This window comes from Magnolia sinica, chromosome 15 (assembly GCF_029962835.1).
Source record: "Magnolia sinica isolate HGM2019 chromosome 15, MsV1, whole genome shotgun sequence".
NCBI classification, from domain to species: Eukaryota; Viridiplantae; Streptophyta; class Magnoliopsida; order Magnoliales; family Magnoliaceae; genus Magnolia; species Magnolia sinica.
In genome coordinates, this window is record NC_080587.1 from 50,934,463 (window position 1) to 51,006,551 (window position 72,089).

At 42.2% G+C, this 72,089-nt stretch overlaps 1 protein-coding gene, 2 long non-coding RNA genes and 1 pseudogene across 3 annotated transcripts; 1 reads left to right on the forward strand and 3 right to left on the reverse strand.

Annotated features, from left to right (window-relative positions):
* Positions 1 to 9,668: 9,668 nt before the first annotated feature.
* LOC131227659 (uncharacterized) lies at positions 9,669 to 12,495 on the forward strand. Its single transcript, XR_009162415.1, has 4 exons — positions 9,669 to 10,084; positions 10,756 to 10,832; positions 11,779 to 11,970; positions 12,394 to 12,495. It is a non-coding gene; the product is annotated as an uncharacterized LOC131227659 (long non-coding RNA).
* Positions 12,496 to 40,365: 27,870 nt separating this feature from the next.
* On the reverse strand, positions 40,366 to 40,933 carry LOC131226930 (small ribosomal subunit protein uS11z-like). Its single transcript, XM_058222631.1, has 2 exons — positions 40,853 to 40,933; positions 40,366 to 40,542 (listed from the first exon to the last, which is right to left on the reverse strand). Exons 1-2 carry the CDS (start codon positions 40,931 to 40,933, stop codon positions 40,366 to 40,368), a joined length of 258 nt encoding a protein of 85 aa, XP_058078614.1.
* A 907-nt stretch (positions 40,934 to 41,840) lies between these two features.
* LOC131227141 (uncharacterized) lies at positions 41,841 to 42,857 on the reverse strand. The gene is made up of 3 exons (XR_009162080.1): positions 42,809 to 42,857; positions 42,628 to 42,706; positions 41,841 to 42,073 (listed from the first exon to the last, which is right to left on the reverse strand). It is a non-coding gene; the product is annotated as an uncharacterized LOC131227141 (long non-coding RNA).
* Positions 42,858 to 43,717: 860 nt separating this feature from the next.
* Positions 43,718 to 47,345, reverse strand: LOC131226931 (uncharacterized; annotated as a pseudogene).
* Between the last annotated feature and the right edge of the window lie 24,744 nt (positions 47,346 to 72,089).

Genomic DNA, 72,089 nt, shown 5'->3' on the forward strand with positions numbered 1-72,089 from the left:
ATTGGGCCTTGACAATCGGAATCGGAATCGGTATCGATAATCGAAATCGGCCTCGACAATCGCAATCAAAATCGGCCTCAACAATCGGCCTCGACAATCGAAATTGGCCTCAATAATCAGCCTTAAGAATAGAAATCGGAATCGGCCTCAACAATTGGCTTCGACAATCGGAATCAGCCTCGACAATCAAAAATGGTATCGACAATCGGAATCAGAATCAACCTCAACAATCGGCCTCGACAATCGGAATCGGCCTCAACAATCGGAATCGGCCTCGACAATGGAAATCGGAATAGGCCTCGATAATTTATAAAGCCCTTATCCTAGCCCGTACCATTCTGTAGGCTTCCGCGGTTCTCCCAGTCGAATTCCGGCGACCCGCGATCTGTTATCGGCATTTGCGCACAACCCAAAGTCATATCCCATAGTCCTAAATCTGCTCGACCCGAGACTTGTATCCTTGCGATCACGCCGTCATCGTGGTTCCGATGCTGTGTCTCCGCATTTAGGCGATACCCGGACCAGGAGATGTGAGCCCGCATTCAGTTCGAGAAAAATACCGTGCATTGCTAAACCCAAGAGAATCCGTCACATCAGTCACCTCACTTGTCAAAAGTACACCCATCACTCAACCCATTACTCTTCCCATTCCCAAGTATAAAAGCAACCTAAAAAAAAAGTCCACTTCCATCACCTCGCCATCCCTCTCTCCCATAACTTCCCTTACATCACTTTCTCTCTCTCACTCTCCAAGCAATCCCAAGAACTCCCAACGTCCATGGCTTCCTAAGGAGAAGAAGAAGCCATGTGTGGCCCACCTTCCTACCACCCAATCTCACCTTCCAAATCCCATCCACATCATTAAATCATGTTCCATTGAGCTCTAGGATGCTTTGGCGGAAGAAGGAAGAAGAGATCTTGAGGTGGGTGCTCTTTAGGTAGATCTTTTCGTTTTCTTACATAGGACGAGTGGGACCCACCAATCAATAGTGAGGATCCCATCTTGGTCCCTAGGAGTGGCCAATGGCCCACCTTGATCACATGTATGTAATGTAATGCGAGAGGGGCCCATAGTGGCGGGGCCCCTCCCACAACTGTCTTCTCTCTCCCTCTCCTCTTTTTCCCTGATGATGTGGCCCACCCTGATGCAAGTGTTTCATCCACACGTCCAGCACTGATGGTGGGACGCTGCATACAATCCAGCAGCTCATTGCTGCCCTCTTTTAAGGGAAACCACAAATACCACCTTGATTTTCTAGTGGGATGACCCATTGACGTGGACCCCACATGTGGTATGTGCAGCATCTATGTCGTCCGTCCAGTGAGACCGGCCCACCTTGTGGCCCATCATCCAGGTCCAGCGGACCCACCAGGATGTACCTGATCCTGACCGTCCAGGTACTGGACGTCCAGCAGCAATTGCTGCTGGACCGTTTGAAGAGAAACCACAAATGTTAGCTTTTTTTAAAAAAGCGTGTGAGTCCCACACGTGTGGACCCGCCTCATGCATATCTGCTATATCCGGGTCATCCATCTAGTGTGGGTCCCACACAGCTCAAGCTGCTGTATTTGACGCTAGGAGCTATGTGGGTCTGATCATATGTGTTATATCCAGCTGTCCATGCATGGGGTGGCACCCACCTTGGTGATGCTTTGCATCCACACGTGTGGAGCCTACCTTGATTTATGGCTTTATCCAGCACCGTTCAGCAGCTGCTGGACGGTGGGACTTCACCCTGATGTATGTATTGTAGATCCACACCATTCAGCGGGTCTGTGGACCCCACCATGATGTATGTGCCTTCAATCCACACCGTCCAGTGTTCTGGACGGTGGGGACTATCGAGATGTATGCGTACTAATCCACACCGAATATCACGGGACGGTGGGACCCGTGAGGTGTGAGTTACCCAGGCCGTCCGTCAACAGACGTCCATGCCTAAATGTTTTAAATAGTAATAATGTTAATATTTTAATAATATATATTTTAAAATAATAATAATGATAATATTTTAATATGTATATATATAAGATATATTATTATATTATATATTATATTATATTAATAAATGATGATGGTGGGCCACTCCCACGTGGGACCCACCTTTAATCATGCAAGCTGCACCGTCCAGATGTATCGGGACGGTGGATCTGGAGAGAGTGTGTGTGTGTCGATATATATATATAATATTATATTAAAGTATATAATATATAATTCACTAATATTATTTAATATATATGATTATGGTGGGCCACTCCTACATGGGACCCACCTCCCTTGATGTACACGGCATACCCCGGCCGTCCATCCATATGGCCAGCTTGTCAGGGCACAAAAATAAATAAATAAATAGAAGAGACGGTGGGCCATGTACGTGGGACCCACCGCTGATGGATGTAGTTCATCCAACCGTCCATCCATTTGGTGAGCCAGTCACATGGCTTGGGAAGAAAAAAAATAAGACAGATCCAGTTATCAGGTGGACCACACTACAGAAAGCGGTGGATTGAACACCCGCCATTGAAACCCCTTTTGGGTTACAAAAGTTTTGAACCAATATGATATTTGTTCTCCCTCACTGTTCAGGTTTTTTTGTGACCTTATGAATAGTCTGGATGGAAATTAAATATTATGGTAGGCCCACTGGAATTCAATAATGGAAATCATTATCACCACTGCCATTTGTGGTATGGTCCAGATGATCCTTGGATATGATTCATTTTGTGATAATGCTCTATAATGATCTCTAGATATGGATGAATGGGTGGTTGGTTTGGGCCCATTTGAATCGGCCCATTGATTCAGCCCATTTGTATCGACCCATTTGATTAGTCTATTCAACTCGGCCCATTTGTATCGACCCATTTGATCGGCCCAAATTGACTTGGCCCATTTGATCGGCCCACTTGAATTAGCCCATTTGACTCAGCCCATTCGATTCGGTCCGTTTGAATCGGCCCATTAACTTGGCCCATTTGTATCGACCCATTTGATCAGCCTAAATTGACTTGGCCCATTTGATTCGGCCCATTTGTATCGGCCCATTTGATCGGCCCAGTGAATTGGCCCATTTGTACCAGCCCATTTGATTTGGTCCATTTGAATCGACCGGTTGATATGGCTCGATGTTATATACATTGGCCTATGAGTGAGGCCCAATGTGATACGTATATGCCCCATAAGCGAGGCCCATGATGATGTATATTAGGCCTTGGTGCGAGGCCGTGGGCCCACTGTATGTTTGACCCTATGTGGGTCATTCCTTGGGAGCAATATTGGTTAATGGCCACATTGATGGGCAATGATGGTTTAATGTCCACATTATGACCTTCCCTTAGGCCTTGTTCGACCGATTATCGAGACCGATTGTTGAGGCCGATTTCGATTATCGAGGCCGATTCTGATTAACGATCGAGGTCGATTATCATGACCGATTTGTCGATTCTGATTATCGAGGCTGATTATCAATCGATTTCGATTGTCGTGGCCGATTGCTGATTAGCGATTGAGGCCAATTATCATGACAGATTGCCGATTCCGATTAGTGTGGTCGATTTGCCGATTCTGATTATTGATCGATTTCGATTATCGTGGCCGCTTGCTGATTAGCGATCGAGGCCGATTTATCGTGACTGATATTGCCGATTCTGATTATCGAGACCGATTATCGATCGATTTTCGATTGTCGTGGCAGCTTGCTGATTAGCGATCTAAGCCGATTATCATGACCGATTGCCGATTCCGATTGACGTGGTCAATTTGCTGATTCTAATTATCGAGGCTGATTATCAATCGATTTCGATTGTCGTGGCCGATTGTTGATTAGCGATCGAGGTCGATTATCATGACCGATTGCTGATTAGTGATTGAGGCCGATTATCATGACCGATTGCCGATTCCAATTGACGTGGCTGATTTGCCGATTCTGATTAACGAGGCCGATTATCGATTGATTTCGATTATCATGGCCGATTGTCGAAGCCCATTGTGATGTATATGCTGCCCATATTTGAGGCCCATTCTAATGAGCATTCGGCCTCGGCTTGATACATTTGAGGCCTATCTAATGTATGTGAGGCCTATGTGATGAGGCTCATTGTGGTGCATTTGAGGGCCAGGCAATAGAGTCCGTTGTGTTGTATATTAGGCCCATGTGAGAGGCCTATCGTGATGTATATTAAACTCTTGAGTGAGGCCCATGGTGTTGTATATTAGGCCCTTGTGTGAGGCCATGGGTCCACTATATGTTAGGTTCTATACCGGCCATTCCTTGGAGGCAATGTTGGTTAAATGTCCACATTGTTGAGGCCGATTGTCGATGCCGGTTATTGATACCAATTATGAGTATGTGATAGTATAACATCCTGATACATGCCCATATGCATCATCTGCATGTTTGTTATGAGATGTGGTTGACAATTGCATATGTCATTGGGCAGGTTGTTATGAGACTCCTTGATAAGCGGAGATTGTCTCACATGAGCGCATGGTATACGCAAGATTAATGCATGACTGAATTGTATGACTCATGCATCTGATATTGTGTGTTATGATTACTGTACGTCTTAACGACATCGGGGCCGTAGCCTCTACAGGCATATCGTGGATGGCTAAATGGGACACCGAAAATATGTTATTAGCATCGGGTTGCCATAGATGGCCTTGGGTGAAAATTTCTAAACCCTCTTGGTACCAAAGGACGCCCCAATGTCGAGACCGAGTGGATATATATGAGCGCATGAGGGCCTTATACTAGTAGGCCGCGTCTCCCACTGTGTCATGGTCGGTTGGAAAAGGGTGCGACCTTACCCGCTTGAATGAGGGAGCAATATCTAGGTTGAGTTTGACTAGCTTGAGGAATGGGTCCACTATCGACGTGCCGGGTAGATATTGACAGACTACTGGCTAGGCGGATAGTGAGGTCTCTTTCACTTTTCCAAATGTGCGCTTGATGGGGCGGCAGGCTGGTGTAGAGTGTACTAGACCCCGGTGATGATCACAGAGATGAATTGTACTGATATATGGACTTATTGAGTAGGAGTTGCATATTCATTCATTTATTCATCACTATTCACTCAGGCTGGTGGTGCGCAACTATCTGTTATGTATACCTTCACAATGGCCAGGATTTCGGTTGGGGCGCGCAACTAACTTAAGATCAGGAGTTGATTATATTGAGTTTAACTATCCAAATTAAGTATGAGACTGGTTTGGATAAAAGTCCCTTGTGATGGACCCCATAGCATACGATACTACGTACTATCATCCCGACTTTACACTCCAGCATGGTCATTCCATTTGCACCGCATATTACATTACACTCGCAATATATGGCATTTTGGGTTACTGTGTTTGTGCATTTATATGGTCTAGATATAGCTGACGGTATTCGTGAACTCATAAGGAATTGTATATAACATTACATCCTTGGCATCTGATATTTGGTTCTATATGATTCCTCATTTGCATAGCTGATCTGTATTGCGTACTCTGATATTGTTTGACTCATGAACTTGTCAGCATTCTCGTTTCCTCTGATATCATATGATTCATGATCTTACCAGTATTTCCAATATTGTATGATTATGGCATTGTATTGAATACTTGACACTTACCTTGTGCACACGCTTTCACCACCCTCTAAGCTTTTTATAAGCTTATGCACTATAGATGTCTGCATGTGGCGTTAGGTTGCAGTAGTGTCGAGAATGGAGCGTGTAGCGGTCTTCTGAAGCTTTGACTTTGATTTATGTATTTCCCTTTTAGCATTGTATTCAAATGTTTATAATAGTGGATATGTGATGATGATGTTGCCTTTGTGATTTAGATATACTTGTGGTTATGCTTATTACGAGTTAAATATATATTATAAAATCTTTCTTATAGGATCCCAGGATCGGAATCTGGCGTATGGACGCTGGGTGCTAAGAATAGGGTATTACGGAAGCTGTCGGCACCGGATTTGGCGATCGGGATTCCTGTGAATCCGATTTCCGAGTTTGGGGCGTGACACAATCGGAATCGGAATCGATAATCGGAATTGGCCTCGACAATCGGCACCAATAATCAACATTGATAATTGACACGATAATCAGCATCGATAATCGGCCTATATACGCGGCGGGATCCATATATGAACGGCCGATTAAACCATAATATCAAGATTGACCCTCAGCCGTGGTTATATCAAATCTAATAGCATGGAGCCATCCGTTTATGGTGAATGGGGCCCACTTTTTGGGTTAACCCACTAATAGAATGATGAGAATGGGCCTAACAAGGCCTAAGGGAAGGTCACAATGTGGACATCCAACCATCATTGCCAATCAATATGGACATCTAACGAACATTGCTCCTAAGGAGTGGCCCACATAGAGCCGAACATATAGTGGGCCCATGGCCTCACACAAGGGTCTCATACATTAAGTGGGCCGCATCACATGGGCCAGAAATACATCTCGATGGGCCTCATCATATGGGCCATAATCACATCACATCAGGCCTTGCCCATGGGCCTCGAATACATCACAATGGGCCACAACCCATGGGCTTCAAATACACAATAGGTGGGCCCTATACGTGGGCCTCATACACATCAAGTGGGCTGTATCAATGGGCCACACTAATGGGCCTCATACACATCAAGTGGGCCGCATCAATGGACGACATAGATATACCATACATGCATCAATGGTAGGCCCTTAGATTACATCTGAAATCATTTCAATAGTGGCAGGTGCAACATGTGTATCACTGTACACTATCATACTATGGGGTACATGGCTCACTAATGATGATCAGCACTGTCCAAACATTATCAATGTAAATCAGCACTATCCAAACATTGTCCGGCACCGTCCAACACAATCTGGACGGTGTGGATGAAATAAATACATCTTGGTGGTCCCATCCGGCAAAAACAGGTGGACGACTAGGGTAAAACACAGATATCAAGGTGGTCCCCACCCCCACACGTGCAGGGTGGTTCCCACGGAACTTGCTGCCGAGATGTAGCAGTTGTGGCTGCTGGCCCACCGTCCATCAGACGGACGGTGCAGATCACCAAAAGATGGACGGTTTGGGTGTAAAAAAAAAGAGGGACAGTTTGGATACAATACATATACGGTGGATGTCATTGTCCCTACTATTTTCAATGGTGGGGTCTGCTGAAACCTCATATCTGACTCATTCTTTTTCTCATGCCATAGAACGATCTTTGAAAATGATTGGACAGCATAGATACAACACATGCATCATGGTGGGGTCCACGCGCGTGGCCCACCAGGGACGAGCTTGCCAAATGTATGGACAGTTTGGATGTTACACATCCATCAGGTGGTGGGTCTCATCGTCCAGCCATTTGGACGGTGTGATGAGGCCCACACATCACGCGTGGCATCACACGACATCGTCCTTGAATGGACGGTGCTGATACAAGCTATACCAACGTGGCCCCACCCCCACACATGCAGCATGTGTGGGGTGGGTCCCACCCTGCTAAAACGGACGGATGGTGTTGGATAAAATCCACACCTCAGATGGGTCCTGGACAGTGGAACATACATACATCGGTGGGGTCCATGTAGATGGACGGTCTAGATCATCAGACCCTAGCCCATCTGATATACTTAAGTGGTCTTAAGTGGGGCCCACATACTATATATATATATATATATATATATATATATATATATATATATATATATATATATATATATATATATATATATATATATATATATTTTAAAGCTGGTGAGTACACCCCATTGTCAGTTTACACTTCACACGTCCAGCATCCCTGGACGCTGGACAGTTTAGATACAACACATATTTAAGGTGGACCTCACCTACGGACGTGCTAACAGGGGGGTTGGCCCTGCCCAGGTGGGCCACCAAATGGCTAAGTGGTGTGGATAAGACATACATCAAGGTGGGGTACATGCATGTGGGCCGCCCCACTTAAGGATCCAGCTGATATTAGTGTTTTCCTTTCAACCAAAACAGCAGTAAGATGGGCTCACTTACTAGATGGCTTGGATAAAATACATACTTCATTGTGGGGTCCATCAGGGTGGGTCACATGGCCACATCATCACAAAAAAAATGAAAGAGAGGGAGAGAGAGAGAGAAAGAAAGAGGCGAGTGATGGAGGGAGAGATGGGTGATGGATGGAGTGATGAATGATGGGTGATGGGTGGTATGGGTTGTGTAAGAGAGTTAACTTGGGGAATGGCTTGTGTACTTGGGGATGGGATGGAGTGATGGGTTGTACGTTGATTAATTGATGAGATTGATTTGACATTTGGTAGAGATTCTCTTACGCGGCGTTTTTCCTTGAACTGAACGCGGGCCCATATCTCCTGGCCGGGGTATCGCCTCAGCGTGCAAGACGCGGCGTTGGAACCACGACGACAGTGCGGTCGCTAGGGTATAAATCTCGGGTCGAGCCAACTTCGGTATGCAGGACTCGGCTTAGGATCGCGCGCAAATGTCGGATACAGGTCGAGGGTCGCCGAAATTCGACCGGGAGGAACGCGGAAGCCTACGGAACGGTATGGTCTAGGATATGGGTCTTATACTAGCTAATCCACTTCCATTTATTTTATATCCACGTTGTTCATTTGTTTTTCTAGCTAATAGTATCACATTATCCCAAAAATGAAGTAATCTAAAGTGCACCATTCCATGCGTAAAACATGGTGATTGAACACTAACCATTAAAAACTTCCTTGGCTCACCATAATATTTTCAAAATTTTAATTTTCCATCCAACCCGTTGATAAGTTCATATAAATTTATAAGAAGGGAAAAAATAATATCACCATGATCCAAAACTTTTATGGCCCAAAAAAAGTTTTCAATGGTCAATCACCACTTTTTCCTATGGTATTGTATACTTGAGATTTGATCTTCTTTAGTTTTGGGCTCACGGCCTAAAATAAGCCGAAAAAAATGGATGGATCGCATGGATGTACAGTACATAGATCAAGGTGGGCCCCACGGTCAGGGTCACACTGAGGCTGGGCTGCACCTAATCCGCTCTCAATGGGAAGCAGAATGCAATACTCTCTTTTCCACTACACCAAAATGAAGATTTTGGAACGGAGAGGGATTTGGTTTAAATGCAGTTTTAAGCCGTTCTTAATTAGACACGATTTTGAACTGTTTCGTAATTTCTAACCCCATACAACATTAACGGCCGACGTCACTGTTCTAATTGTTTTGTTGGTGTGTCCCACTTGAGTTTTAGATCTTTCTGATTTTTAGGATTGTGTTTATTATTGTATTTGAAAAGAGATGGTCGGAGTGGATTTGCTCGGGATCATCTGTGCCACACAACCATAGCGGCAAAGCGGCAAAGAGATGTCTGTCTGCCCGGGGTCACAAACCATTGGCTCCGTTGCGCCCCAAATCCCGCAAAACCCCTCTCTCTCTCTCTCTCTCTCTCCTTCTTGATCTCCCTCTCCCTCTTGATCTCCTCCTCTCTCTTGATCTCCTCCTCTATATATTTCCCTCTCCCTGTCCGACTCTCGATCTGCAATCCTTACACCGTATCCACCAACCGCTGAAACCCTACCGCATCTCCGGTCATCAACAGAAAATAGAATGTTGTTGAGCTCCAACCTGTTGCCAATCTGAAGAGGTGATGTTGCCATTTGATTTTTTCTGTTCATTTTGTTTTAAATCTCTATTTTTGAGAAAATCCGATGTTGTTACTGTAGGATAATGTGAGTAATGGTTTCAAACGTCACATTTTTAGAAGGATTTTTGCCCGTGATATTGCTGATTTGGCTTCGAAAGTTGGTGTTTCTATTCTTTGATTCTGGATTCTGAGGAATAGCTCTTGATTTTCTTCGTTTCGGTTCAAATTTGGCTTTTGATTTTTTTGCATGGTGCGGATATGAACTTATGGGGAGGTAGGTGCTCTTCCACTCATCCCTCCTAATTCAACGCTTGTTTTCGACGTGGAGTTATTGTCTTGGAACACTGTAAGGGATCTGTCCGGGGATGGAGGGATCTTGAAGAATATAATAAAAGAGGGTGAGGATTGGGCCACTCCAAAAGAAGCTGATGAAGTTCTAGGTAATTCTTTATTTGTGGATCGGTTTACTGGTCAGTGGGACAGCGTGAAATTTTAGTTCACAGTCCCTTCCTCTGTATTGATTTTAATCAGAAATTGGAACCATTCATCTGGTCGGACCCACTGTGGGAAGTCCATGGTACAGAGAAGTTGTGCTCTCAGCTGATCAAGCCCATCCCAGTTAATGGTTGTTTTTTTTTCTTTATGTTTTTAGAATGTGAACCATGGGCCTTTTTAAACTTTAACAGTCTTTTTGAGGGCCACGGTGGAGAACCTAAATCATCCAATTAGTGAAATTTTGCACCAGGCTCCATCCTTGATGTGACCCACCTGATGAATGGTTCTAATCTTGAAGGGTTATCCCTGGTTACAGAGAAGGGCCCAAGGAGTAGAGTTTTGGCTGTTTCCATGGAGTTTAAATCTCTCTGAGGATTGTTTAAGACTTGCAATAGTTCATGGGACCACCTGAAACTGTCATCTATGCCCCCTCCACCAAACATGTGGCCCACCCTCCGCCATCGGAACCATTCATTTGGTTGGACCCTCCATTGATGGCCTACTGAGTCATACGCGATGAGGAAATGCTAAATATCACTGTGGATCTTCCTCTAAACTGATTCGGATTGATTTGAATCTTCAAGGATATCAGTGCTAATGTTCTATTACTGGTCAGTTAAATATGAAGGCAGGCTGGATGATGAAACGATTGTTTCAAGTCAGATAAGGGTGTGGAATTTCATATCAGAGATGGTAAGTTAACCTTTCTGAAATCTTCTTTATACCGGTAAATCAGTTCATTTTCTCTCTTTTTCTTTTTCTTTTTCTTTTTCTTTTTTTAGTTGACTGTTATAACTGACTTCTAATATCAGCAATGTTTACTTCATTTACATTATCTTTTGTCATTGTTTACTACCTTTACATGATCTTTTTGTCTTTGAATTCTTTTTAATCGAGCAGGTCTTTTATGTCCTGCCATCAGCAATGTTGTAAAAACAATAAGGGTGAGAAAGCTGAGTTATCAGTGAAATTCTCATCTAAGTTGAGACAATATCTGTTTTACAGAATATAAATAAATAAATATTGATTGTTAAAAATTATACTGTAACTAGTCATCAATCTAGCCAAACCCAAGCAGTTGGGATTAAGCTTAGACGATAGCGATGATGAAATAGTCATCAATCCCTTGTGTTTGTGGTATTAAGACTTTCCTATATATATGCCTGGATCCCTTATGTAACATCCTTCCTATATATACGCCTGGATCCCTTATGTAACATCTATAAGCTGACCTGAAAATCAAGATGATCCACTCATTAGGCACGTTGAATGTAGACCGTTAATTGGTGTGACTTGTTTTTAGCCTTCCATCATTTTTCCCATTTGGACCTCCCGATGAGTTGACTGGACTAAATTTTGGGCCACATTATCTATGCAGTTAGGCCCGACTGTTGCATGAATTGGATAATCTCCATGTGTATTAGTCGATGGGTGTGTATATACCCAGGTGGGATTAGCAAGACCTCCATATCTATACCGACAATCCGTTTATGCCTAGAATCGCTTAACTTTGTTTTTACTGTGGCCTGATTCCTTTCTATTCATTTACTGCCCAATCTACCATTTAAGGAAATTTTCAAATGGTAGATCATTTTTACCAACTTTTCATTCTCAATGTGATATCCTATAAATTGTGCAGATGTTGTAAAAAATGGAAACAAAACCATTAGAAGTGGATTACAGATTCTGCCCAATTTGAATTTAACTGTGGATATCTTGCTAGTTTCATGGAAGAGTGTCATTGATGTTACTGGTGATGATAAAGTAGTTAAAAAGATTATGAGAGAAGGTGAAGGTTATGACCATCCTGGCGAAGGATCCAAGGTGAAGGGTATCACTTCCATCTCTTTCAATTTGTATATTATTAGTGGAATCTTCTCCCCTTAAAATTTGGAATTTCTAGTCTTATGAAGTGGAAAAAAAAACAAATTCTTATATTCTTCCTTAGCATTCATATTGAGGGTCTAGGCTTCAAATTGCAATTACATTGCTTTCAGATTGGCTGCAATTTTTTACTTCCTCATTCTGAATTCTCATAAAAGTCATTACTTCTTTTTTCATTTTCATTTGATTGGTCTGTGCAGTTGCACTTCACTTGCTCATGCATCAAAATGCAGACGATCCGATGGAATTGCATTTGTTTTAATCATCTTCAACAATTCTCCTGAAGTAGCCGAGATTATTATTTTTTATGAATCTTCTCTCGTGATGTTCTTCTAAAAAATGCTCAAGCATTGGACTTTCTTCTTCACAGTGAAATACACTGGCAAACTTGAAGATGGAACAGTTTTTGAGAGGAAAGGAACTGATGAAGAGCTTCTTGAGTTCATGTGTTTTGAAGGTATGAGTGCACCTAGTTCTTGTAGTTTCCGTTCGCATTTTCTACTACCATCATCATAGGAATTCTTGTGGCCATCCCTCTCCCTACCCTTTACTTTTCTTTAGTTTTTGGAGCATATGCAATGTCTTTTTCAATGTTTGGATACCTGATGGAAAAATGGTGAAAAAGTAATCAGGTTTTTTCTTTTTGAAATGATGGGTTTTCATAAATAGGATTTAGCTTAGGTGGCTTGTAACCATAATTGAATTTGGTTGGATGGGATTCAGATGTGGAATAGAGCACGTATTGTGGCTAATTATCATATTACCTTCCTGTAGATATATTGAATTTAATTCCCTTTGGATACAGGTATGACATAATGTGTTCATTTGGTGCATTTTGTTTATTTTAGCTTCGTGTAGAAAGTCATATGGAGAAATAAAATGTTATGTACGATCATTTCCCTTGCTTTTCTCCTCTTTTTGCTAGCATTATTGTTTCCCACGCAACATCATTTGCAACAGCAGCACCATCACTGGCACTACCTGAAGCAGAGGCTCTCCTGAAATGGAAAGCTAGCCTCTCACCAGCACAAGCTCTCCATTCATGGTCGCTTCCTGCTGCTAATGCTACCACCAACATGATCTCTCCATGCAAATGGACTGGAATCTCATGCAACAGCCATGAAAATGTAATAGAGATAAGCCTATTGAGTGCAGGCTTGCAAGGTTAGCTTAATAACTTGAGCTTCCCATCATTTCCAAACCTCGTTCATCTCAATCTCAGTGGTAACACTCTCACTGGAACCATCCCAGCCCATATTGGCACTCTTTACAAACAATTAAATTAGTTACATTTGATATGTATATTATAAAATAAGAAAGCAAAGAGTTGTTCCATAGCTCAATGTGTTTGGTACTCTGCACCTCTAAAAGAGCCAGTTCATGCACGCCCCTTGTTTAAAGGATCAAAGTCCAGCAGTCCGTGGTCAAGCTGGGCATGATTGAAATGTTTGTTTCAAAAGGTACAGAGTACCTTCTCTTTCTCATCTTTTCCTTTGAATAGCTAACAACTCTTTTCATTTGCAATGACTAAATTGGCTGCGTTTAGATGCAACATTGAATTGAATTCTGATATTTAGTGTGACACAATGGAAATAGCAAATTGTAGTACCTACCTAAGTTCAAATTGCAGTTACATTCCTTCTGGGTCCAACCCAATTGCCATTTGGAGTTTAGACCTCCAATGTGAATATTGAGGAAGGTAACTGTAGCTTGGACATTTCCACTTTGTTTTAAAAATATTGCACTTCAATTCAATAGTGCATCCAAACGCAGCCTAAGCAGCTGGCTTGAGAGGACTTGTTGAGAAAAAATGTTGGTTCTGATACTAATATATAGGTTGATTGAATCTGCAATTGGGTTCAGATGATATTAACTCAATAGCAATGATATAATTCAGATCATAAGCATAATTTCACTGATTTAGATGGTCAGGATTGCCGTGGAGAACTCACCGTAGTTACCATCACAACAGTTCCTTTTGGAGTAGCTCACATGAATTTTAGATCAACCAAAATTTTGGATGAAATTAGAAGCTTAGGCTGCCTAAATGATGGACGTATTAGATGTAAATAAAACATCATGGTGGGACCCACAGATTAAAGATTTGCACTGGATCCGGCCAGGTCTCCATGTTGGCGCTCCTGATAGTGATGGTAGACTGGAATGATTTTGGGCCAGGTCGTCTGCACACCTGTGGACGTGAGACAACCTGACACGGTCTAACGTCCCACGTATGTGACCATGGCACGTGCAGTCTTGTGGTGAGGACTAGAGGTGGATGTGTTTGTACATGCGACATTTTCAGCGAATCAAAAGAACAATAGTTATATAATGTGGTAATAACCAAAGGATTTGATTCATCCAAGTGGTGTCTTTTTTTATTTTTATTTTTATTTTTCAACTCTGTATTCTAGATGAAAACTATGATCCTTGGGTCCGAGGATACGTGGTGTCCTTGGGCTGAGAGTAAATCCGAGTGGGACCATGGTTCAATTATCCAGACCATTGATACAAGTTAAAAGAAAACTCTATGCAGCTTGCAACTCATAGCATTTGCCACATACACTATTGTATTTAAAATGGTTATGCGAGTTAAAAGAAAATAAACTATAGGATAAAGTATGTAAGACTTGTATCCTAACCTGTATTGTTCCGTAGGCTTCGGCGGTCCTCCCGGTCGGATTCCAACGACCCATGACGTGTAGATAGCAGTTGTGCGCAATCCTGAGTTGTATCCTGTATTCTAGAGTTAGCTTAACACGAGACTTGTACTAGTGCGACTGCGCCGTCACCACGGTTCCAACGTCACATCTCGCGCGCCAAAGCGATACTCAGGCCAGGAGATGTGGGCCCGCGTGCAATTTGAGAAAAACGTCGTGCTTTGCGAATTCCAATAGAATCTCTACGATATGTCCCATCAATCACATCAATCATAAGTCAAGTAAATTCCATCACAAGTCATCACTCACCCTTACCTCTCCTTACCCAAAGTCAATGCAATCCATGCTTAGCCCATTCTTTTCTTACAAAAGTCAAAAGAATCCATCCATTTCCACTCCATCACCACTCCTCTCTCTCTCTCTCTCTCTCTCTCTCTCTCTCTCTCTCTCATTTCTCACTCTCCCAAGCAACTCCCAAGGAGGGGAAATGTCCAAAATCTCTATGAGAAGAGCCATGTGTGGCCCACTCCCTACCACCCTATCTCCCATCTCCACCCTTGGATCATCATCTCCACCGTTGAAGGAGCACTTTTGGAGCATTGGAAGGCTAAGGAGGAAGAAGAATGAGAGGTGGGTGCTTCTTTCTCTCCCTCTTTTTAATTTTTATGTAATGATGGATCCCACCTTGATGTGTCTTATCTACGCCATCTAACCATTTTGTGGCCTACCTGTAGCACGCCTATAGGTGGGGCAAAATATATGTGTGTGTGTGTGTGTGTGTTACCCAAACTGTCCACGCTGGACGTGGCTGCTTAGTGAAGTGTGAACTGATGGTGTGTATACCGTCCAGCAATGAATACAAAAATATCAGCTTAATTCCATACCTTGGGTGGGCTGTTCATGTAGGCCTCACTTTGATATATGAATCAAATTCATGCCGTCCATTTCATTCCCTAGCTCATTTTACCCAACTTATTTTAAGCGTTGAGCTGAAAAATGAAGTGAATCTGATTTTCTAGTGGGCCATACCATAGAAAACAGTATTTTCTACTGTTGAAATCCATCCTGACGTTCCTATACACCAAAATACCTCAAATATTGGGCTCGTTCGGACTGTCTTAAGTCATGGAATCCAATGGCTGGGCTGGATTTTTCTGAAGCGGGCCCCACATGTGAAAAACCTTAGAAAAACAAAATAATAATAATAATAATAATAATAATGCAAGGCAGCAATGCCTGCTGCTGCCGCTGACGCCAGAGCAACGTCCTAGACGTTGGAGGTTGGGACCGTGGGTCCCATCTGTGGACCCCATCTTGATGTGTTTAGAACATCAATACCGTGCATTTTGATGGAGCACCTTAGGGCAGTGGGCCCTCCAAAAATCAGATGTAGGTGAAGCTCAAGTGGCCCACATGGTAGGAAACAGTGAGGGTTGAGCGTCTGCCATTGGAACCCTTCTGTTGTCACAGAACTTTTGGATTATATGAAATTTGTTTTCTTTTCTTTCATTCAGGTCCTTGTGGACGGTAGATAAATGTTATGGTGGCCCCACGTGGGACCCACCTTGATGTATTTATTTTATTTTGCACGCTGTCCATTTTTTTTTAACACCGCCCATCCAAACATCCAGCGTCTGGACGCTGGACATGCTGGACAGGCCTGGATATATATATATATATATATATATATATATATAATATTATAGTATAATTTATATATTATAAAATATAGTATGGTGGGCCCCAGGTGGGGACCCACCTGTTTTGAGATAAGGTGGGCTGATAAGGTGAGCTGACGTATCAGACGTCAACCCGGTAGGTGGACCACTCGTATAAACCGTCCACCCAAACGGCGTGCATGCATACCGTCCATTTAATTGGTGGGCCACGTGTGTGGATCCTACCGTGATGCATATGTTCGACCCAAACCGTCCAATCCTTTGGCAAGCTTGTCTTACAGGCTAGAGACTAAAAATAAATCAAATCTAAAGTTCAAGTGGACCCCACCATCAATGTGGACAGTGACATCCACCGCTCAGAACTTTTAAGGACCACAGTAGTTTTCATTAAATTGATATTTGTCGTCACTTCATATATCAATATGTTAACTTATGAATGGGTTGGATTTGTGAACTACAGATTGGTGGGCCCAACAAATGATTATGAATGCTTTATGGAGGGTAAACCCCTCAACTGATGTGTGTGGTGTGGCCCTGTAACGCCCTGAAATTCGAGGGGCGAGCATAACTCAGCTCCCGAGTTTCAAAACATCACTTATGCAACATATGTAATGATGAATGTATGTTGTCTGTATTAGTGCATAAAACATAAAGTAGATTAAGCCAAACTGCAAACATAATTCAGGGACAGTTGCATAGCAAACGGTCTCCAAGAAATATATATATATATATATATATATATATATATATATATATATATATATATATATATCTATATATATAAGTCTCTGAGATATGTATGCTCTGCCAGGTCATAATTACAAGTGTTTGTTTTAAAATACAAGTATCAAAATGAAATAAACCACTGCAACAATAACCCTGAATCCCCGTATCTCAGGACACGGCTCACATGAACTCGCCTGAGAACTGCATAAAGGAGAATGCCTCATCGTCATCCTCATACTCCTGCTCTGCCTCGTGGGTCGCATCATCATCTGTATCTAAGATAGAGTCTGGTTCGTGTTTAAACACCGTCCCAGAATGTGGGAGTGAGTGATCAACTCAGTGGAACTATACAGTAAAAGTTAACATGTTATCAAATCAATCAAGCAGTAACGATAAAGCAATACAATCAAACATATCCTTATTACTCTTGTTAATACAAGGATGTATGTAGAAATGATGCATGCCCTCGCCTGCACTCCCTCAGCATCTTCATCTTATGATACTCATGACAACCTCCCGCAGTGCTCTACAACGCCAAGGCACATGCAATACGGTGCATGAACATGATTACCAAGTTATTATTAGTCCTTTTCATATAGCAGGATTGAGAAGCTAAGGTACCTTCCTTATATCAATTCCCAAACGGTGATCCATTCTAGGGTCGTCAGTCATAGACAATCTCATACGTTATTATGGTTCTAAGTCGCAGCAAAGGGCTCGTCACCAATCAATGCATGCCTAATCATACCTTAGTTGCTACAATAAGGCTCGTCGCCTCAATGCAGTATTAAGGTATGCTCGAGGTCACTACAAAGGGCTCGTCACCAATCAATGTAGGCCGACAGCACGAATATAGTGTCCCATACCACTATAATCGGCTCACGAGTCTGGATTGCTCACTGGTCACTACGGGGAGGCTCGTCACCCCAGCGTAGGCCGACAGCTCGACCACGGTGTCCCATACCACCATGCCCGACTCATGAGTCTTAGCGGATCGAGGTACCATGGTTAACGGGATTGCACTGGTAAGTTTGGTACCCTAGATTCAAACAGTAGCTTCCATACATGGTGAACATCCACTGGGACAATCAGGTTACTTGACGAGCTCGACTAGCACGAGCGCACGTTGAGTTGAACGACATGAAGTGCGCAAACACTCCGTGTGGCCAAACCACTGCCGACAACCCTAATACGACTCGGGTTCGTCAAACACGTCCTACGTGACGAAAGCGACCTCAGCCACGAACTCAAAGCTTGTTATCGATTGCTTGGACCTTAATGTGGCCCCATACACATTCAACCATAATAGCAAACATATTATAAAATGCAAGATAACGAGAATCCATTCATAAGTAAGGCGGTAAAATTAACAACTTGCATGAAGGAAATCAAACACATAGTTAACATGGATAGTTAGACTAAGAAATTCATGGAGGAAATAGTACATATAAGGAAGTAGTTGGGATTTTATATCTCAACTCCCTCATAATTCACACCTTACTAAATACAAACTTATTCAGGCATTTACACAAGCACTTAGACTACACTTGGCAACATACATCACATATTTTAGCCATAATACATAGTAGGGCAAATCCTTTTGACAAGGAGTTGTCGAATAAATAACAATCATATTCCTACGACAATTAATCATGGCAATCACAACGCCAAATTCCAAATGCATACAAACATTTCAACAAACACATGAATCACACTACTTACAACATAGATTATCTATATACGTAAAATGAAACAGATATCGCATTTGGCATGTGAAATGGCACCCACGTCAGTAATAAATCATTAACTGACATTGAAAGCTTTGAAAACCATAACCTATACGAATATAGTCCACACCTTAAACCAGAAATTGCGCAACGGATTCGATTTAGACGATAAGTCTTCGTCAACGGTGAATAGGTAACCTAAGGCATGAATTAGATTAGCTACATCAACACTTAAACTATTCTAAGTTCCAAAACAGGTTAGGGTTTAATTGACTTACCCAAAAATGAGATTAGAATCGCCGGAATAACGATTCAGATGCGATGGATTAGGTACGCAGGGTAACTGGAAAGAATTCCAAGATGATTCACCAACTTCTCTCTCACTTTCTCTCTCTTTTCCTCTCTCTCTCTTAGCTAGGGTTTGGAAAATTCGTATGAAATTTGAGAGTGAGGGTTTAAGGTCTTTATATAGGCCTAAAATTGATGGAATTAGCCCAAGGGCCAAGGTATACTTAGGTTATAACCAAATTGGGTCTATTTCGATTCAATGGAGTGTTTCTGGAGGTCCTTTTTCTGAATGCGGTCGGACTTAAGATCACTAATATTGGATCTTAAGAAAGTTAAGTTTTCAGTCCAATCGGGTTTCCAGATCGCTCATGGCGGACCAATTTCAATTCAACGGTCACCGAAACTCGATCAGAGCTATAAACACTTTGACATGGTGGGCCATCTTCCTTGATCCGAGGGTGAATTTGGGTCAGAATCCAACGGTCAGAATACTTATAATCGATGCGCAAGCGACACGACTCAGATTACTTAAATTCATATTTAATTTCTAAATAAATTCACCTTTCTCACACTCTTGACTCCGGACTCATGCAAATCATCTTAGGACATCATCTGGACTTGATTTTCGAGGTGAATGTCAAGCCCAACAAGGTGGTCATAATTGTCTAAGTTTATCGCTATCGGACTTTCGACATGCGGTCCAGGTCCGATACAAAATTTCCAAGTACTCCCAAGGGCAACTGAGTTTAGCGTTGAATCCTAGATTTCAGGGTAACATAGCGCTAACGATTCTACGGGTTTTGGGTCTTACAGATCGTATTTAACGTGGTTGGTACTAATTTTCACAAGTAATCGAGTTTAACGCTAGTTAATTCACGTTTAATTTTTAAAGGATTGAGTCCTAAGAGAATTCTAGTTGAGGTGGTGCTCGGGTCTTTGTACGAAATTTTTCGGGATATTACAATCTACCCCCCTTAAAGAAAAAATTTTATCTTTGAAATTTGTACCTTTTCATACTCCTCGAGGATCTGAGGGTAGTTCTTTCTGACATCGGCTTTAGTCTCCCAAGTAGCCTATTCTTCATTGTGATGCGTCCACGGTACTTTCACAAGTGGGATGACCTTGCTACGCAGTACCTGCTCCTTCCTATCCAAGATACATGCCGGTTGTAGTACATAGGTGCCATCCTAGCTCAACTGCACCTGCTCCCAACTGATAATATGCGAAGGATCAGGAACGTACTTCTTCAACATGGATACATGAAATACGTAATGCACGCCCGCGAGTGGTGTGGGCAAAGCAAGGCGATAGGCTACTGCCCCCACTCGATTCAGTATTTGAAATGGGCCAATAAATCTCGGCATGAGCTTCCCCTTCTTACCAAACCGCAGGACTCCCTTCATGGGAGAAACCTTAAGAAATACATGGTCTCCAACCTTGAACCCAAGCGGTCGCCGTCTCGTATCAGCGTAACTCTTCTGCCTGCTCTGGGCTGTCAGAAGTCGAAGTCTAATAATGTCGATTTTCTCTGAAGTCGCCTGAACCAACTCTGGGCCAATCAAATTATGCTCACCAACCTCTGCCCAGCAATGCGGTGCTCTACACTGGTGACCATACAATGCCTCGTAGGGAGCCATGCCGATACTGGCCCAGAAGCTGTTGTTATATGCGAACTCTGCATAAGGGAGACAGTCATCCCAACTGTCCTTGAAATTCAAAACATAAGCTCGCAACATGTCCTCCAAAATCTGATTCACACGTTCCGTCTGCCCGTCTGTCTGTGGATGAAACGCGGTGCTGAACTTTAATTTTACACCCATCGCTTCCTGGATATGAGTCCAGAAGATAGATGTGAATTGCGTGTCTCTGTCAGACACGATCTCCAAGGGAACTCCGTGCAGACGTACAATCTCCTTAATGTACAACTTAGCCAACTCCTCTGCAGAGTTCGTAACTCTGATCGGTAAGAAATGAGCCGATTTCATCAATCGGTCGACGATCACCCAAATGGAGTCATGTCCCTTCCTCATTTTTGGTAGCCCTGAAATAAAATCCATAGAGATAAAATCCCACTTCCATTCAGCTATGGGCATGGGCTGAAGCAGTCTAGGAGGTCGGCGATGCTCTGCCTTGACCTGCTGACACATGAGACAACAGGATACGAACTCAGCAATGTGAACCTTCATGTTGTCCCACCAGTAGGATCTCCTCATGTCTTGATACATCTTCGTGCTACCTGGATGCATCGCAAGCTTTGAATTATGGGCTGACTCGAGAACCTCCCGTCTCAAGTCAGGAACGTCTGGGACACATAGGCGGCCACGATATCGTAGGCCCCCATCTGAACCAACACTCCACTCGGAGTCCTCATCTGTATGAACCCGCTCTCTCATCTTCGCCAGTAGCTCATCATCTGCCTGAGCTGCAATGATCCTATCATCAATGAGGGGCTGTACTCGAATGTGTGCGATAACCTCATACGGCTTTTCCACCGTGAGTTTCTGCTCAAAGTCTCGCACAAACTCCATCATGTCCCATTCTGCTATCATTAGCGGAGCCGCAAACTCTATAGTCTTCTTGCGACTCAACGCGTCTGCTACAAGGTTTGCCTTGCCCAGATGGTAGGAGACCTCGAACTTAAAGTCCTTCAAGGTTTCGATCCATTGGCGTTGCCTCATATTCAAGTCACGTTGAGTGAATATATACTTAAGGCTCTTGTGGTTGCAAAAGAGCTCGAACTCCTCTCCATAGAGGTAATGTCTCCAGAGCTTTAGTGCGAAAATGACAGCTGCCAACTCTAGGTCGTGTGTAGGGTAATTCTCTTCGTGTTTCCTCAACTGTCTCGAGGCATATGCAATCACCCTGTCCTTCTGCATAAGTACACAACCCAGACCATTGCGAGAGGCGTTAGTATATATCGTATACTTAATCCCTTGCTCTGGCAATACTAGCACAGTGGTGGACGTCAACTTGTCCTTCAGCTCCTAAAAAGCTGTTTCGGCCTTCTCATTCCAGGCAAACTTCAAGTCTTTCCGTGTCAACTGAGACAACGGTCTGGCTATCTTCGAGAAATCTAATATGAAGCGTCGATAATAACCTGCTAGGTCCAGAAAGCTTCTCACCTTAGTAACCGAACCAAGCTGCTTCCAGTCCTGAACTACAACTACCTTAGCGAGGTCGACTGCTATCCCTTCCTTGGACACCACATGTCCTAGGAACTTAACTTTCTCTTTCCAAAAGTCACATTTCTTATACTGCGCAAAAAGCTGATTCTTCCTAAGAGCATCCAAGACCACTCTTAAGTGCTCCTCGTGCTCTCCCCGACTCATAGAGTATATCAAAATGTCATCGATAAAGATAATGACGAATTGGAACAAAAACGGCCGAAACACCCTGTTCATCAGATCCATGATCACGGCCGGTGCGTTCGTAAGACCGAACGACATCACAAGGAACTTGTAATGGTCGAAGCTAGTTCTGAATGCGGTCTTCTACATGTCTTCATCCTTGACGCGTAACTGATGATACCCTAACTGCAAATCTATCTTCGAAAAGTGTCGTGCCCTCTTCAACTGATCAAACAGATCATCGATCTTGGGAAAGGGATACTTGTTCTTCACTGTCACCTGATTCAACCTGTGATAATCTATACATAATCGCAAGGAACCATCCTTCTTCTTGGCAAACAGAACAGGTGCTCCCCAAGGGGACACACTAGGTCGAATAAAGCCCAAATTCAACAAGCCATCAATCTGCTTCCTCAATTCCTCCATTTCACTCGGAGGCATGCGATAGGTGGGCAATGAAATAGGTGTCGCACCAGGCATGAGATCGATGGTAAAATCAATCTCGCGCCGAGGGGGTAATCCAGGAATCGTCTCGAATACATCCTCAAAATTTCGAACCACTGGCGTGTTTTCAAGCGCCGAACCAGCAATACTCTCCAACAGAGAAGTATAACAACCAAATCGGGAAGGGTAACTGACCTGAACAGGGAAAGTAAATGTCTCGCCCTCAGGTCCATGGGCTGTCACCAGTCTAGCCTCACAATCAATCTCTGCTCGCATCTTCGTGAGCCAATCCATGCCCAAAATGACGTCGTAATGATATAGAGGTGCGACAAACAAGTCAACTAGAATCGATCTGCTCCCTAGATCTATCGAACAACCCATACAAACCCTGGTAATATCAGAGGAGGTCCTTGTAATAGTAGTGAGAGTCACTCCCTTCATAGTAACAGTGCCCAAACTCAAGCGCTTAACTGCCGCATACGATATGATAGAGGTAGTGGACCTAGTATCCACCAACAAGAAGATGAGAATACCTTGGATGTGAGCTGAAACCTCAAAAGATCTCGGTGCTAAGTCAGCCCTAGGCACTTCAGCTGTAAGCGTGTGAACTCGAGCCTACTGTGGGCGATCTGGCGGTGGTACTATAGGCCATTGAGGTGACTTGAAGTGAGGTACGGAAGGTCTGAAAGATGGGTGAGCTGGTGCTGAACGAAAGGGTGGAGTTGATATGACCTGAGGCATCGGACGGCTGATCCTCTATGGCGGCGTAAATCCACTGTCTCGCATTCGCGTGAAGCAATTACGATCCAAATGCCCGATTTTCCCATAGTATGTGCAGCACAAATCTGAACCCATCAGCTGAGCCAGCGACGCTGCACGTCTCGGAGGAGAATCTGCCAGTGGCCTCTTGCCGAGAAATGGTCTACTCGGAAAGTCAGGTCGAAGTTTGGGAACCATAGGTGCTCGTATACAGGACAACCTGTCCCCGTCCTGCTCAGCTCGCAAGGACATGCTCACCAACTCAGCATAAGAAGAGATGCTAGCACAACACATCTTCGATCGAATCTCAGGCCTCAGCCCCTCAGAAAAATGCCGCATCTGCATCGGCTGATCACTCAAAAACAAAGGAGCATACCTACCCAGCTTCATAAACTGGTTCTCATACTCTGTCACCGACATCCCTCCCTGACGGAGGTGAAGGAACTCACTCTCCTTCTCGTGTCGGTAAGTGACTGGAAAATACTTCTCGTGGAAGCGAGTCTCAAACGCCTCTCACGTCCACACAAAACCCTCCGTAACTGTGCGGAGAACACTATCCCACCATAAACTGGCCTCCTTCTCAAATATGAAGGAGGCAAGTTCGACCTGCTCTGCCTCAGAATAGTGAAGCGGCCTTAGCATCTTAGAGATGCGGTCAATCCAGTACTCGGCCTCCTCAGGTCTATGAGTATCCGCGAATGTGGGAGGTCGTAAGCGTTGGAATCGCTCAAATGTGCCGCTAGCACTAGCGTTCCCAGATGGGTGCATAGGTGAAGCAGGTGGAGTCGTCCCCATCGACTGAGCAAAGATACCAGCCATGGTAGATAAAAACTGCTACTGCTGCTGCTGCATCAACAACATCATCTGCTCTAGCCTATTAGGAGGTGGAGCGGGCGGAGATGCATAAGGCGTCGACGCAGATGCACGATTCTGCTCAGGAACCGAAGGTGTGACTGGAGGAACCATAGATGGTGTCATGGGAGTCGGCCCAGTAGCGAGGCCAGTAGCTAGCTGAGAGTCTGGCCCAGCACCAAAATGAGACGGGCCTGACTGGGGGTCCGTCTGGCTATTGCCTAGGGGGGAGGCCTCGTTAAGCGACTCTCCCAAAGAGAGACGGGCTGAAGTCCTCGAGCCCTTAGGAGGTATACCTTACATTCAATAGAGGGTGCAACCTGTGAGATTTAACATCCACATAATCTACCCACACAACATTCACATCACAACTTAAGAAAAACAATATGCATTTCATTTAACAAAATTGTCGCAATACAAGAAGTGCAGCATTGCATGGATCGCAACAGAGAAAGCATGCGAGCTAATACAACTTAAGCTTCAAACAACAAAACAACTTCCAAATTACTACGCCTATAACGGCTACACACAATAACAAGCAACAAAACAGGGCAAAGGATGACTACATATGTGACTACTCGTCGAAATCTGGTGATGGAGGAGGGGAACCCTTATCCTGCAGGCAACACAGGATAGATTTTAGATTGCGAGTCACTTTCTTGAACTTATGTTTCATGAGGCCCCGAAGATCCATAATGTCCTATCGTAAGACAGCCTGACCCTCCTCAAGTCGAGCTATACGGGCATCCCTAACGGCCTGATCCGTGCCCTGCTTCGGTGCCGTAGGAGGAAAACTCTCACTCATGTCCTGGGCCTCCACTTCTTCCTCGTCCTGCTCTTCTTCTTCTTCTATTTCAGCTCCACCTTATTCATTACTCTCTTCCTCTTCGCTCTCAGTCTCATCCTCACTTTTTTTAAGTAGAGCTTGTCGTCGTGGTGGTCGAGGCCCGATGTCAATTTGATTAAGAATCGTCTCATTGATGTAACAGACAGGTACCAGCCTTTCCGCCCCAAGTCTGTAGCCAAACTCATGTACAATCTTACATATGAGTCGGCCAAATGGGAGTGATTCAGTCCTTCTATTCGAATGTGCAATAAGGACTATCTGTCGCAAAATGTATGTAGGCACACACATCTTCTCTCCTTGCCCCACCTGATACAAGAAATCCACCATCAGGCACGTGCACTCACTACGGTTGCTCCACCTAGGATAGACGTTGAATGTGCAGATGTGGTGAAGCAAGCGGAAGTCGTCCGTCATGTTGGTTGCTAAAAGGCTTCTGTTAGGCTGCCATTCAACCGGACAACCACAAATGAACCGCGTGCGGCGATCCCTTTCACACACACTACTCAGATTCTTCTCACTTGCATGAACCTCGCCAAGCGGCACATTTAGAAGTTGGGATATCAAAGCAACATTGATTGTGGCCTCCCGATCTCTTCCATAAGGGATCTTCAACTGCAATGGCTCCAGCAAAGGTTCTCGAATGTGGGCATAGAAAGCTCGGACAGTACCCACATTTGCGCGGTATTTGCCCTCAAATAGCAGACCCCACCTGGTCTCTTTCAGGCGCTCAAATAAGAGATATTCTCCAAATAGCCACTCATCTACATGAGCTTCAAAAGGGACCCTACGGCCCTCATAAACTCCATGATATGGCTCCGCCAACAAAGTCCTTCTAACAGGAGCTTGAGGATCGAGTTCCCGCTTTGTCTGAAACTCTCAAGTGGCGGTTGTGCTCTCGGCGGTGCCTCTCGGCCTCCTTGAATGGGTTGGGTGACTAAGCCTAGCTTCATCTACGGGAACTCTCTTCTTCCCCATGAAAAAGAGAATAGTGAAAATGGAAAATATGGCCATCACAAGCTCGAATAGGGCCATGAAAAATGAAAGAAAAGAGGGAAATGGAAGGAATGATGGGGCTTCCACGAATTTGAGACTCAAAGTAGGGATTTGAGTGCTCAAATGAAAAGAAAAGAAAGAGAAATCAGCAATGGAGGTGGGTTTTGAGATAGGTAGAGTGAGGGTGCACGAAAATGGAAGAAGAAAGGGTTTGGAGAGGGATTTTTTTGTGGGGTTGTGAGAGAGATTTCAAGAAAAGGAAATCTTGGAAGGGTGATTTGTGAAGGAAGGAGGGTTTGGGAGAGGTTATAAATGTTCGACCGTGGAGGAGTGGGCCACACTAGGCCTTAGCTGCGTCGGCCCGCGGGGCGGCGAGGGCTTGCCGAACCGGCGAGAGCCCGCCGGTCTCTGGAGTGTTTGGCAAGGGCTAGCCATTTGGGTGAAGTCCTCCTATCCCCAGGGTCAGAACATGATGTGGGTCCCACCCTGAGTCCCCCTGAAAATGCCCCAATTGGGCCCCTAGTCCGTTCAACTCATTTCAGGTCACTTTGAATAGAACCTGATACAGATTCAAGTTTATAAGATTTTTAACAGCTGGGATGGGATGATACACGGTCTAAACCTATCGATGGATGGTCTAGAAGTGATTTGGGGTTATTGTGTGTGATCAAGAGTGTCTACGGACTCGATCTCGGTGATCGTTTTCAGTAAACTTTTGTCGATTAGTGCAACTGGGAATCCTGCATTGTTTCTAGATTTATCTCGCACCCTCCTACGCTAAGGTGGCATCAGCGTGCATTGTGTGACCATAACTTAGGTCCGGTTTAATCCAAATCATGCTCTGATACCAACTTGTAATGCCCTAAAATTCGAGGGTCGAGCATAACTCAGCTCCCAAGTTTCAAAACATCACTTATGCAACATATGTAATGATGAATGTATGTTGTCTGTATTAGTGCATAAAACATAAAGTAGATTAAGCCAAACTGCAAACAGAATCCAAGGACAGGTGAAATATGCAAGCAGAAGACTGAAGACATATATATATATATGTATATGTCCCTGAGATATGTATGCTTAGCCAGGTCATAATTATAAGTATTTATTTCAAAATACAAGTATCAAAATGAAATAAACCACTACAACAATAATCCTGAATCCCCGTAGCTCAGGACACGACTCACATGAACCCGCCTGAGAACTACATAAAGGAGAATGCCTCCTCGTCATCCTCATACTCCTGCTCTGCCTCATGGGTCGCATCATTATCTGTATCTAAGACAGAGTCTGGTTAGTGTTTAAATACCGTCCCAGAATTTGGGAGTGAGTAATCAACTCAGTGGAACTATACAGTAAAAGTTAACATGTTATCAATTCAATCAAGCAGTAATGATAAAGCAATACAATCAAACATATCCTAATTACTCTTGTTAATGCAAGGATGTATATAGAAATGATGCATGCCCTCGCCTGCACTCCCTCGGCGTATTCATCTTACGGTATGCATGACAACCTCCCGCAGTGCTCCACAACGCCAAGGCACATTCAATGCGGTGCATGAACATGATTACCAAGTTATTATTAGTCCTTTTCATACAGTAGGATTGGGAAGCTAAGGTACCTTCCTTATATTAATTCCCAAACGGTGATCCATTCTAGGGTCGTCAGTCTTAGACAATCTCATACGTTATTATGGTTCTAAGTCGTAGCAAAGGGATCGTCACCAATCAATGCATGCCTAATCATACCTTAGTTGCTACAATAAGGCTCGTCGCTTCAATGCAGTATTAAGGTATGCTCGAGGTCACTACAAAGGGCTCGTCACCAATCGATGTAGGCCGACAGCACGAATATAGTGTCCCATACCACTATAATCTGCTCACGAGTCTGGATTGCTCACTGGTCATTACGGGGAGGCTCATCACCCCAGCATAGGGTGACAGCTCGACCACGGTGTCCCATACCACCATGCCCGACTCATGAGTCTTAGCAGATCGAGGTACCATGGTTAACGGGATTACACCGGTAAGTTTGGTACCCTAGATTCAAACAATAGCTTCCATATATGGTAAACATCCACCGGGACAATCAGGTTACTTGACAAGCTCGACTAGCACGAGCGCACGTTGAGTTGAACGACATGAAGTGCGCAAACACTCCGTGTGGCCAAACCACTGCCGACAACCCTAATATGACTCGGGTTCGTCAAACACGTCCTACGTGACGAAAGTGACCTCAGCCACGAACTCAAAGCTTGTTATTGATTACCTGGACCATAACGTGGCCCCATACACATTCAACCATAATAGCAAACATGTTATAAAATGCAAGATAACGAGAATCCATTCATAAGTAAGGCGGTAAAATTAACAACTTGCATGAAGGAAATCAAACACATAGTTAACATGGATAATTAGACTAAGAAATTCATGGAGGAAATAGTACATATAAGGAAGTAGTTGGGATTTTATATCTCAACTCCCTCATAATTCACACCTTACTAAATACGAACTTATTCAGGCATTTTCACAAGCACTTAGACTACACTTAGCAACATACATCACATATGTCAGCCATAATACATTGTAGGGTAAATCCTTTTGACAAGGAGTTGTCGTATAAATAACAATCATATTCCTATGACAATTAATCATGGCAATCACAATGCCAAATTTCAAATGCTTACAAACATTTCAACAAACACATGAATCACACTACTTACAACATAGATTATCTATATATGTTAAACGAAACAGATATCGCATTTGGCATGTGAAATGACACCCACGTCAGTAATAAATCATTAACTGACATTGAAGGCTTTGAAAACCATAACCTATACGAATATAGTCCACACCTTAAACCAGAAATTGCGCAACGGATTCGATTTAGACAGTAAGTCTTCGTCAACGGCGAATAGGTAACCTAAGGCATGAATTAGATTAGCTACATCAACACTTAAACTATTCTAAGTTCCAAAAAAGGTTAGGGTTTAATTGACTTATCCAAAAATGAGATTAGAATCACCGGAATAACGATTCAGATGCGATGGATTAGGTATGCAGGGTAACTGGAAAGAATTCCAAGATGATTTACCAACTTCTCTCTCACTTTCTCTCTCTTTTCCTCTCTCTCTCTCTCTCTTAGCTAGGGTTTGGAAAATTCGAATGAAATTTGAGAGTGAGGGTTTAAGGTCTTTATATAGGCCTAAAATTGATGGAATTAGCCCTAGGGCCAAGGTATACTTAGGTTATAACCAAATCGAGTCTATTTCGATTCAATCGAGCGTTTCTGGAGGTCCTTTTTCTGAATGCTGTTGGACTTAAGCTCACTAATATTGGATCTTAAGCAAATTAAGTTTTCAGTCCGATCGGGTTTCCAGATTGCTCATGGTGGACCAATTTCAATTCAACGGTCACCGAAACTCGATCAGGGCTACAAACACTTTGAGATGTGTGGGCCATCTTTCTTGATCCGTCGGTGAATTTGGGTCAGAATCCACCAGTCAGAATGCTTATAATCGACGTGCAAGCGACACAACTCGGATTACTTAAATTCATATTTAATTTCTAAATAAACTCACCTTTCTCACACTCTTCACTCCAGACTCATGCAAATCGTCTCAGGATATCATCTGGACTTGATTTTCGAGATGATTGTCAAGCCCAACAAGGTGGTCATAATTGTCTAAGTTTATCGCTATTAGACTTTCAACGTGTGGTCTAGGTCCGATACAAAGTTTTCAAGTACTCCCGAGAGCAACTGGGTTTAGCGTTAAATCCTAGATTTCAGGGTAACGTAGCGCTAACGATTCTAAAGGTTTTGGGTCTTATAGATCATATTTAACGTGGTTGGTGCTAATTTTTGCAAGTAATCGAGTTTAGCACTAGTTAATTCATGTTTAATTTCTAAAGGATTGAGTCCTAAGAGAATTCTAGTTGAGGTGGTGATCGGGTCTTTGTACAGAATTTTTCGGGATGTTACAGGCCCACACAAGCCATGGATTGACTAGATTTTTATGTCTCAGTGGCACCACTATGATGTGTGTATATGATCCACTTGTGCGACCCATTGATGCCCATGGTGTAGCCCATTGATGCAGCCCACTTGATGTGTGAGGCCCATTGGTGCGGCCCGTGGATACGGCCCACTTAATGTATATTTGAGGCCCATATATGAGGACCAATGTGATGTATTCATGACCCATGTACCAAGGCCCATTGCGACGTACTGGAGGCCCATTATGATGTATTTTCGGACCATTTGGTAAGGCCCTATCAGATGTATTTTTTGACCCATATGCTGCGGCCATTATGATGAACATGACGCCCATGAGTGAGACCCATAGTGATGTGTATTAGGTCCTTGTTTGAGGCTATGGGCCCACTATATGTTTGACTCTACGTGGCCACTCCTTGGGAGCAATGTCAGTTAAATGGCCACATTGATGGGCAATGATGGTTTAATATCCACATTGTGACCTTCTATTAGGCCTTGTTAGGCCCATTCTTACCGATCCTGATTGTCATGGCCAATTGCCGACTCTGATTGACATGACCGATTTTTACCGATTCTGATTATCGATCGATCCCGATTGTCGTGGCCGATTGCCGATTTCGATTGATGTGACCGATTTTCCGACTCTGATTATCGATCGATCCCGATTGTGGTGGCTGATTGCTAATTCTGAATAACCTGACCGATTTGCCGACTCTGATTATCTATCGATCTCGATTGTCGTGGCTGATTGTCGATTCTGATTGACGTGACCGATTTACCGACTCTGATTATCGATCGATCCCGATTGTCATAGCCAATTGCCAATTTCTAATTGACATGACTGATTTGCCGACTCTGATTATCGATCGATCCTGATTGTCGTGGCTGATTGCTGATTCTGATTGACGTGAGCGATTTGCCGACTCTGATTATCAATCGATCTCGATTATCGTGGCTGATTGTCGATTCTGATTGATGTGACCAATTTGCCGACTCTGATTATCGATCGATCCCGATTGTCGTGGTCGATTGCCGATTCCGATTGACGTGACCGATTTACTGAATCTAATTATTGATCGATCCCGATTGCCGATTCCGATTAATACGACTGATTTACCGACTCTGATTATCAATCGATCCCGATTGTCGTAGCCGATTGTCGATTTCGATTGACGTGAACGATTTGCCGATTTTGATTATCGATCGATCCTGATTGTCGAGACCAAGTATCGAGGCCGACTCCGATTGTTGAGGCCAAGTCCGAGTGTCGATTTTGATTGTCGAGGCTTATCGTCGAGACCTATATGGTGTATATGCAACTCATAGTTGAGGCCCATGGTGTTATATATTTGGCCCTTGTGTGAGGCCATGGGTCCACTATATGTTAGGCTCTATGTGAGCCATTCCTTGGGGGCGATGTTGGTTAAATGTCCACATTGTCGAGGCCGATTGTCGATGTTTCGTTAACCCCGAGTATCCCGATTCATGAGTCATGTGACACAAGATATACACCTTGTACAGCCCGATCGCATCATCCGCATCCGCTTGTTATGCCGATGGGTTGACACGCAAGATAATTGGCGCATGTTAGAAAGGCTGCCTCGATATCGAGGTTATCTCTACAATAGCCCACATATGCTACATTGATGCATGATGCAAGCATCCCATGCAAGCCTCACTCATCCCTTACTCAGGCCAACCTCAAAGTCAAGGCAACCCATGCTTAGCCTTCCCTTTCTTACCAACAAGTCAAAAGAGCCCATGCCTTCCATCCCATATCCCTTACATCTCCTCCCTCTTTCTCATTTTCTCATTTCAAGCAACCATGAGATCCCAACGTCCATGGCTTCCATGGAGGAGCTAGTATGGCCCACCTTCCTACCACCCGATCCCATCATCCTAAGCCCATCTCAACCGTTGAAGTTCGTCCTTTGGAGCTCTAGATCGCGTTGGCAAAAGAAAGAAAAGGAGATCAAGGGTGGGTGTATCTTTTTGAGTTGATTTGTGGAATTTAGGGCCCACATGGTGGGACCCATCTGGATGTATGTATTGTAAAGAAGGGCCTATAGTGGCGGGGCCCCTCCTCCATCTGTCCCTCTCTCTCTTTCTTTCTCTCTCTCTTCCTCACTTTCTCTTTTTTTTTCTTCTTTTGATGGATGGCCTGCATGATATCCACACCATCCATCAAATTGGGCCCACTTTGATGAGTGTCGTGTGTCCACACCGTCCGACAACTTGGACGGTGAGACCCTCCGTGGCACATATGTATCATCCATACCATCCATTCACGGTGGAGGCCACTGTGATGTGGATTTCATCCACGCCGTACGTCTGTTTTGCCGCAGCAGCAGCCGTGAGGGTCTGACCGTGAGGTATGTGTTATAATACAGACCGTCCACTCATGGACTCCACCTTGATGTATGGACTTGAACCACACCATCCATGTGTATGGGATGGCGGGCCACACTGTGATGTATATGTTTACATCCATTCGTCCATTTGTGGCCCCCACTCGTTGCACGTGTGCAACCTCTAGACCATCTGTCATGCGCTTCTGGACACTGGACGATGGCATAATATCCATTATATGTAGATATATACAAATATTATATATATTATTTAATATCATAATATCATGGGGGCCCATGTGGGACCCACCTGGATGCATTTTTCATCCACACTGTTGGGCCCCTTTGACGCACGTATTCTATATTCATGCCATCCGTCCATCTCAGGGCATAGGGCCCACCTTGCATGCGTTATCCAGGCCGTCCGCCATCTGGACAGTCCAAACCGTCCATCCCTCTTGCTGACGGTAGGGCCTACCTCCACACGTGTGGACCCACCTACTCTGACGTATGCATTTCATCCATGCAGTCCACCGTCCACACATGGACGGTGGGACCCATGTGATGTATGCGGTTTATATCCTGGTCGTCCGTCCACTATTGAGACGTGAGGCCACCTTGATACATGTGCTGTGGGTTTCCATGATGCGTGTGTTGCGCCTGAACCGTCCATCTGTTAACGTCAGCTGGTCCATGGGACCCCTGACCATGATGTATGTGTTTCAAATCTACACCGTCGATCAGATTGTGACGGTGGGAACCCACGAGCAGTAGTTATACTGTTGTGTACATCAACAAGCTGGGTGGGTCTGATCTGTGGTGTGCCCGATCTTGTCCATCCATATGTGGCCCCACCAACAGCAGATAGCTGCTAGTCTTAACGTCAGCAATTCTGTGGGCCACCCGTGATGCATGTATTCATCCAGGCCATTCGGCCATGCACCCCACCTGGTGTGTGCTGTTCACACACGTGGATTGCACGTGATGCTTGTAAGATAATCCACACCATCAAATCTCTGGACGCGTGGACAGCACCATGATGTATGTGTTCTCCAAGCCGTCCATTTGTTTTGCCAGCATGGGACCGCGGTGATGTATTTATTTCATCCCCACCGTCCAGATGGTGCTGGACCGTGCTGGATCATGTTTGACAATACAGAATTACATGTCTAATGTTTGGACAATGCTGATCATCAGTAGTGGCCATGCGTCCCATGGATTGATGTGTACAGTGATACTCATGTTGCACTTGCAACTATTGAAATAATTTTGATGTAATCCAAGCTCACATCTGTGAGGCCCATCTTGATGTATTTTTATGACCCATTCATAAGGCCCACTTTGATATACTTGTAGTCCATTAGTGCGGCCCCTTAATACAGCCCATTATGATGTATATACAGCCATGTTTGGGGCCCAATGAGATGCATTCGAGGCCCATATATGAGGCCTAGTGTGATGTATTCATGACCCGTATGATGGGGCCCATCTGCTTGTATTTGAGGCCTATGTGCAGGGCCCACCTATGGCGTATGATGAGGCCCATTGATGCGGCCCACTTGTTGTATTTGAGGCCTATGGGTTATGGCCCGTATGATGTATCTGAGGCTTATGTGTGGGGCCCACCTGTTGTGTATATGTGACCCTTGAGTAAGGCCCATTGTGTTGTATATTAGACCTTTATATGAGGCAGCGGGTCCATTATATGTTTGGTTCTATGTGGGTCACAGCTTGAGAGCGATGTTGGTTAAATGTCCACATTGATGGGCAATGATGGTTGAATGTCTACATTGTCATGACCTTCCATTAGGCCTTGTTAGGCCCATTCTGATTATCGATTGATTCCAATTGTCGTGACCGATTTGCCGACTCTGATTATCGATTGATTCCGATTGTCGTGACCGATTTGCCGATTTGATTATCGATCGATTCGATTGTCGTGACCGATTTGCCGACTCTGATTATCGATCGATTCCGATTGTCATGACCGATATGCCGATTTTGATTATTGATTGATCCGATTGTCGTGACCGATTTGGCGATTCTGATTATCGATTGATTCGATTGTCGTGACTGATTTGCCGATTCTGATTATCGATCGATCCGATTGTCGTGACCGATTTGCCGACTCTGATTATCGATTGATTCTAATTGTCGTGACCGATTTGCCGAGTTGATTATCGATCGATTCGATTGTTGTGACCGATTTGCCGACTCTGATTATCGATCGATTCGATTGTTGTGACCGATTTGCCGACTCTGATTATCGATCGATTCCGATTATTGTGACGATTTGCCGATTTTGATTATCGATCGATCCGATTATCGTGACCGATTTGCCGATTCTGATTATTGATCGATCCGATTGTCGTGACCGATTTGTTGACTCAGATTATCGATCGATTCCGATTGTCGTGATCGATTTGCCGATCTGATTATCGATCTATCCGATTGTCGTGACCGATTTACCGACTCTGATTATCGATCGATTCCGATTGTCGTGACCGATTTGTCGATTTTGATTATTGATCGATCCGATTTGCCGATTTTAATTATTGATCGATTCGATTGTCATGACCGATTTGCTGATTCTGATTATCGATCGATCCCGATTATCGTGACCAATTTTGCCAATTCTGATTATCGATCGATTTCGATTGTCGTGACTAATTGGCGATTGACATGACCGATTTGCTGATTCTGACTATCGTTCGACCTCGATTGTTGTGACCGATTGCCAATTGATGTGACCGATTTGCCGATTTTGATTATTGATCGATTCCGATTTGCCGAGGCCAATTGTATTGGCCGATTCTGATTACCGAGGCCGAGTATCGAGGCCGGTTCCGAGTGTCGAACCTGATTGTCAAGGCCAATTTCGATTGTCAAGGCCTATTGTTGATGCCTACATGATGCATATGCGACCCGTAGTTTAGGCCCATTGTGATGTATTTGAGGCTCATGGGCAAGACCCATTGTAATGTATTCGAGCTCCGTGGGCGTGGCCCATTGTGATACATTCGAGGCCCTTGTATGGAGCTCGATGTGATGTATGTGAGGCCCATGAGCAGGGCTCGCCTGTTGTGTATATGTGTCCCTTGAGTAAGGCCCACTGTGTTGTATATCGGGCCTTTGTGTGAGACCGTGGACCCATTATATGTTTGGCTCTATGTGGGTCATTCCTTGGGGCAATGTTGGTTAAATGTCCACATTGTCGAGGTCGATTGTCGATTGGTATGTGGATACTAGGTTATGAGTATGTGATGACAGATAGCATCATGATACATGCCCATACGCATCATCTCCATGTTTGTTATGAGAGGTGGTTGATCATTGCATATGTCATTGAGCATGTTGTGTTATGAGTCTCCCTGATAGGTGGAGGTTATCTCACATGAGCATGCGGTATGTGCAGGACTGATGCATGACTGGATTGTATGACTCATGCATCTCGCATTATGATTCTGTATGCCCTAACGACATCAGGGCCGTAGCCTCCACAAGCATGTCGTGGATGGCCAAATAGGACACCGAAAATGTTTGATTCTAGCATCCGGGTGCCATAGATGTCCCTGGGTGAAAATTCCTAAACCTGATGGTACCAGAAGATAACTCCAACGTCGAGATCGAGTGTATACATGAGCGCATGAGGGCCGAATACTAGGAGGCTGCGTCTCCCACTGTGTCGTGGTCGGTTAGAAAGGAGTGTGGACTTACCCGCCCGAGGATAGGGGGCATTGATAGGCTGAGTTTGACCAGCTTGTGAATAGGTCTGCTATTGATGTGCCGGATAAGTATTGACAGACTATTGGCCAGGCGGATAGTGAGGTTTCTTACGCTTACTTGGATTGTGTGGCTAGGAGAGCGGCAATGCCATTTGGAGTGTACTAAACCCCGGTGATGATACCAGAGATGAACTGTACTGATATATGGATTTAGTAAGCAGGAGTTGTATACTCATTCATACATTCATTCATTCACTATCCACTCGGGTTGGTGGTGCACAACTATTTGTTACATGTGCCTTCGTAATGGCCAGGATTTCGGTTGGGGCGCGCTATTAACCTGAGATCAGGAATTTACCACATTGAGTCCGACTATCCAAATTTAGGTATGAGACTGGTTTGGATATAAGTCCCTTGTGATGGACCTTATAGCCTGCGATACTACGTACTATCATCCCGACTTCACACTCTAGTATGGTCATTCCATTCATACCGCATATTGCATTACATTTGCGGCATACAGCATTTTGGGTTATTGTGTGTCTGCATTTATATGGTCTACGTACGACTGACGCTATTTGTGTCACTCATCAGGAATGTATATTGTATTGCATCCTCTGCATCTGATATTTGGCTATCTATGATTCCTCATTTGCATAGTTGATTTGTATTGCGTATTCTAAGATTGGATAATTCTTGATCTTGTCAGTATTTCTACTTATTCCGATATTGTATGATTTATGGATTACCAGTATTTCCAGTATTGTATGATTGTGGCATTGTATTGAATACTTGGCACTTACCTTGTGCACATACTTACACCACCCTCTAATCTTTCTATAAGCTTATGCACGATGGATGCGTGCAGGTGATGTTAGGTTACAGCAGTGTTGAGCTTGGAGCGTACAACGGTCTTCTGGCACTTGATTTTTATTTACATTTCCTTCCAGCATTGTACTCAACTGATTATATTAATGGATATGTGATGATGATGTTGCCTTTGTGAATTGGGTAATCTTGTGGTTATGCTTATTGCAAGTTAAATGTACAAAAAAGAAATCCTCCTTATAGGATCCCAGGATCGGAATCTGTCGTATGTACGCTAGGAGCCGAGAATGGGGTACTATGGAGGCTGTCGGCATCGGATTCAGCGATCGGGATTCTTGTGAATCCGATTTTCGGGTTTGGGGCGTGACAAAGTAGGTGTGTGCTGTTCATGAGACCTTTGATTAGTAGGGGCTGTTTGGGGTAGGGATTTGTGATATCTATGTATTTCAAATCTCTCCTATTTGTTTTGTTTTTCAATGAGGATTTGCAATAGGTGAATTTCCCAAGTCCACACCTCCACACAATCCATGGATCTGGGTCAGATCTAAATCCCCTAAACAGATTATCCAATTTGGTTTGGTTGACTAGCATGCATACTTGATTTAAGATGACTTGTGGAGTGAAACTGAAAATGTTAGTTCACTAGATCTCTTTTCAAAGTGATTAATAATATATATATATATATATGGAAAGTTTAGATCTCAAATAAGCATTTCATATTTGCATGTGTGGCTGTGTTTATGTGTACAGCTCTACAGGTGTGTGGAATTGGAAAACCTCTTTTTAAATATAAAATTTCAAAAAATAACCTATTTATCACAATGTTTAAGAGAGAAGCATTCATGCCCATGGGCCTATATGACACTTAAGTGGGATATCATAGTTCTCCATAAGGTGAGACAATATGACCAGATCTTCTCCTTCAAATCAGGTCATTGTGCCCAAAAATGAGCAGGTTATTTTGTTTGGCTAACGCTGCATTGTTGTTGCCTATTTTCAGCTTACTTAGATACTGAGCCAAATCCAGGATTTCCTAGAAGAGGGATTTTCAGGTTTCTGTATAGGAGAGATTTGCTTCTCTTGTGGTTCATCTTGTGGTTCTCTTAGTTCAGGCTTGACTTGTGTTTATGGTGCAAGTTCAAGCATATCAGTCATCAATTATGCATAGTAAGATATTCAGAAGTTGGAAGTATTTCTGATACGAATAGACCCATTTTAATACACTGGAATTTTTAATTGTTTACAATTCCAGATGAATAAATTCAGTCCCATTGTAATTGTTCAAACCAACATAATACACAATTTTAACATCCAGAAAGTTATGGTCTTGTTTTCACTACTTCTATTCTTGTTACCATTCCTGTGGATTGCAGAAAGGAATTGATGAGAACTGGGCTGCAGCACTAGAGTACAATCTTGAAGCTTTTGATGGGTGGTATGAATCATCTCCTACTGATTGTGTGATCTCTAGTTTTTCTATGTCCAGGCTTAATTTTGTGTTTTTACAGGTCATGTTATATGTGGATACGGAAGTAAATGGAGTACCTTTGAAGGTCAAGGCACTATATATTATTTTTCTTTCTTTGGTCTAGGCACAATTGATCTCACAATCTTTCAGTAGGTTTTTATTGACAAAATATCATAGTAAAATACACATTGACACAGTTTTTGTATTTGTTTATGGGTCATTGCAACATGTCGATACTGTGCTATAATCAATGAAACTTGGCTTTGACTTGCTTATTTAATGTTAGTGCCAATCCTGTGATTGCTGAATTGCACTGTTGGAATCTTACAGTCATCTTTTGGTGCCTACACAATTCATTTTGTAGAGATGCACAGGTCATGTGGGATCATAAAACTGGGTGTTCAAGAGGATTTGGCTTTGTTTCTTTCCATAATCATCAGGTATTATTCTCAATCTTACATATCACTGTTTAAAAGCATGTAGTTGACTTCTTCTTCATCTTTTAAAAGCCTGTAGCTGACACATGAATTATACATGAATTTCTAAGGTGGGGCTGGGGCATGTTGAGTATTGATTACGCTAATTGTAATAGAAATGAGCCCTCGATTTATTGAAGAACCGTGATGTTTTACAATAACTAGTGATATTTTATGGTGTTTGAAGTGATGTAGAAAATATGACTTGCACTAAGAGGGCTAGTGTGCTCTTGTTTTGGATAAGAACAGGGTCAGCTATGGTCTGATGGTCTACATGTCGACCTTGAGAACCATGAACACTCAAACATAGCCTAAGGTTAGGAGCCAACGTACAATTAGCATGAGTTAAGTCTAGTCGTATATAGCATCTAACCATTGTTACTATAGTGAGAAGCAAATGTGGGCAAGATGCATATCTCATTTTGCAATATTCAATGTTTCTCATGCTAAGCACCCTCATTACCATAGTACAATGGCATGGGTTTGTGCACTTGATTACACTACAACACTACAGTACAATGGCATGGGTTTGTGCACTTGATTACAATGCACCAAAATCGTCATTTAGAAATGGTTTTAAACCGTTCCTAGAAGAGGCATCGCAAAAAAACTGGAACGGTTCAGAACCGTTTTGGGTACCGTTCCAAATTTTAGAGACGGAATTTTAGGAACGGTTTTAAACCGTTCCGGTTCCAATGATTAGCTTTAAGAAATTGCCAGCAGTCAAATTGTAGAAACGGTATTTTTCCTATAGTCCCCTTTAACCTTGACCCTTTCCAATCTCAAAGCCAAGAAGCAAACAGAACAAAATAATATTTTTTAGAACAAAACCCATTGCTCCAAATAATCCTGTAGTCCCCTTTAACCTTGACCCTTTCTAAAGGGCTCCCCATTTTTCATGAATCCACTGACCTAGTGGTTGTAGATAAGGACATGTGAACCTGGCCATTATCATTGCAATAAACTCCAACCATAGGGTAGCCCCGCTTACCCACACAAGAACCCATAAAGTTCAATTTCCACTAATGTAAGGATGGTGAAAATAATCTGTAGTATTGAATGGAACAATTCATTCATATTTAAGATAAGATGCAATGGTAATGGAATCTAACTAGATCTTGACAATCAGAAAAATATAAATGGACCTTCATAACTGAGGCTGATGAACAAGACGGTCTAAGACAAGTTTGTTAGAGGCTCATAAAAAGGTATAGGAGTGTTACCAATATGGCCAATTTTCATTCCAGACCGAGCAAGGGCCCTGAGAGCAGATTGGGCACCTGGACTGGGCGTCTTCATTTTGTTACCACCAGTTGCGCGCAACTTAATGTGCAGAGCAGTGATTCCAAGCTCCTACAAAAAGCATTAGAAAATGAACATCAACAATGAATGTCACTGCTAAAACACCATCACCGCTATCATCATCACAAACCTAGTATATATGCATGTTCTGATTTGTGATGAAGTTATCGATGTGATTACATGGAAAAACATGTAAGAATCCTAAATAACTATTGAAGAAGATTTCTAGTTCACACAATGGATGCATGTACATGCATACCAATGACCTCAGTCAATTCACAAGAGTGAAAGCAATCTCAACCAATGATTTACCAATTTCACCTAAATACCAACCAGTGAGAGTGGAAATGGAAGTACATACCTTGCAGCGTTGTGCAACACCTTGTGCTGCAAGCATGGCAGCATAGGGAGAGGACTCATCCCTGTCTGCCTTGACTTTCATCCCACCTATATAAAATAATGATGTAACCAATCATTTGAGCTTCATCTATATTAAGCAAGATGAAGTCCTAACACTGGAAATAGAATCGTAAAATGGTAGAAAATTAAATGACCAATAATCAAACTTTAAGTTTTAGGAACAAATAATAACACTGCTTTCAGATTTTTACAGCAATCTTCAAAGAAGTAGCGTCTCTTGGACATGTTTTAAGTTAATGCAGAAGGATGAAGTAATATATGGTTCTCGTTACAATTGAAATTCAAGGGCTTGTTTTGGAAGCTTGGAAAGTGTTTGGGCGGAAAATACTTTCCAAGAAAATGACATTTTCCCCTAATTGGTAATTCACTTTTTGGTGGAAAACATTTTCCAAGAATGTGTTTCCATAGAGATCTTAAAAAATTCCCAACTCTCCACCTAGTGTTTTTATTATTTTTTGTATCTTCTCTCCAAATGCTTTCTTGAAAAAGAAAATGTTACTTCCTCTCATATTATTTTACAAGCTCCCAAACAGTCCCTAAAGATCTACTTTGGCATAGGGCTGGAAACAGTTCAGGCCTGGGGTTGGCTTCGGCATGTATTTTGAACCATTCAGATTGGGCCTGAGGGGTCGGTCCTATTCAAAATTTTGATTTTGCAAGGCCCAAGACCTACCCATTGATAGCCCTACTTTAGAACAGTCAATTTCAAATGCAGTTTGTATGTTTTCTTTTCTTAATAGAAAATTGAATTTTATCCTGCAAGTTAGGAGTAAATTTATATAGCTGTTTTTATATTCTTTATAGCAAAAAAGGATATCTTGTTCACTTAAATTAGCATAGATGTTGCACCAACTCTTCTCCAAAAAGCATCTAACCAAAAAAGTTCAAAACTAAAGGCATCTCATACTGGTAATGCTGACCATGGTTTCTCTCCTAGATAAATCTATCACATGCTGCAATCCAGGGAAAAAAAAAAAGATTGGGGCCTCTGAGAATGTCAAGAGAAGCAAAAAGGAACTGAAAGAAAAGACATGGGACTTCCGATAAAAGTATCATTAAAAGATGCAAAGATGTGGGTGACACCGAAAACATTCTCTCCCTCTCTTACAGTTGGTCCAAGTGTCACATTCTCCTTCTTGGGCTCCCTAGTCTTCCTTTGTGACTGTAAAATGCCTCGCCCAAAAAAAGGCACCCAAATTAAAAATGACATTTTTATAAGATTATGAGAAAAGCAAAGCTGCAAAAGCACCATAGAACGTTTCGCATTTAATTCAAGCTTTGAAAAAAAAAAAAACTTGTCATGTGTTACATAAATGTTGCCAACGGCTAAATTTTAAGATTAGACCTAGATGACATTCAGGGCAATAAATTTGAATCATATTTAAAAAAAGAATGCATTGATTCCTTTGAATATTAGAATCTACAAACTAAAATAATTGTCAGGAATCAATACAAATGATGGGAAGTTCATTGTGTTAAGTACTAATCTATTGAACACCTTATTGGATTCAAAGAGCAACATACATTAAAAAGAAATAAATGCTTGGAACAATATCTGACCTAGAATTGTTATTTGTAATATTTTAGCATTGCCAAATGCTTCAAGAACTGGATTCGACTGCAGTCATATCAATCAATACAATGTCAAATTCTCTAAGAAGAGATGGTTTCAATGTATTTGGCAAAAATATCATGATGACTATTGAGAGAGATTACCCAACAAGCTAATGAAAGATGGATCCATCAAAGCTCCCGCTCACAAAATATTCCTCATGGAACAGGTGCCAAGCCAAGGCTAGTAAAACAATAAGCCACACATGCAACACAGTGAGTATCCAAACTTCATCACAGATGGAAAGCATTAAGATAGATATTGTAACTACAGGAACATTGGGACCTACACTAATGTCAGAAAGTGTTCTACAAAAACAATGAAACATTTTGCAAAGAATCCATACTTCATGATCTCATAAAACTGAACCTGACTTGCCCAACCCGAGTTTGGGTCACAATGGACATTTTCTTTGGAAGATCGCATCAAGTCTCCTAACCAAGAGGCTCATCATAGAAGTATGATTTTAGATTAGTGAAAATTTCCTAGTAATAAGAATCTCAGATGTAGAAATATCCATAAGAATGAAACAATTTGGTAAAATAAAGTACTTAGGTATACATCAAATGAGAACAACTTTATCAAGAGATAAGCACCGATGCAAATACATGTAGCTACACGAATTTCAAGCAAACATATGGTGAAGAACCATTCTTGGTTGGAGTCTCAAAATTGAGGGAATTATTGAATTACTAATTGACGATACCTTACAACTTCCTCTTTGAAAATCTTCATAAGCTGTTTGTCAAGCAAAGCAAATAGCTCCCCACCTGGGCAAAAATCTGTTATCAAACAGACATATGTAGAAGTTTGTGGAGTAAAAGAAAATTGTTAGTATATAGGATAGCATGAAACAATAGACCTTTGCTGGCACGAGCAAAAACCAGGCACCGGCAAAGGGGCCCTATAAAAATAATTAAAAAAAACCTACCCCTTATAGCTATAAAACAATTCTATTTGAGTCAACCATGCTGTGCTAGTAGTTGAATAATTGAGATATTGCTTGCTCTCTGTTTGTGTGGATCCTGCTGGCTAGATGGAGGGTCCCCTCTTAGGCAGTGATAGCATCACGCCCTTCGTAAGGCAATTCCATTCAATTTGAAGCATTTTAGCTTGAAAATCTAGCCACTCAACCAAGAAACCATTTCGTTGTCTTTTTCCAGGTATACATGTGGCCCACTTGATGACTTAACCAGACTGATTTTCAGGCAATGTAAACTACATAGTGGAGTCCACCCGGAACACTGCTCAGATATCCTGACATCTAGCCATTTGTGGAGGTGCGAACAGAGAGGTGGGCACTTGTTTAGAAAAATTTTGTGAGAAGATATTTGGATATAGCCTAAAGCAACTTAGAACAGGTTAATATGCAAACCTCTGGCATGACTGGAAAAATTTTAGAAGCGAATTTTCAAAGAAAAACACTCACATTTTCATCTCTAAACCACCTTCCATGGAAATTGTGCTTCCAACTAGCAGATGTGAACTTCAGTTCTCTCTCTTCTCGTGCTTGCTGCTCCACAAGAATCTCTACATCTGCCCTCTTTTCTCATTTGTTGCTTCTCTCATCAAGATCACAAGGCCCAGGTCCCACACTTGGTGATGGCTCTGTTCCCCTTTCAGAAGGAGAATGGCAATTCAAATCAAAGAAAGAAACATTTCCCCTGAATTTCACATCATGGCAACCATTTGCAGCATTTGGTTATGTAGTGCCTCAAAAGCCACCTTCCGTGTCCGTTCAATCAATGGCTTGCTAGATAACTGGAATTGTTGGCTAGATGGACTTGAACTCGTGGCACTAGCAGAATCACCCGACAAGGCTATTCTCTTCTTTATCTCTTCTTGTTTCCATAATTCCTCTCCTTGAGTCTGGATTCAGTGGCCATGTGACGTGAACCGTTGATATGCATCTATGAAATTATGGTGACACTCAGTCAAGCAAAAGTGAGAGAAAATTCTAGGCATTTTTGGAACCGTCTACAAGACATGGAACAAATAGGACAGCTTGTAAGAATTTTCTACAGGAGCCTTCGCCCCCCCCCCCCAGCTCGTAAGAATTTTCCTTATCAATGATAAGGTGTTAGTCTAGAGGATTGAATAACGCAATAGAGAACATGGGATTTTCATTTGATCTAGAACAAATGCTATTAGTCATGAGAAAATAGGCATTGGTATTCAACTGGTTACATGGTTTTCAATTGCAAATCTTGTTGGAGACTTTCTATCTTCTCATCTGCGTGAAAAGGTTGGATGGTTTTTCGATTCCCATGGCATTGCTACCACCAAATGCAGAGAAACTACCACTCCCTTGCAGGTTGCTAAAGGCCCCAAAGACTGAAATAAAGGAAATAAGTTGCTTTTGGAAGTTGAAAAGCAAAAGAAGTGGCTTACTTTTTCTTAAGAGATACTTATGTAAGTTTAATAACGAAACTAAATAAGAAGTAACTTCTTGACTTACATAAGTTAAAAAAACTAAAAAATCTAGTCAGGCATCTTTTCAAAAACAACTGGGGCATCTAATGGATGATTGTCATTCTCTTCATCATCTTTTTTTTTTTTTTTTTGGTAAATTTGGGCTCATTGCTCTGTTAGGCTCCACTTGGAATGAGTTTAAGTGTTTCATTTGGCATATGGCCCAAGCATTTAGCATTGGCCCCCACTTTATCAATGGATTTCTTCATTACTTCCAATGGAAATAGCAGCAGAGAAGTCACCCTCTCAAGTCTCAATGTCTAGTTAATAGATCTGAAGGCATGCACATCAAAGGTTGAATATCAGTTCAGGAAGCACATGCTTTCTTACATGTCTAATTGAAAATTTCTGCCTCTTTTGCTTTCCACCAATTGCATTTTTGATCAATAGTCTCCTCTTCTGAAGCATCACAAAACAGCAGACCAGAAATCATATATTTAGTTAGATGGACCACAAAAGCAATGTAATAATGATATAAAACCAAAATATGGTCATGTTATCTACTACAACAGTTTGTGAATCAGCTCAAAATCTAGCTATTTAACAAATGGTCCAATCATTTTTTTTTTTATTTTTTTAATACAGAGAACATCCATTAAGCTGAAAAGTATCAAACAGAAGAAGTATCAGAGCCTGGATAAAAGGAAGGTTGATCTCCGGACTATGAAACTTTCACCAATTTACCATTTACAAGCCGATTGCATATTCCTGACAATGAATAGCCAAATGTAACATGGGAATCTGTTGTGCTTGAATGATGAGCATGTGCCTATATATAAATTTCTACAGTTCAATCGAGTTGAAATGTGTAATGTGAATGGGATCATGCACTTTAGGAGATTTTTTTTGTGTCATTCTTTGCATTTGCAAAATAAAGGAATAAATTTGTAGAGAATCAGAATTCTAGAGTGTACAATATGATTAAAGAAAATGCCATTACTTTAAAAAAATAATCAGCAACCCACTGAGACGCATGCCCAAAAGTCTGTTGATTTCATGGGCCCTGCCATGATGTATGTGTTTTATCCACGTCAGCCATCTATTTTTCCAGCTTAGTTTAAGGCATGAGTAAAAAAAAAATGAGGCAGATTCAAAGCTCAATTAGACCACACCACAGGAAACAGTGGGGGTGTAATATCAAAGGAGATGATAAAATTATGATGAAGTATATTACAAAGGAGATTATAAAATTATGATGAAGGATGCAAAGCCCATCACAAAACAATTGACCTGGTAAGCATTGGGTTCTTAGGATTCCATTCAACAAATCAACTGTAACACAGAAACCGACGTCTCATTCAAAACCATGAGGCTGCTTCAAAATGACTGACTCACAAAGCAGCAATTGACTCAAGTCATAGAAACACCACCCTATTTTTCCCCAGTTTTTTCTTTTTCTTCTTCAAATGGTATATCCCATACCTATCTAAATAGCAACTAAAAAATGCAGCATGGTATATCTCAGAATAGCATTTTTTTAGAAGTAATATCTCAAAATACGAGCAGATTTTTCAATCCTTTGAGCTCTTTACAATGAGAGATATTTTAGGAAAGCCCTAATCTGTTTATTTACTGATCTAGATAACAGGGACACTCAAAATTTTGGGGAAAAAAACAATAGATCTTGTTCCAGTACTAAGATCTGAACCTATTTCACCTAAAATCCTTATCCGGCTACAGATTTACAGGAAACAGAACCAAATTCCAGTATTATTTCCTCTGGTAATCTGTGGATTTGCAGATCTAGGGCTTATGAAGACCTAAATATCAGAAAATGAGCTATGATTCAGAGAGCTGAGATTTAATCATGATTAATAAAACGAGATCTGAACCTTCACTAACCTTATTATCGATTTCCACAACCGATTTGAACAGAAATGTTGAAATTTCAACGATTCGCAGATCTAGAAGATAAGAAAACCTATAACTTTTTGATTGGCGATCGAGCTAGAATCCTCGTTTCAAAGAGTAGGTTCAAAGGAGAGAAGTGTGAAGGAAATGGTGAATAACGTAGCTGCGAGATCGGCACGATCCAAGAGCGTGAAAGAAGGGGATATATAGATGAGATGTTAGGGTTTGAAGAGGAGAACGGGAATGGAGTTTTGGTGTTGAAGAGGAAGAATAAGAGCAGGACGAGATTAGAGATTTGAAGAGAGAGAGAGAGAGAGAGAGAGAGAGAGAGAGAGAGAGAGAGAGAGAGAGATGGGGGCGATTGAAGAAAAGGGGAAGCAAAAGAGCCTAGTGTGGAAAGATGGTACTCATGGGTTTTGAAAAATGTGTCTGCACTTAAAAACGGTTTAGAACCGTGTGCACTTAGAAACAGTTTAAAATTGTACCTGAACCAAAGCATCGGCCGTTCCTGATAAACAATTTTGGTGTACCGTTATTTTTCCAAGAGCCATAACTAAGTAACCCTTTTGTACACTTGTCTTAAATTTGCATCATGTATACATGTCGTTTTCAAATTTCAGGTTGGTATACAAGCCCTTGCACATGCTGTGGAGCTAACAAGACAAGGGGCAGTCGACAGGTTGAGATTTGCTAAAGGAGATCTATTTCAGGCATTTCAGGTCTTTTTCATTTTTTATTTAATCACCGGAAACTGTTTGGCTCTGTTTCTTGTTGGTGGCTTTTACACAATTTAATGTGGTAAACAAATTTTATAATTTCTTATTTTCATGAAGAAAAGTTTTGTGCTCGTAAGTCTGAAAGACAAATTCCATTGATCAGACTTGTCACATAAAATATTCTTGTTCTTATAGGTTTAACTGCTTAAGAGTTGAGAATTGCTTGAACATATCACTTTTATATCCTCTTTAGTCTAGATATTCTAAACGTAGAGAAGAATTTCAACTGCAGTCTGGCCTGCTATTCATTGTTAAAGTTCTTGAAATGCATTTTCTATGTAGTGTTATTTTAGAAATGGAACAAGAAGGGTCTTTCCTATCTTACTATTTTTGTCTTCTAATGTTTTGTCTCAGAATGAATTGTGCCGGATAAAACTTGATGTTCCAATGCTTGATGAGCTTGTTCACGAGTACTGTGTTTATAGGGGAATTGTGGATGGTGGCCTTGCACTACCATCAGGTGAACATCATGTTTGAATGATCTCTTTAATCTATAATACAATTTTTTTTAATGCGCGTACTTTTCTCATTATAATTATGTTCTGAATTTCAGCATCAGCCCACTTTCGTATGAGCAGCCAGTTGAGCCATTGAAGAGAGGGAGGAGCCTTTTCTTTGCATGTAGCGGGTTTGCAAAAGAGTAAGGATTGTAGCTATAGTGGGTTTCTAGGACTCAAAGACAGGAATTGTTGGATTATCGAAGCCTGGAAATGAAATGATGTTGGATTGAAATTGGAAATTGAAATTGAAATTGAAATTGAAATGTGTACTAGAATACAACTAATCATATAATACAAGTAATCATTCAAAGGGTTTAAAATTGTTCCTAAAATTCCATCCTATAATCTGACCGTTGGCAACATTAAGAAGGGTTTAAAACCGTTTCTAAAATTTCGTTCCTAAAAGTTGACCATTGGCACTAGAATAGTTTAAAACCGTTCCTAAAATTCTGTCTCTAAAATTTGAAACGGTATTCGAAACGGTTCTGAACCATTTCTGTTTTTTTGCAACGCCTCATTTAGGAATGATTTTAAACTGTTCCTGAAGCATTTAGGAACGGTTTAAAACCGTTCCTAACTGAGGATTTTGGTGCTGTGTTCTTGAGGACGGCTTTTGCAGGAAGCATCTGCGCTGGGACGCTATGTGGGGCCTACCTTGATGTTTCAAAGAAATACACTCCCAGTCGGCTTTGAGAGCTCACTTTAGGATACGTGGCAAAAATGAGGTTATCAAAATCTTAAGTAGGCCTAATCAGAGGGAAAACTCTAGAAAGAAGTGCATACCGGCAAAACCTTCATAGGCTTCACCTTAATTTTTAAATGCCATCCGAACGGTTTATAAGGTCATTCCTACGAGAATGAAGTGAAAACACTCAAATATTATGTTAATACAAAACTTTCGTGGCCATACAATGTTTCAATGGTGGTAATTGAATCCCTACTTTTTCCTCTCCTATGGTTGATCCACCTCACTTTTTTTTTTTTTTACATGTTATAAAATGAGCTTTTGAAATGGAAGGACAGTGAATTTATCACAAACATCATGGTGGGCTCCACCTAGCATCCCACCTGAGGACCTTCACGCCAAAGGCTTTCACAGGGAATCCGGGTCGATTTTTGTGCGGGAGTTATCTTTTGGGAGCCATAATAGACGATTCTTTCCCCTTTCCTTAGTGGAGTTATTTTATGTAATTAGATTCTCCGCCAAGATATGGCGCTTGATACACAAGCACTTTAATATTGCATCACTGTCATATGTTATATAAACCTAAAACCAACTAAAATTGTGGAACTCACTGAAGATTAGTCATTGTCCCCAAATCAGATTGGTTGAGTAATACTAATCTATGATTCATGGAAGGTTGTTAGTCGAAGGAGGGATGGATATTTTACATTTTTAACCCTCCAATAAATTGCCACAAATCCATTAGGCAGATAATGTCTCTGTTCGAGTCCTTGCCTAATCTATGATTCATGGAAGGTTGTTAGTTGGAGTTTCAACACAAGGTCTTGCGTTCGAGACCCATAGGCGGTGAAATCCCACTGAGGCGTGCCTGGGTGTGTGTGTCGGGTGCCCGAGTAAAAAAAAAGAAAAAAAGAAGATAACGTCTGGGTTCATGACACGTCTAAACGGGCTATTCCCTCCGCCACCGGGCTGGTAATTGGTGCTCCGTGGCTCCATCATGATGTATGTGTTTCATCCATTCCATCCATCCATTTTTACAGATCATTTTAGGACTTTATCCCATAAATGAGGGGATATAAATCTCAGATGGACCACACCACAGGAAAACAATAGTGATTGGTTATCCACCATTAAAATCCTCCTAAGGCCTACTGTACTGTTTATTTGACATCCAATATGTTGATTAGGTCATACATACCCAGATGAAATGGAAAAAGCAAATAAGAGCTTGATCCAAAACATTTATGGCCCCAAAAAAATTTTAATGGTTGACATTTATTCAACATTGATTCATGTAATGTGGTCCACTTGAGATTGGGATATACCTAAGTTTTTCCTCTCATGTACAGAGAAAAATAGAGAAAAATAGATGGACGGTATGGATGAAACACATACATCATGGTGGGGCCCACAGAGCACGACCACCAGGGGTAGCCAATCCGTTCCCACCCGGTACGCAATATTTAAGTACCTGAGCATCATCCATCATTTTCTGCTGGAGTATCATGGTTTTTCTGTGCTTTTATGATAGGGCGAAGGTACTCTGCCTTCTTGGCTTGTTTGTTTTTTCAATTCATCGGTGAATACGGTGTAAGCATGTAATGATTATTTTCCCTTTATTTACCTCACCTTTTCCTACGTTTGGCTTGACCACTTCTTATTTTTATGAAAAATTGAAAATGCCACGACATATTTGTGAGTCCTACCGTAACGCAAATTGCTTATCCACACCGTTCATCTGTTATGCTTAATGAATTTGTGGCATGAGGCAAAAAATGAGGCACATCCAAAGCTCAAGTGAACCAGAAAAAGGGAATCAAACACTTGCCATTAAAAACTTTTAGGACCACTGTTTCTTTTGGTGTGAGCCATTTGGTGTTGGATCTACCTCATTTTTCGGCCCATGCCTAAAACTATTGTGGTAAAACATGTGGATGGAATGGACATATCATATACATCACCTTGGAGTCTACAAATATAAACTAAGTTTTTGAACCGATTATCAAGGTAGAAAGTTCAATAGATTATCAAATGGGTGAAATGGTAATAATTATCCATTTCAAGAGTATTTACACGTGCTTTAAAAAATCAAACACGCCTTAAGTGGAAGTAGATTGCGTCCGACCCCTTGGACCTTTATCCCCGCAGTCTATCACCATTCTCAGATCATTATGAGATATGGATATAAAAATGAGGTAGATATAATGCTCCAGTGAACCACAACAAATAGTAAGCGTGGTTGCAATTAATTATAGAGTTGGGTAATATAGACCCGATCCGGTGGATCCAACCCGATCAGAACCGAACCGACGGTTTGGATCGGTGTGGATCGGGTAGCCCCATCAAGATCTGAATTTTTTCCGGGTCGAGTTCGGTTGGCCATGATCCGACCCGACCCGACCCAAAAACCCGATCCGAAGGGATCTGGACCGATCCGATCCTACCCGATCCGAAGTAGTTCTTATCGATATTTCTACTTTTTCCCGTGGTATGGTCCGCTTGAGCTTTGGATATGCATCAATTTTAGGTTCAACCACTAAAATGATCTGTAAAAATGAATGGACGGCGTAGATAAACTACATGCATTCAAGGTGGGCCCTAACAGAGTTTACTGTGTACAAATGGAAGAGGATGGAAGAGGATTTGCTGGTGTTCCGCACACAGCAGCTACGTAGACCGCTAAGTAGTTGGCTATGCGCCTAGCTGTAGGTACGTGTCGTGCCAAGGCGAGTACTAACGCTCCTCGAGCTGTGAGTTGTACGAACGGTTCAAAGGAGATCAAAGTTATATGGCTCCAGCATGATGCTTGTGTTTCATCCATTCCGTTCATCCATTTTACATATCATTTTAGGGCGTTGTACAAAAAATGATAAGGATGTAAGTCTTAGGTGGACCACACCACAGGAAAACAATAATGGTTGGATATCCACCATTATAATCCTCCTAAGGCCCACTGTACTGTTTATTTGACATCCAATTTGTTGATTAGGTCATAAGGATCCAGATGAAAGGAAAAAATAAATATCAGCTTGATAAAAAACTTTTATGGCCTCGAAAATGTTTTTAATGGTTAACATTCATTCAACACTATTTCCTATATAATGTGGTCCACTTGAGATTTGGATATACATCATTTTTTTCTCATAATATAAAATGATATGTAAAAATAGATGGAGGGCATGGATGGAACACATACATCATGATGGAGCCCACAGAGCACTGACCACCAGCCAATGGTTGGTGGCAGGGGGAGTAGCCAATCCGCCTGATGTCTGGCGCACCTCGAGCTCCGAGTTGTACGAACGGTTCAAAGGAGATCAAAGTTATATGGGCCCCACAGTAATGTATTTATTATATCTATACTGTTCATATATTTTTAGAGACCATTATATAGCATTATCCAAAAAATTAATAATATCCAAAGATCATCTGGACCACACCACAAATAACAACAGAGAATAATTTTTACTATTAAACAATTCATGTGGTCCACTTGAGAGTTAGATCTGTCTTATTTTTCATCTTAAGCCTTAAGATGAGCTCGTCAAATGGATGGACGGTTTAGATATAACACATACCCCATATTCAGGCCCACAGAACTCGGTAACATCAATCCAAAAGTCACCATTGCAACAGTGCAAGTTGTGCTTGCGTGAAAAGCAAGTTACTCCACGGTTCAATAAAAAAGTTTATATGGTGGATGGAAAGTTCATCAGAGCTATGTGAGGCCCACCTTGATGTATATATTTTATCTAAGTCGTTCAACCATTTTGACATATCATTTTAGTCATTAAGCACAAAAATAAGGTATATTAAAGGCTGAAGTGGACCACACCATATGAAGGAGTTAGATTAAATTTATGCCATCCGAATCGTACCCAACCCGATCCAACTCAGTTTCACTGACCTAGTGGGATTCGGTTCGGATTAGCCCAACCATACATCGGATCGGTCCGAGTCAGGTGACCCGGACTCGGTCTCGGATCGGATCGAATTCGGATCAAGCCATTGAGATTTCGGTTTAGATCGAGTTGGATCTAATCCGATCCAATCCGGAGCTCTTTTAATTATCAAAGTACTGAATGCAAGAGTAACATGTGATATGGTGTACTATAGCGTTGGATTTGCCTATTTTTTGGCCTATTCCTTAAGCATGATCCGAAAAACAAGGATGGCGGCGTGGATAACCTGATGAATCGCTGTAGGCTCCCTACAAATCTAGTCGGACTTTAATACATCCATCAGGGGTCGGACGCAATCCCTTTCATGTTAAGTAATAATACTGTAGGCTTCGTACGGATCTAGTCGGACTTTGATTGGTACACCCAGGTCGGACGCACTCCCTTCCATGATAAGAAAATGGGCCTGATATGAAAGCATTCGCTACTTTATGTTAGTGGGAGCATAAAGCGGATGCGGATTAGGTGCGGGCATTGTCATAGCTAGACCACGTCAAAAGTTCTACGGGTCCTAATATGATACATGGGTTACATCCACACTGTACGATTCATTCGGAAAGATTATTTGAATGCATTGCCGAGAGGAGAAAGGCTTAAGTGAACCCCACAGAAACAGCGGTGATTTAACCCGTCACTCGTAAAAATGTACTGACCAAGAAGATGAGTCCAGCATTGATAAGAAATCCGGCGTTAATCCTCTAATGCAGCATCCAAAGGCAGGTTGGTGATCTGTTCGACGTCAGGAAAAACTCGACATTGACTCGTTGAGAAAACCCAGGTCAGCGAAACTCCACTGTAGAACAACTGTCCACCTCAGATACCACCGTACACCTCTAATGGCTCTTACCTCGCTCTAACTGACCTTACTCGAGAATCCAGCCGAAGATCGATCCCAGGAGACTACCACAATGCGGATATGTTGGAGATCTTCACCGAAGATCTCGAAAGCTCATTGCAATACGCTAAGGATCCGAATCTCACTATAATATGTTCCTACTAAATAGGGAATCCCTCTCTATGCCACCGCCATCTCCCAATTATAAATAGAGTATCCGTAATGGTGACGCACAATCTTAAACTCAAAAACCCTTCTTTCTACTAGACCTAGACTTTGTCCCCTAACTTAGGCATCGGAGGGTCCCCTGCTGCAACCAAGGTCTCCTTTGTCTACTTTGCGTGCAGCAATTCAAAGGTCCAAAGGGTTAACTAGATTTCTGCATCAACAGTTTGGCGCCGTCTGTGGGAACGATGTGAAAGTCGTTCTCATCATCTACAACGACTCGACAATGGTGAAAGGGAGAAAGAAAGCGCAAACCACTGCCGTTGTGCCCAGCCCTATGCCACCGGAACAGTCTATGGATTGTTGGGACTCGTCTTGCCAACCAGAGGCTGATTCAGCGCTCGTAAGCCTAGTGTAGTAGTTCCAGAATCGGGGAGGTCGGCTTGTCTCTTTAGAGCACCAAGTCAAAGTCCTAACTAACAATATTGATCAAATAAGGCGAATGCTAGAGCGACAAAGTGCTCCTCCTAACTAGGGGGCTGAGGAGGTTATTGCTCAAGCAGTCACAGAAGTTTCTGCATCATCTCGAGCACCCTTCGGCTCCTGGAGGAGCAGACGGGTCGGCGAAGCACCGAGACGAGCACCTTCCCACATTTCGGGTACTTTCGCGCTGGCTACCTCTAACTTATGTCATGAGTTGGAGAAGAAGAGGCATGACAAAGCTCCTGAGATCGTGGCCAAGAATGAGGATCCCTACGAGCTCGAGCTCAATGAACTGTGATGTCAGATCGGTAACATACAATAGGCCTATCGCGTGCATGCTCTAACCTCGATAGAAGCCATGTTGGAAGAAACTGAACCACCATTCACTACCAACATCATACACACTCAACTCCCGCCCAGTTTTCAGATGTGGCAGATCACACCTTATTTCGGAGCCACCGACTCGTTCGAGCATCTGGAATCTTTCAAGGCATGGATGAAGCTTTATAGTGCATCGACTGTGGTAATGTGTCAAGCATTCTCCTAACTTGATGGGAGCAGCTCGAAAATGGTTTAGGCAATTGAAACCAGTCCATCAGCTTATTCACACAGCTCAGTAAGGCCTTCATCACCAACTTCATCAGAGGGAAAGAAAAGCTAAAACCAACTCCTCACCATCATCCAGAAGCAAGATGAGCTATTGAAGGATTACATCAAACGCTTCTACTTGAAAGCGATGCAAGTGGAGGGCTATTTGGATCAGATCGTCTTGGCCGCTATAACGGCTGGCTTGAGGGAGGGGAGATCTCTTCTCGCTAAGCAAGAACCCCCCAACGACATTAGTCAATCTCCTTAACCAAGCCCAAAAATACTCAAACACTGAGGAGCACTTTATTTTGTGAAAAACTACACGAAACAGAGGAAGCTTAACCAAGGAGAAACAACCTAAGAAAGAACAAGCATAGGCTCCCAGCAACACATGAATAAAAGACGATGATCCAACTAGAGGTCAGCGTTCGAGCAGACGACTCGAGTGCAGATTTAGCTCTTACACTTCGTTCAACGCGATGCCCGAGCAGGTTATCATGGAAGTTCATAACAAACAGCTCCTAAAATGGCCAAAAGGATGAAGACCGATGTCGCCAAGTGGATAAACAAAAGTACAGTGACTGCCACCGTGACCACAGCCATTCCATCAATGACTGCTTTGACCTTAAGGAAGAAATTGAAGCTTTCATCCGTGACGGACACCTACGGGAGTGCGTCGGCAGGAGGGAAGAAAGAGCAGGTTAAAAGAACAAGCAACCCAACATGATAACAATAATGAGGCTGCATGAGAGATGAAAGTGCCCTTGTTTGTCAATATATGTGAATGTTGAGTTAATCAGTTCAAGTGAACTCTTAGAAGAAGATGTCAAGACCAAGCCTCAACAAATGATGAAAGCCATGTTCAAGATCAAACCTGTTAGCCATAGCCTCATTATCCAAACAACAAACCCTAGCAGGTATATGACCCCACATAATCCCAACTTACGCATAAAATGAATTAAGACATACTTTGGTAGAGTTGATATATATAGCACCAAGAGTATAAAGGGAAGAAAGAAACAAAACTTGAAAAATCACAAGTCCTGGTCAAGTGCATCAAACTGCAATCGAGGGAGTCTTTGATCTATCGAACATAACTCGATAGCATCGAATGATCACCCATTCTGTCTAGCAATAAAATGAAAGATATGTTATAGATCTCGATAGCTTCAACTGCTATTCAATATCATCGAAGTCCATTCTCTGATAACATTGAATGGCTCTCGATTACTTGGACCTTGAAATTCTTCCAAAGAAACAGAAAATACTCTAAGTGCTCCTCGATGACATCGAAGCCTCCTCGATGTTATCGAGAGTAAGTTGTTGATAACATCGAAGTCCATTTGATAGAATCAAAACTTACTCAATTTTGTCCAGCAAGTTTTTTAAAGAAAAACTATTTTCTTCGAGTATATCGAAGATCATTCGATATCATTGAAATTCAATCTTTAATGAATCGAATGGCTCTTCAATTATATCAAACATGAGACAAAACTGTCCAGCAACCTTATGTATTTTATAAAAGAAGATCTCGATAGATCGAGAGTCCCTCGATGAATCGAAGTGCACGTCGATATCATAGAAGGATACTCGATGAATGACAGTCAGAATTTTTCCTGCAACTAAATATAAATCTTATGTAGGAATTCGATGTAAGCGAAGATGGTTCGATGATATCAAAATTCAAATTTCGATAACATCGAACACCCTTCGATGGCATAGACAAGTTCAAAATTCTTCCCCTTTTTTTACTGTTGAGATCTTGTCTCTATAAATACAAAGGTATTGTTCTGGTAATAATGAGCTAGAATCTATGAGAGTTTGAGCCTGTTATTCTAATATCTATCTACCCTCTCACTCACTCTCTCCTTCTCATTAGAGTTCATCATTCAATCCCTTGCTTGTGCATAAACTCATATCATATATGCTTGGATTGAATTATGAACTCTAACATTCTTGAAGTTTCTAACTAATTATACTGTCTTTGGAACTTTTGAATGCCTAGCTCATGGGAACCTTCTCTATTGATTTAAATTCCATTATTTAAATAGAGAAGATCAAAAACCTTAAACCTCATAACCTTAGAGACTTCGCGAAAACATCATCAACAGGTTGCGGTGAAGTTTCTTCGTCATCATCGAAGACCTTCACATTGTGCGAGAATGGGACTCACCAACTTACTTTGTAGGTACTTAAAGTCTAAAGTGTCTGAAGCTCTCTCATTGTGTAAGATTAAGATTCAGAGTTTGAGTGTCGAACTCGCCAAGTCCTAGTTGTAGGCGTCTAACAGGAGAATACATTGTGTCCTTGTGAAGGAAGATTAGCCTTACGTAGGTTGTGCCTTATGTAGGCTTGGGTTGCCATGTGTAGGCTTCCAGTGTTGAATCCTTAGGTAGGACGTGTCGCCTTGTATAGGCATCTACGAACCTTGTGTAGGTGTCCTAGCTTAACCATGTGTAGGTTGTGAAGGTTCATGGTTAACCTAATTTAAAACCATTGGATAGTGAAATCCGGTATACTCTAGGAGAGAGTGCGTCTGCCGAGAGTGGAGTAGGCAAGTAGCCGAACCACTATACATTTACCTAATTATGCTTATGTTTGTCATATGTTCGCATTGATGCATAATTCAGTTTATGTATAAGTATTGATAGAAGTCACATCCCACACACAATACATACTATCCTTATAGGATTTGATTTTACATATGTATCTTGTATAAGCCTATATGAATTGGACCCTCTACTGGCTTGTTAGCTATAAAGTTACTTTGCCTGACTTTCCTGTCTATAAAATTTAGGCATAGGTTGTTATTAATAGATAACAAATATTGAAAAAGTCCTATTCACCCCCTTTTAGGACAATTATTCATACTTGATACTTTAGTACTAGCGGTTATACCGTAATTTCAAGAGATCCGCACCATCTTTGGTGGATGTGCAGGAGGAGGAGATTTGAACCTAGCACGCAAAACTCATGTTCGGAGAATCATCCATGACAGCTTGGAACATCAGATCCACCTCACATCTTGATCTCTAAAGGAACAGCTGTAACTCCCTGCGAATTGACCTTCACCTCAGAGGATACTTAAGGTATGCATCACCCCTATGACAATGCCCTAATGGTAGCCATGACCATAGCCAACTACAAAGTGTTTCGGATCTTGGTGGACACCGGCAGTTCGGTCGATATCCTCTTCATCAATGCCTTCAGATGGGGGCTGAAAGGTCTCGAATTTGACCCATCAAAACTCCTATGCTCGAGTTCATAGGGGACAAGGTTACATCCAATGGGTCCATACTCCTCCTAGTCATAGGGGACAATGATCGACTTCCTTGTGGTCGACTACCCTTCTATCTATAACGTTATCCTCGGACAGCCCTCTTTCAACACTCTGCGAGCAGTGTTATCAACATACCACCTTACAATAAAATTTCTAACCGAACACGGGGTTAGATAGGTCAGGGGAGACCAATAGGGAGCTCGTTAGTGCTACTCCATAGCTTTGAGGACACAACACTAAATGATGGCCATCACTTCCATCGATCCCTGGGAAGAGTCGGTCAAGAGAGCATCTCCAATAGAAGATCTCATAGTCGTCCCCCTCAGCGATTCCAACCCGACCCTCACTGCACAAGTCGGCTCATCATTGGCTCCAACTCTAAGGGATGAGATCATTGATCTCCTCCGACGACACGCCAATGTATTCGCCTAGTCCCATCGGGATATGCCCGACATCATCCCAAAGGTGATGGTCCACAAACTGAATGTTGACCTCGACCACCAACTAATCAGGTAGAAGCGACGGGCATTCAAACTAGAACGTTATGCCATCATTAGTGAAGAGGTCAGCAAGCTCCTCGAAGCAAGTTTTATCGAAGAAATCTACTATCCTGACTAGATCACCAACGTTGTCCTAGTGAAAAAGTCTAAGGGGAAGTGGCGGATCTGTGTTGATTACACCACCCTGACCAAAGCCTACCCCTAAGACAATTTCCTCTCCCATGGATCAACCAACTCATTGACAGCATGGCCGAGCACAAGCTCCCTAGTTTCATGGATGCTTATTCGGGTTATAACTAAATTGCCATGCATCCCCACGACAAGCAGAGGACAACTTTTGTCACCAACAAAGGACTCTACTGCTACAAGGTTATACCCTTCGGGATAAAAAATGCTAGGGCCACATACCACTGACTCATCAATAAGATGTCCGCTTAATAAATTGGACGCTCCATGGAGGTCTACATCAACGGGGTGCTTGTTAAGTGCATCAAAGATACAGGCTACACCGCCGACCTTGAGGAGATGCTCGCAATCCTGCGAAAATATCAAATGAAGTTGAATCCGAGCAAATGCGCCTTCGACATTAGCTCAGGAAAATTCATTGGCTTTCTGGTTAGCTAAAGGGGGATAAAAATGAACCCCTACAAGATTCGAGCTCTGCTGGACATGAACTCGTCCTGGACAATGGAGGAAATTTAGTGCTTCATTGGAAGAGTAGCTGCTCTCAATCACTTCATCTCCCAAGCCACTGACAAGTGTCTCCCTTTTTTCAAACAACTGAAAGGAAAACAGAAGATGGAATGGCTCAAGGATTGCGAGTTGGCCTTCCAAGAGCTCAAATAGTACCTAGGATCACCTCCACTACTCTTCAAGCCCGAGCAAGGAGAACCACTATTGTTGTACCTAGAGGTCTCGACAATAGCAGTCAGCTCGGTCCTTATTCGGGAACAAGAAGGGAGACAACTACTAGTATACTATGTTAGTAAAGTCTTGGTCCCACCCGAGACCAGGTACCCAGACATCAAGAAGCTCGCCCTGGCTTTGGTTGTGTCATCCTGCCATCTTCGACCATACTTCTAGGCTCATACAATCATAATCTCGACCAACCAACATCTCTGTCAAGTGTTATAGAAGCCTAAGGTGTTAGGGAGACTCACAAAGTAGGTAATCTAGCTCAGTGAATTCGACATCAAATATCGACCCTGGACTGCCATCAAAGGTCAAGCGGTGGCCGATTTCATTGTTGAGCTCGCATGTAGCCAAAATCTGAAAGCTAATCCAAGCAGCGAAGCCGACCAACTAACTAATGATGATCAGGTAGTCAGGCTCGACCCACCGACCTAGACATTATATGTCAACAACTCATCCAATTCTGAAGGCAGTAGGGTCGGGGTAATCCTTGAGGCTACTGATCAGACCTGTACATAATATGCCTTAAGATTTGGATTTCAAATATCAAATAACATGGCAGAGTACGAAGCATTCCTCGCTCGAAGCAATGGGAGCCCAAAACCTAAAAGAAAAGTCTACATTGATTCACAACTTGTCGTCAACAAGGTTGCCAACGAGTACCAGGCAAAGGAGGAAAGAATGATTGCTTACTTACAGAAGGCCCAGAAACTTATCGACAAATTCCCCAAATGTGACATCGGCCTAATCCCCAGGTCAGAAAACTCTAAAGCAGATACACTAGCGAAGCTAGCCACAGCAGCCGAGGATGACATCCCAAGGTCAATCCCAGATGAATTACTGGCTGAGCCAAGCATCAATAAGCCCGATCAAGGTGCAGTTCTTCCAGTAAATTTAGTTCCAAGCTGGATGGACCCAATAGTCAACTATCTTCAGGATGGCAAGCTACCTGAAGATCAACTCGAGGCATGTAGACTCCGATCCAGGGTGGCCTGGTAACCATGGTTGGGGACATTTTATACAAAAAGGGATTTTCTCTACCTTATCTCGTCTCTGACCTGAAGAGGTCGAGAACATTCTGAGAGAGATACATGAAGGTATTTGTAGCAATCACTCCGACAATCGTGCCCTCGCCAAAAAAGTCATATGCGAAGGATACTTCTGGCCGACCATCTAGAAAGATGTCAAGCAATACACCCAAAGTGCGATAAATTCTAAAGATTCGCAACAATACCTCATCAGCTACCTGAGTAGATGACTACCATGACCGAGCCATGGCCGTTTGCCCAATGAGATTAGGCATCATTGGTCCTCTACTAACTGGCAAAGGTCAGACAAAATTCACAGTCGTTACGGTTGATTACTTCACCAAATGGGCCGAGGCCGAACTGTTGGCCAAGATCACCGAGAAGAAAATCACTGACTTCTTCTGGAAAAACATTATATGTCTGTATGAAATTTCACATACGATCGTCTTGGACAACGGGAAGCAGTTTAACAATGATCAGTTCCGAGGCATGTGTGGGAACCTCGGAATACGAAATGCTTACTCATCACCTTAGCACCCCAAGTTAACAGTCAGGTCGAGATAGTCACCAAGATCATAAAAAATCAGCTTCAAACCAAGCTTAAGAAAGCTAAAAGGGCTTAGGCTGAAGAGCTCCCCCATATCCTCTGGGCATATTGGACCACTGCCTGGATAGCCACGGGGGAAACCCATTTCTCTGTGGCCTTCGGGGCGAAGGCCATTATCCCAGTCGAGATTGGACTCCCTACTTCACGGACTCGTCTGTACAATGAAAGTCAAAATGTTGAGCAAATGACACTGGATATCGAACTGCTCGAAGAAAAATGGGAGCTTGCCCAATTCAAGGTCATAACTCGACAACAACAGGTCGCCCAATTCTACAATCCTGAGTAAGGGTGAGAAGGTTTTGAATAAGAGATCTGGTCCTCTGCAGAACCTTTTACAACACTAAGGAGCTCGACTCGAGAACCTTAGGCCTGAACTAGGAAGGACCCTACAAGGTAACGGGCACAACCTGACTTGGAACCTATCGACTTGAAGATATGGAAGGATGACCTCTGCCACATCTGTGGACCGCTGAACATCTGAAAATCTATTACCTATGAATTTCCCAAAAATTTGGACCACTCATTGTTTTACTTTTGACCATTTATTTGATTAACATCAATTGGAGAGTTACGGTTGCTTCATCACTAAGTTTTTTCATGACACGATTTGGATGGTCCTGATAGATGACCATGAGTGCCTGGTGTGAGGTGGATGAGCCACCACCGTTTTTAAATTGGTAGGAAATTATATCATAGGAAATACACCGTACTGGGAAAGGGGGCGATTAGGTACGGCCACAACCTCATCCCAACAGGGTGCAGCTGTGACCATAAGGTCAACCTTCATGTCACCTTGATATATGTATTTTATATCCATGTTCTTTGTTGATGCAGTTTTTCAGCAGACTCTCTGTGGTTGACCCTCCCCAACCTGCACAGGTGCAAAAGAGAAACAAAAGAGACCCTGGCTAGTGTAGGGGACTCTCCGATGCCTAAGTCAGGAACGAGGTCTTTTTTTATAGGGTAAGGTCTCCAGAAAAGAGACAGCAGTCGAGTGTTAGGGTAAGAATGAGCATACCTTTGATGGTTGGGCACACCTCTATATAGGGAAGGGAGTCCAATTGCACAAGGACTCTTCCTGATATCTTGGAGATCTATTCGGATTTGCAATCTTTATGAGATTATCGGCTTGTGAAGTTATCCGGATCTGATCTTACCAGATCTTTGGGATGTAAGGAGATTCCTCGAATCTGTAGCTTAGATTTAGGTCGGCTCCCATAGGTGTATGACGACTCGGGAATAAGCGACATTAATCTTCTCAACAGATCAGCATTCACCATATTTGACCAATGGTTGAATCGGAGGATCCGTGCTCCCTTGAGCTGGGCGTTAATAGTCCTTGACCTTGTTGTGGGACGTCATCGACCTGTAACCGAACGTTGGCCGATCTATGGTCGTCCAATGGTCGAGTTATGACTGAGCTATAGTTGGATAGTAACCAATCTGGGGTCAATCTATGGTCGACTTATATCCGACCTATGATCGATCTGTAATTGACCTATTAGGTCAGAATATGGCTTATTCGAATGGGCTCATAGTCATGTTCTTTAAGTGTCCTTACAGTTGGCTCGACCTCCTTAAAAGTCTGCCTATTTTTGGATGTAGACGCCTTATCAGGCTCGAGTTTTATTAGGCCTGTGCTGGTTAAGTAGAGTTAGTCTATTCCATAAGCAAACTTATTGACTTGTCAATTTTCCCCCCAACAGTGAGCCCCCCTTACTTTTCGAGCCGATCTACGGAGGTTCGGAAAGTAAGATGGCCGTAGTTAGGTCGGGTTATGCGTGGACTAGGTCGAGTCTTATTGTCATAAATGCCAGGTATGGCGGCCATCACAGTAGTCGAAGCATGTCAGTCCACAATCATGACATGTCGTTTCATGGCTCGAGGTCACGTGGGACGCCAAACCATCTTTTCGACGATGGACTAATGAGATCGTGATGTGTGGCATCGTTCTCAATATCAGGGTCAAGCAGCGCAAGGGGTCACCCCACGTGTTGAGTTGGGGGTTGTCGTATGGGCGCGCATTAATGGGCATCTTTAATGACTGCCATGTGGCACGACTATATAAGGAAAGCCTTAACCCTTGGGACTCCTTCGTCTTCCTCTTTTTTTCTAGATGATTTCTGGTGTTCGTTTCTTTCCCCAATCAAGCTGGAGACTTGCCTGCTCTCTTTCCGGTGAGTTCCATCTCCCCCTCATCCTTTTGCTTTTCCATTTTCGAGTAGTTTTACTCAAAAAAAAATCATCATGTCAAGCTCATTTAGCTCACGGGAGGGGGCCTCTGGCGGTGATGGTTGGGCAAGTTGTCGCCTCAGGGTAATGTCAAACCCACCGTCGCCACTGGTGATGATGGTGGATGCCAACTTCTGGTCATCATCATCGAGGGTATTGGAGAGGTCTCCAGCACAGAGGTTGATGCCCATGGCTAGGGTATTGAATCTGTCCCAAGTGCAGAGGCCAGTGCCCGCGCTTAGGGCACTAAGTATATCTTTGGCAAAGGAGCCGATGGTTGTGGGGTGCGACCCTTCTGGCGAGGTAGATTCGGAAGAGACCGATGATGAGGAAGGTCCAAGGGGGCTGGTGCCCTCCACCCTGACTAAGGAGGAGTTAGCTCGTATCATGCTCGGATATCACGTCCCTGAATCTGTAGTTCTCCGGCTTCCTTTGTTGGATGAGCTTCCAGATCGACCTCTAGAGGGAGCTGTTGTGATCTTCTAGGTTGCGCTTCAGTGCGGCTTGCAGATTCCTCTACAGGGAGTAGTCAGGCATCTGTTAGCTTGCCTAGGCTTAGCCCCGGGATAGATGATTCCGAATGGGTGAAGGGCCTTGAACGGCTGTATGGCCCTATGGGCCGAGCTAGACCAGCCTGAGCTCTCTGTGGACGAGTTCCTCCACCTGTACCAGTTAAAGCCGAACAAGCTTTAGCCCAGCTGGTACTACTTCTCTATTTGGCGGAGCACTAATGGGGCCCTTATAACCGACCCTCTGACCTCCAATAAAAATTGTAGGGACAAATAGTTCTGGACCTCTAGGTGCTGGAAGATGGCCGAGCCAGAATCGACTCATCCCCTTGTCCCCCGAGCTTTCTCTGACTCAGGTCAGTATTTTTATTGTAGTAGTCGTCCTTTAGTTTATCGATTTTCACTGCCACCTAACCTTGTAACATGTATTTTTTGTTGTAGCTATTCCCAAGCATCCTCCATTGCTTAACAGCGGGTCTCTCGCCTGGATCAGGGATTTGTGGGTGATTGACGAGGATAAGTGGTCTTGGAGAGTACTTCTCTAGCTCAAGCTACTCCTTAAATCAGGCTTGGACTCACAACTCACTGGTAAGAACTTGGGTAAGATCTTTAGCTGAGCTCCACAACTTAGAATTTTCTCAAGAACTTTTCTAACATATTGTTCTTGAACGTTGACACAGAGATGCCTGAAGCTCGACCTTTCCTCCATCCTCTCTCCAAGGTTCGTGTGTCCCCTCAAGACAAATCGGTGGCAATGAAGAAGAAGAAATAGAAGACCTCCTCTAAGGCTAAGGGGAAGGTCGGCCACTCTTGCCCGGTCGTCCTAAAGGTCGAGGGAGAGGGCATGGAGGTGGAGACCTCCTTTGGAGCGGCGGGAATAATCGTTCCAGAAAACGTCGCCCCCGCCGAGGCTTAAGGGGCTTTTAAGCTTCTTACCGAGGCTCAGCCTTCGGGGAGGGGGGAGGCTAAAGTGAGACGAGGGAGCCTGCGCCGGACCATAGAGGAGATCCTCCCCTAGGTAGACCAATATACGGTCGAGGAGTATGTCAGCTTGTTCGACTCTCCCATGGAAACAGCTCTTGTACATGTGTCGACGAGCCTTCTTGGAGTAAGTATATCATCTGAAGCTGATTTGATTTCTATTTCTAGTTGCTCGTCTTCACCTTTTTTCTTTTCTCTGTAGTTCACCCCATGTGTATTAAAGGCACGTGCCGAGTTTGCTCAGATGCGTGATCGGGCGGAGGAGGTCGAGCAAAAGATAGCCCAGTTGGAGGCTCATGCTTTGACTGGTGAAGCTAAGCTAAGAACTGTGAAGACGGCACTTGAAGCGTCTTTTGATGAGAAGGCCAAGGTAGTTGCGCGGTTGGACGAAGCCAAGGGCTATCATGATAAGTGTCATGCTCGACTCATCGAGACCGAGGCTAAGCTGGAGAAGCTAAAGAAGGAGACCAAGGCCATGATCACCCTGGCTTGGAAGGAAGCTGTCTAGGAGTTGAAATCATCTCAGGCATTCCTGTTAGTGCACTTATTTGCACACATATTTGTCAATCATGTGACTAGTTGTGTCAAGTAGTCAGATGAGTCCTTTGCAAATGAAGACCGACGACGCAATTGGAGCAGAAGCTCGAGCTACAAAGTCAGATTCCAAAGAGGCTTCTTCGATCAGAATCTCGCCTATAGATGACTCAAACTTAAATAGGAAAACCCACTTAGGTCATCCATTCAAAGCAAATTCCAAGCTCATATGTTCTATCCTTTTAGTCTTGGCCTTAGGAAGTTCCAAGTAGTTGAATGATTTAATAGACAATGAGTATAAATAAAAAAATCTATCCGCATTCAATAGGAGAAAGTGCCATCGAACGGCACCTTCGGTAGCACCGAAGATTTCTTTGGTATTACCGAAGGTGCCCAAAACAGTCCAGCAGCTTTTCAAAGAATATTCGGTACCATCGACTGTTAATTCGGTACCACTTACTCCTACCGATGAACAAATTTCGGTACCACCGAAAGTAATAAAAATCATCCAAAAAATTTAGGATCTAATTTGGTACCACCGAACTATAATTCGGTACCATCGACTATGTTTTGATACTACCGAAGGTTCAGTCAGTAACACCGATAACTAGCTGTTTAAATCCATTGGGCCCTTTTCTCTAGAAGCATAGAACCCAAAACTTTGTAAAAAGTGTGGATTTAGGCATTTCAGAGTCCTTAAGTTGTCTCAAGCTCAAATAACTCATCCTAAACTCTATCCACATGAGATTCATGTTCTATTCATTGTCATTCATCACTCATGAGCATTCAAAGCTCTTATTCATGAAGAACATGATCTCAAGCCTTCATTAGAGTATTGAGACCAAACCTATAGGTATATCCTTAGTCTCAACTATACTCTAGTGCATCCATCAGTTAAATCTCTTAGGAAATCCATTCATAACCTTCGTTAGAGATTCAAACAATTCCCATTACCTTGTTTACCTTTATAGGAACATCACATACAAGGTTCTTGATCGTGAAGCTGAAACAATAGGTAACTATAGTATAGTAATCGGGGGAGCATCGAGGAGCTGATTCAAGCATGGAAGAGCGAAGATCAAGCAACCTAAGACAAGCTACAAGAGAGGACTCCTTCTGACAAGTAAGTGTCATTTTTAAGAGTCCAAAGTTTAGTCTTAATCTCGTGTAGGATTGAGGCTAAGAGTTTGCTATCAACAAACTCATGTATGTGCCTTGTGTGGGACCTTGGTCGGTGGGCCTAAACATAGGTTCTTAGTGTACGACCTTTACTCGTGTGAAGAGCATAAATTGTTAAGTCCTTTATGTAGGGCTGTAAAGGTTAATGGTGAACCTGATTTAAAACCATTCATAGTGAAATCCGACACACTCTAGGAGAGAGTGCTGTTGATGGGAGTGGAGTAGGCAAGTAGTTAAACCACTATACATGGCTGTGTTTAGAATTAATATTTGCGCATCATTTTATTATTCTTATGTGTTTGAATGCTTAAGTATATATGCATGATTAGATGAATGCCAAAGATTGATAAGTACAATATTTCACATACACATGTTCACTATGCTATAGGCTATTCACTTAATTTGCTTATTTTGAATAGGCTATGTGATTGGATCCTCTATTGGCTTGGAAGACTTTAGAGTTAAGTTGCCTTGCTTAGTTTAAAGTACTAAGTAGTTTGTATTAGGTAATTAGGATTTTTTAAATCGACAAAATATTTGAAAATTCCTATTCACCTCCCTCTAGGACTCTTGGAGTATTCATACTTCCACTACAATGGTCTAAACCGCAATTTCAATTTGGTATCAGAGCAAGGTTCCTCTTGAAGGGTCTAACAACCTAGAGGGAGATCTTGACAAAAGTAGTAGAGTAGTAGTTATGGATACTGAAGAGATAATTAAACATCAAATCAATGAGGAAAAAGAAGAAGAAGAAAAAGAGAGTATATATGATGCCTATGATCAACTCTACATACATAGCGTTAGTATTCTCAGAAAACTTGGCATTTTAGAAAATAAAAATAAATAATTGCAAAAAGATCTAGATGAAACATCAGAAATAAATACACAAATGATAAATGATCTTCAACAATATCATATTAAAAATGATAAGCTTGAAAGAACCTCAATATACCTTGAGTCCGAAAATCAGAAACCAAATAAAAAGATCAAACTCCTAGAATCAGAGAATGAAGGACTCAAAAATGGAAACCACAAACTAAGATTCAATTTAGAGAAGTCAAAACGGTCTGTTGAACTTAGTTACGAATTTTCACAAAGTAGTAAAAAATTGGATAAAGTATTAGGGATGTGAAGAAGCCATAAAGACAAAAGAGGGTTAGGCTATGAATCTAGAAAATCAAGCCCCGTTTCTACACCACCTATAATTACGAAGATGGTTACATCTAGAAGCAACACAAAAACTACTCCAATTTATCACTCCTGTGGAGATTTGGGATACGACAAATTTGAATGTCTTGCATCTAGTAGGTCTCACTACATTTCCAGGTTGAACCATACAGGAAAATTCAAATCAACTGGAAACATCATGAAAACAAAGAATTCTCCCAAGCATATACCATATGAAGGAAGAAAATATCCTACACCACCTAAAATGACTGATAGGATGGTGGAATTGATAAATCAAGTTGCTCAATTAAATTAAAAAAAAAAAAAAACCCAAGACTTGAGGAATTAAGGAAATCTGGTTCAAACAGCTAAGAAATACAAGAAACCCTAAGGTGAAACCACATTTTCTAAGAAGACTGTCACCAAATGGGTTGTAAAGAACAAGAACAATTGCCTTGTGATCCACACTGCACTTAAGGAGGCAATAGTTCTAAGTGGTATCTTGATAGCAGGTGTTCTAGACAAATGACAGGTGATCGGACCCAATTTTGTGATTATTCAGAATTTGATGGTGTGTCAGTCACATTTGGTGACGGGAGCTCTGCTAAGATTGTTGGAAGAGGGATAATAGTTGGGCCCGACCTGCCTAGAATTGAGGATGTTCTTTGCGTGGAAGGGTTAAAACATAACCTCTTAAGCATTTCCCAAATCTGTGACAAAGAACACTTAGTCACATTCTCCAAAAAATTGTGCAAGATCTCAAACCTTATAGGCAAACTTATCATGAAAGGTCTTTGCACAAGTGACAACTGCTATTAATTGAAAGCAATAAAGAGAGTGTCCCATCCATAAAATGTCACATGGCCTTAAACAATGAATCCAAGCTATGGCACCAAAGACTTGGACATGTCCACTACCGGAATTTGGCCAAACTAAGTTCAAAAAATTTGGTAAGAGGTCTTCCTAAAATCAGAAAGAAAGAGAAGATTACGTGCGGTGATTGTCTTAAAAGCAAACTGATTAAGATTGGACATAAAAAGACAACCATCATAGCAACTTCCAAACCACTTGACCTATTGCACATGGATCTAGTGGGACCTACCAAAGTTGAGAACCATGGGAAAAAGAGATTTTTTTTTTTGTAGTAGTGGATGATTATACTAGATTTACTTGGATAGCTTTTCTTCGAGAAAAATTTGATGCTTTTGATGAATTCTAAAAGATGGAAAAATGACTTCAAAATGAAAAAAAGATATTGTATAAGTCGTATTAGGAGTGATCATGGTGGGGAGTTTGAGAATGATCGATTCGAAATATATTGTGACAAATATGGATTCAGACATGAATTTTCAAATTCAAAAACACCTCAATAGAATAGAGTGGTGGAAAGAAAAAATAGGGTATTCTAGGAAATGGGCTTAGTAATGCTCAATAGTAAAAACATGGCTACAAGTTTCTGGGCCGAAGCTGTCAATACTGCCTGCTATATAATTAATAAGGTATATCTTAGAACAGGATTGAATAAGAATCTGTATGAATTATGGAGTGGAAAACAGCCTAGTGTAAAATATTTTCGTGTCTTCGGTAGTTAATGCTATATTCTTAATAACAAAGAACATCTAGGCAAGTATGACTCTAAAAGCGACGAAGGGGTTTTTCTAGGATATTCTACTAACAATTGTGCTTATAGAGTATACAATTTAAGAACACTAACTATTCAAGAATCAGTCAATTTGGTTGTTGATGACCAACCACATGATGAAAATAGTCCTGAAATTGATAAGGAGGATGAAGTAGACACGTTCACAATAGGCAAATCAGATAACAAAGTCACTTCACCTCATGAACTTCAACTGTCGAATAACTTGCCATTCATTAAGGATCATCCAATCAATCAAATCATTGGAGATCCTATTGATGGTGTGCAAACTCAACGCCAGCTTGAAGGTATTTTTAGTCATCTATGCTTCACTTCTAAAATTGAGGCCAAAAATGTTATAGAAGCTCTCCAAGATGAGTTTTGGATTGCAACTATGCAAGATGAGCTCCAACAATTTGAAAGGAATGAAGTGTGGCAACTAGTTTCCAGGCCACTTGATACTAGCATCATTGGAAAAAAGTGGATATAAAAAAACAAGTCCGATGAATTTGGGAATGTGGCAAGAAATAAAGCAAGACTCGTAGCACAAGGCTACTCTCAAATTGAGGGCATTGATTTTGATGAGACATTTGCCCCTGTAGCTCGCGTTGAGTCTATAAGAATTCTTATGTCAATTGCATGTGCGCTGAAATTTAAATTATTCCAAATGGATGTCAAAAGCGCCTTCCTCAATGGTGTGCTTGAGGAAGAAGTATACGTCGAACAACCAAAAGGATTCCTGGATCCTAAGTGTCCTCAACACGTATACAAATTGAGCAAAGCACTTCATAGACTAAAACAAGCACTCCGAGCTTGGTATGAGTGTTTGATGCAATTTTTGATAGATCACCATTTTTATAGGGGGAGTGTTGATAAAACATTATTCACTCAAAAGACTGGAAACATCTTGTTCATTGCCCAAATTTATGTGGATGATAGTCTTTGGATCCACTTGTGAAGTTGTTACTCATGAATTTGCTGAATTAATGAAATTCGAATTCGAAATGAGTATGGTTAGTGAGCTGAATTTCTTTCTAGGACTACAAGGGAAACAATTGGCAAATGGTATATTTGTATGTCAGTCCAAATATGCAAAAGATTTGATAAAAAGATTTGGACTTGAATCTAGCCATATTCAGAACACTCCCATGAGCACTACTCTCAAAGTTTCTAAAGATGTCAATGGGAAGAGTGTGGATCAGCACTTGTATCGCAATATGATAGGCAGCTTACTCTACCTAACCGCGAGTTGCCCTAACATTGCTTTTAGTGTTGGTGCATGGGCTAGATTTCAGGCCAATCCTAAAGAATCACACATATCCATGGTAAAAAGAATTATATGATTTGTGGCTAGGACTACTGATTTTGGGTTATGGTACCCATTTGAAACATCTACCATCATTGTTGGGTACTCAGATGCCGATTGGGCCGGGAACATTGATGATCGCAAGTCCACCAGTGGCGGTTGTTTCTATATCGAAAATTGTCTTGTATCATGGCATAGAAAAAAGCAAAATTCAATCTCATTGTCTACTGATGAAGCTGAATACATTGCAACCAGTAGTTGTTGTGCACAACTTCTTTGAATGAAGCAAATGTTGATGGATTATGTCATTATACAATCTACAATGACACTATTTTGTGACAATACAAGTGCCATCAATATCTTTAAAAATCCAGTTCAACATTCGCGAATAAAGCACATAGATATTCAACATCACTTTATACATGAACTTATCGAAGAAAATTTTATCACATTAGAACATGTGCCTACCGAATAACAATTTCCCGATATTTTGACAAAACCATTGGATGCCAATAGATTTAGGGATCTCTAAAAATCTGTTGAAGTTTGTGTAATTTAACATTACTTAAAGGCCCACTATGTTTAATTGCAATATTTGAGGAATCTTAGCCTCAATCTTATTTTTTTTCTTTTTGAACATATATGTAAATTCAATTTTAATCCACGAGCTTTATTCGTCTTTTGGACATATATGTTATTCATTTTTAGATGTAAAAAAATACATATGAAAGAGATTTTCTTATACATTGTAAGTGCTATGTTATATATCAAGCACCCTGTGTTGTCAAATTTTGTAGTGACAAACCATTTTGGAATGATGGACTTGTTCATGATAGAAAGTTCACCTTCATACGAAGATGTGTTACAAGCCATGAAGACTGTTCTATCTACATCAACTTCAAGTTCAAGACCAAGTTCAATTACATGTTCAAGTTCTAGACCAAGTTCAAGTGCTACTTCAAATGCAAGATCAAGGTCAAGTACACTTCCTAGTTAAGAAAAAGATCAAGTATACAAGTTCAAGCTTCAAATACTTTAAGAAGAAGATCTACTGGATATACCAAAGCTACAAGTTCAATGTTCAACATTTCAAGTATAAATGACCCCTAGAGAGACCTTAGGTTTAGGTCATTCATATTGCACATTTAATTTAGGTCATTGTGCTTATTATAGGCTTTACTTCAACTAGTCCTAGTCAATGTTCGACTAGTATAAGCTCTGGCTTGACCAGTCTAGGGTTTTTCTCAACCAGTTTAGGATTTATTTCAAATTTTCAGATTTTTCTGCTAGGGACATCGACCAGTCGAGCATCCTGCTCCACCGATCATGGAGACTGGCTCGACCAGTCAAGCAGGGCTCGACTCGAACTCCAGCAACC

Bases quoted from the DNA above. Each gene is read 5' to 3' on its own strand.
- LOC131226930 (XM_058222631.1), bottom strand. From the start codon at position 40,933: ATGAAAGTCAAGGCAGACAGGGATGAGTCCTCTCCCTATGCTGCCATG. The intron at 40,543-40,852 runs GTATGTACTTCC...TGCTTTTTGTAG, and splicing joins GTGTTGCACAACGCTGCAAG to GAGCTTGGAATCACTGCTCT.